Here is a 69331-nt window from a genome sequence, read left to right as displayed (position 1 = left end):
ATGTTTATGTGAAAGAGCCAAGAATACTGCACTGCTGTAATGTGAAAGTAACTGTAGCTTCTGTATGGTAATTGGTATTTTCTGAGAGAGAATTTCATTGATACTGACTTCTAGTTAACTGGGTAATAAAAAAAAACCACCTAGATGGCCCAGCATCTTTTTTGGTTTTACTCCCCCTTTCAAGAAATTCTGCCTAGGAGAGCTCTTTCTTTGTTTTTTGCATTTAAGACAGTGAAAGCTAATTACAGACTAATGTCTGAATTCATCTCCTCTTCATTGTGCTTGTATTACTGTATATTCTTGGGTGTGAAAATTTATCAGTTCACAAAACTATAGTTGTGGTAAAATAGTGTTGTGATTTTTAAACTATTGCCACTGAAGGTTTGGCCTCTGTTGCCTGTCACCACCTCTTGGGTAACACTCATGCTTCCAGAAGTCATTAGTTTTACTTAATTTTTGGACTGTCATTTTTGGCACGGAGATATCATAGATATTTACTTTCCTCACGGGTCTGTTTACAGTTAAACTTTAAAAGGTTTTTGAGTCTAGTTTCTCATAACTTCCAAAGGCAGAAAGACTACTGCAGAAATGGGTGGACTAAGTTAAAGTCCTCTCAAAGAATCCTTTTTCATTAGTTTTACCCTAATTATATTTCTGATTCACCTTGCATATTGGGAAATACTTAATGCGCAGACGAGCTAGGCTGCTAATTCCTATGAAGTACAAGGAAATAATGATATTCAAGGAAGCACTCTTTGGTAATTGTATGTTAACGTGCAAGCCACAGACTGTGATTCTGATGTTTGTTTTTAGTCATTAGTGGAGCAGATTGAAAACGAAACAAAACCATGCATCTGGGAAAGTTATTGAAATATTCTGTTTGGTCTAGCAATTTCCTGTTTAACACTTCCACTTGTGTTATTCATTTCTGTATCACTGCCCATAATGTTAAAGAATAAGACAGCCCTAACAAAGGTATCAAAACAGTATCTGATGTCTCCACGAATGTTAAAGTGGCTTCTTCCTTTCCCTCCTCCCCTGGCTCCCTGTCCCGTCAACACACCCCCCCCACACCCCCCGCCCCACCAAAAAAAAAATCATCTCATTGAAAAGAAAGCTTAAAGTTTGCTTTGCTCTGTCCTCTGGTTTTCCTAGAATATTCAGTATCCCATATTAAAAATTAGTAGAACTCATGGAAAATGTATTTTCTGTAGTGTTTATTTCATTTTACCACTGGTTAGCAAAAAAAAGAATAATTCCCAAACTAACAACCCAACATAATTTTTTAAGAGCAGGTAATCCTGTTTACTTAAATGAAACCACACAACTGAAAAAGCCACAAGAATTCAATTTTGCTGGCACGCTATGTTTTGGACCTCTATTTCCCTGCCTTTTTTTGGGAGCTGAAAATGAAATAGCTGAAACACACAAATTTCTGATTTTGTGTTAAACACAGAGGATAAAAAAGCCTACTTGTAATTAGACAGTCTCTTATTATTTTAAGAGAATAAAAACAAATATTGTCTGTTCCAAGTGCTCACTCCTCCTTTCTAATCCAGTGTTTTTTCGAACAGCGAATTCTCTGTTTAGTTTAGATATGGTTTAGCTGCATAATTTCTCAATATTTCTGTCTTAAGATTTTGCCCTTGCTATCATAAATAAGTACCATTTTGTGTGATTTGCTTCTCTAGATTTTTTTCTAGAAATTACTGCCATTCAGGTGCTACAGCTGTTGACATTTTTATAGAAATGTGTTCCTTCAGACATCCCTACACTGTGCATCTTTCTGTCAGAGTATGTGTTGACACATGGTTGCCTTCGTAGTTGCAAATTTGGTGACAGACCTGCATTTGTAAGAGATCAAAGCTGACTTCATCAGTGTAAGCTTCACTGTGCCATGGTGTTGAAGGCTGGTTTTAATTTCTTCTATCGTTTTTCTTTCTTGCTTGAGATCACTCAAAGATCACAGGATTTTACTGGAAGCCTTCCGGTGAAAGCTGTGAATGTTTTATGCACTGACCAGTAGTGTCAAGTGACTAATTCGGCTTTGATGCATCACTGTACTATGTGTAACTAACAGTTAATAGCAATAAGGGTCAGTATTTCTCTTTACGTGAGTAACGAAGTTCTTTACCAAATCTCTAGGTGCTGAATCTATTAATTGTTCATACAACTGATCCAGTGTGAATCTGTAAGTAGCACGCTCAGCAGTACTTTTGTTGCAGTCGCCATCCTTATCTTTAAAGCAAAAGAAGCTTTTCACTGTAATTTAGGTCTATAGCTCTAATATGCAGGCCAGGTACTGTGCCTCAGACTGTATATGCAAATAACATGTGGATCAATACAGTTTAGAGTGAGACGGTTTAAAGTGGGAGACGGTCAGTGATAGTTTCGCTGTTCAGGTTTTCCTTAGCAGATCAGTTGGCTTATATTAAAATTACTAACAAACTATTGAATTGTCTTAGTGGTAAAATACCATCTTTTGTGGAGGTTCTTTTCTGTTACTTGTAAGATATCAGAAGTGTAGTAAATAAAGATAAATGTCGGGTAGTATTTTTCCCAGCTGATTTGTTTCAGGCAGTTTAGCTGGTGGAAGTGGATCAGTATAGAAAGCATGTCATAGAATCATGGATTGATTTGGGTTGGAAGAGACCTTAAAGATCATTTAGTTCCAACTCCCCTGCCATGGACAGGGCCATCTGCCACTACATCAGGTTGCTCAAAGCCTCATCCAACCTGGCCTTGAAAACCTCCAGGGATATAAATAAATATAAATATAGTAGAGTCATAAACAGGAGAACAAAGTAAGGCTTGAAAGAGTGCAATTGAGATGTACATGTACAGGTGATAGACAGGTAAAGTTTAATGCTTAATGTAGTTTTGGAGCTGAAAATGGACAGTGTAATGATTCCTGACCATTTGGTGTTTGGTAGCTGTAACAGTTGAGTGCATGGAGAAAGGAATCAGTCCTAATCATAACCAATGCAATATATGTAAACAGGCTTTACCTGCTGGACAGTCATTAAGCTGAGGAAAACATAGTTTACCTTTAGCATAATATGTAGTGTAAGTCACTTTGAAGCGGAAGGCTCTTAATATTAAAGCTTTAAATAAAAAGCAAAAGGGCCAAAACCAACAACAAAAACAGCACCAAAACCTCTCATCTTGTCAGTCTTCAACTGAAGCACATTGCATTTTTCTGATGAATGTTTTCAGTTATGAGAACGTATATTGAATGGTGGCCTTGTTGACAGGGAATGAGAAATTTCTATCTAGGCAGATCGTGATACGGCTTATCTGTGAATCTGTGGATTCTGTCAAAATGAAAAAGATTACATCTGGAGTTGTTAAAGAAGAAGAAGGAAAAAAAGCTTTTATAAAACTAAGTTGCTTCTGAGTATGCTTTGCTGCAGAATTCTAGGCACTGCAAACTATTCAACAAAACCATCCTTTCAGAATTAAGGTTTTCTGAACTTTGGGGCACTTGTGAGAGGTTTGAATGTCACAATTGTTTATTTAAGGCCTTTACAGCTCATTTACGTCCCTAAGTCCTTTTATACGCTTAGAATTAAAATCAAGTTTAAAGTGGGTTTTTTTTGTAGGATACCTGCTAGATATAAAGATAACTGAGACACGGGAAACTTCAGTACAGGGAATGCTTCCAGGACATGATAAATGATAGCTGATATCTAATAAGCAAGTTATAAATCATGCACAGATACATGTCTGAAGTCCTGTAAAACTTTTTTTTCTGGATTTGATCAAGGAAACTGAAACCAAATTCACTTGTGGACAGTTCTGAGGAAGTATACTAAATTACTAAAATGTGCTAATAAAAGAAAGCAGAGGAAGAAAAAATAAAAATGTCACTATAAAATAATTTTGAGAGTCCTGAAGATCCTTCATGAAAAAAATTTTCACCGTTTTTATAACAAGCTGACTTGTTTTTCTGTAATGAAAAGGGTTTAGAAATTGGATAAAGTGCAGCACTTGTTGGTTTTTTTTAAGCTGGGAAGGAGGAAACTGCTCATGTCCTTTATATAGCAGGAACTATTTATTCCTCCCCTTCCAGCTGCTCAGTATTATGGGCATTTCTGCATACTGAAAGTTTTCAGAAAATCTAGGCCTGCAAATCAGTAAATAAAAGTAGCACTGGCTGAGAGGTGCGCAGAGATACTGACTGCTCAAGTAAGTTCTGTAAGAATACCTCCAGAAAACATCAAAAATTTAGCGCTTAAAACATTCTCAGTTTCTACAGTTTTTTCTTGATAATCACTAACGAGGGATGAGGCAAAACGAAGTATGGAAATGAGGTAAATGCTAGTTAACTTTAGTTATACGTAGTGGATTTATGGATACTCATCGCTTCCCAAATGAAGATATAAAAGAAGAAGTTTGGAATTATAGCTGACCTTGCATATTGGGTTTCTTTCTATAGTCAATGAGAATTTAATGGGAATAGGATTAGGCTCTTATCTATTACAGTATTTTACAATGTATTTACTGGATGGCTGTCTTTTGAACTCTTATGTTAAACAGTTTGTAATAGTGCTACAAAATTTACAACAGAATTATAGTATAATCTAGCTAATTAAGATGTTTGTCTTCATATGATTTCTTATTATTCACTGTGTCTTTTCCCCATGAGACTGCAATAGAATGGCTCTGCAGCATTTCATCAATAGGATGTAATTCTTTGTAATAGCTTAAGCGTTTCTAGATTTATCACTGAAATAAAAAATACCACACTTCCAGACTGAAGGCCTTATAAAAGGAAATGAATGGAGATCCTTTCTACTGCATCTTTCCTTTTACAAATCAGCATTGTTATTAATGCCATACTTTAACTTTTTTTTGGATTTAAGATCTGATTCAGAGACCCGGTCAGAACCCAAAATACATTAATTGCACTTTAAAGGTTAGTCTTTGCAAGGAAGTGGTGTCCTTCTAAGGAAAAACAGTTCTCGTTACCAGAGATATATATTGCTCTGGTTTAGAAATCTTTGTATCGGAATAAATGCAAACAAGAGGCTTATAGTATGATCAAGTATCAGCATTGTGTTAAAAGAAAAACAGGTGAATAACACATGATTCTAAAAGGTGAAAAGACAAATGTCAGCTCTGTGTTTGATAATAAATGTGAAGTGAAAAAGGAGTTGGGTATGCCTTAAAATTACGTTATGCCAGACCCATTGAAGATGGCCATTTTTCGGTTGATGCATTTGAACTAAAGAAGAATGTGTGCTTGGACTGTATTTTCAATGCACTTGACCTTAACTTAAGCAATAGGCGAAGGATTTCAGTATGCATTTTCACTACAAGGTGATCTGAACTTGATTTTTTTTTTTTTTTCAACCTGTCTCTCTCTTGTGATGGACTATACTAAACAATATAATTATTAAATTGTTACTGGTGTGACCAGTGTACCTTTTGTGTTTAACTAAATATTTAAATTGCAGAAAGCTTTATTGCTTCATATATTTCTTATGGATCCGAAGTTAAAACTAGGGAAATGAGGGATGCGGGAATGGCTGATGAGATGGCCTCTAGATAGATGTAAAAGCGGAGACGTTTATTGTTGCAATTTACTGGTTTATATATCTTTGCTCATCTGTCCACGCTCCTCCCACAGCAACCTGATTGGTCCAAGCCTATTGTCCACGTGCTTGCAAGCACTAGCAACCACCATCTGATTGGTTGACCCACACGCAGCCTCCAAGTGCTGTTTCCGTCTTGATTTGTATCTTTCCGATGAGGGATTTGGTGTTTGTCAGTTGGGCTAAGTATAAAGACAAAATTTTCCACCTCTAATTATTTAAAATCATAAGGCAGAATTCCTAACAATATGTTGAGTGTATGAGCCAGCTGCTTTGGACCCTTAATCTGCAGGGTATATCAAGTCCATGATGAAATGGACTTGTGAGAGACAACTACAGGCTGGCCTAAATCGTACGGCAGTTTGCATGGTGGGTGGGTGGCAGGGAGCCACTGGAACCAGCACAACCATTCAGATGGTCAACAAGCAGTTACCAAAATTCTGCATGGATATCACGTTTTTGTTCTAGATTGTAATGAGTATTTTTTTTAAATAAAAAAAACCCAAGCAAAACCCAACCCAAAATGTGTTTAATGATCTTATATAGTTAGACCCCAGCGTTTCTGGCTTAGTGCTTAATGATCACTATAGTGTCCCCTAGTTACTACCTCTAATCCTTCCAAACTTCATACTGAAACAACTGGTAGGCTATTATATAGGATAGTGCATAAGTTCCTATTTGGCCTTTTGAAAGAAGGTGTATTTTCCTTGTGATAGCAGTAACCTTCAAAAATCTACCCCCAAATAAATAGAAATGTGTTGTGTTGTTAGTTGTAACAGGATGATAATTTCAAGGTATTGGGAACTATATAATAAGAACGCGTACTCTGTCTATTACTTAAAAAATGGCGGATGTGCTGGCCAAACCCCTTTCCATCATCTTCCAACAGTCCTGGAAGACTGGGGAAGTCCCACTGGACTGGAGGCTGGCTGATGTTGTGCCCATCTACAAAAAGGGCCGCAGGGAGGACCCAGGAAACTACAGGCCTGTCAGTCTGACCTCAGTGCCAGGGAAAGTCATGGAACAGGTGATCTTGAGTGCTATCATGAAGCACATGCAAGAGAACCGGGTGATCAGGCCCAGTCAACATGGGTTCACAAAAGGCAGGTCTTGCCAGACTAACCTGATCGCCTTCTATGACAAAGTGACCCGGCTACTGGATGAGGGAAAGGCTGTGGATGTGGTCTTCCTGGACTTCAGCAAAGCCTTTGACACAGTTTCTCACAGCGTTCTGCTTGAGAAACTGTCAGCCTCTGGGCTGGACAGGCGCACACTCTCCTGGGTGGAAAACTGGTTGGATGGCCGGGCCCAGAGAGTGGTGGTAAATGGTGTGAAATCCAGCTGGAGGCCAGTGACAAGTGGGGTTCCCCAGGGCTCAGTGCTGGGTCCAGCCCTGTTCAATGTCTTCATCAATGACCTGGATGAAGGCATCGAATGCACCCTTAGCAAGTTTGCGGATGACACTAAGCTGGGTGGAAGTGTCGATCTGCTGGAGGGTCAGGAGGCTCTGCAAAGGGATCTGAACAGGCTGGACCGCTGGGCAGAGTCCAATGGCATGAGGTTTAACAAGGCCAAATGCCGGGTCCTGCACTTGGGGCACAACAACCCTATGCAGTGCTACAGACTGGGAGAAGTCTGTCTAGAAAGCTGCCTGGAGGAGAGGGACCTGGGGGTGTTGGTTGACAGCCGACTGAATATGAGCCAGCAGTGTGCCCAGGTGGCCAAGAAGGCCAATGGCATCTTGGCTTGTATCAGAAACGGCGTGACCAGCAGGTCCAGGGAGGTTATCCTCCCTCTGTACTCGGCACTGGTGAGACCGCTCCTCGAATACTGTGTTCAGTTCTGGGCCCCTCACCACAAGAAGGATGTTGAGGCTCTGGAGAGAGTACAGAGAAGAGCAACAAAGCTGGTGAAAGGGCTGGAGAACAGGCCTTATGAGGAACGGCTGAGAGAGCTGGGGTTGTTTAGCCTGGAGAAGAGGAGGCTGAGGGGTGACCTCATTGCTCTCTACAACTACCTGAAAGGACGTTGTAGAGAGGAGGGTGCTGGCCTCTTCTCCCAAGTGACAGGGGACAGGACAAGAGGGAATGGCCTCAAGCTCCGACAGGGGAGGTTTAGGCTAGACGTTAGGAAAAAATTCTTTACAGAAAGGGTCATTGGGCACTGGAACAGGCTGCCCAGGGAGGTGGTTGAGTCACCTTCCCTGGAGGTGTTTAAGGCACGGGTGGACGAGGTGCTGAGGGATATGGTTTAGTGTTTGGTAGGAACGGTTGGACTCGGTGATCCGGTGGGTCTCTTCCAACCTGGTTATTCTGTGATTCTGTGATTCTGTGAAATAAAATAATTTTAAAATTAAGAAAGTAAGTATGACTATCCATTACAAGGCACACAAAAAAAAGTTAAAAGAATGGATCATTTCAGTGTTCATCTGCTTTTTGAATGGGCAAACTGGCGTAACTAGATCTAACATAAGAAGAAAATCTCTTAAAAATGTTTCATTCTCTGATTATTTCCAGCCCCCCACCCCCAGTTAAAACTGGGTACTAACTAGCAGCTGAAGATTGCATCGTGTTAAAATGGCATAGTCATTTTTTTAGTGAATGCCTCCACGATTAACCAGCTCAGTGAAGTAACTTATGATTGTTGTGCCTCTCTTATCATATAGATGAATCTGTCATTTAGCAAGAGATAACTTAGTCCATTTGTAAGCCGGGGAAAGTGTGGGGTGAGACTGCCTTCATAGAAGCAATAACTGTTTGTTGGACTCCTCTTATTTCTTTCGTAACGCTGAACTTCTTTGCAGAGAGCACTCAGAATTATATAGTAGTTGTAGAGATTACACCACAAATTCTGTCCAGTCCATTTAAAGTCCTGGGTTTTTTGTTTTTTTTTTTTTTTTTTTTTTTTTACTGGTGCTAAAAATACCTGAGCAAGTTCCTTAAAAACAAATAGAGCCGTGTTTGAGTTCAAAGTACCCCAAATTCGTTGCAGTTATACTACTATGAAAAAAGATGATTATATTATAGAGAGGTTGTGATTCGTTGAAAGCGTGTGGGAGCTGGTAACTGTAAGGGTCAAGAGTCTAAAGGACGAGACGGGCACGGCAAGCGGGTAGAAAAACAAAGTACAAAATTTATTTTCTTGCGCGAGAGGTTTAAAAAAACAGACTGGCCGGCCAGGGCCGCCCCACACAGGAGAGCGACCCCGTTTGTATCTGTGGGGTTACATTTATAGTAAAAGCGGGTACATACAAAATTATTAGTTGCAAGCTCATTGGTTACTCTAGGGGTATATTCAGTATCTACAGGTTGTGTTACATTCTGATAGGTTCCACGCTGTCTCTACCTGACCGTTTGCACATGCTGCAATCTCTTATCTGTACATTGTTTTCTTTCCAGGATGTGATTTCCCGTCCCAGGATGTGTCTGGCGCAAACAGTTTCTAGTCCCCCCACTTCTCTTTATCTACCGTCTGCTTGTTATTTTTTAACTAGCTTTGCCCAGCCTTTCCTAAATCTTGTCATGATGGCCATCACATTCCCCTCTTTTCTTTGAGACTGAGTCAATTCTTTGACTCCTCGTCTTCGGTATAGAGGGGGCTGTATTGTGTCTGTAACACTAACATTCTCACTGGTCCAATTCGATCCTGCACAAATCTCATGAGGGCGTTTATCAGGCATGGTCCTATTAATAGTAATAATAGAAGCAATATGAGGGGTCCTGCTAGTGCTGTTATGAGTGACGTTAGCCAGGGGGACCAATTAAACATACGCTCGTACCAAGTTCCGGATTCTTGTCTTTCTTTTTCTCTATGTAAGAGGCTCTCATTAACTTTTTGTAAAGTTTCTTTAATAACCCCGGACTGGTTTATGTAGAAACAATATCGTTCTCCTAAGGCTGCACATAATCCTCCTTCTCTTAAGAAGATTAAATCTAAACCTCTCTGATTTTTCAGGGCTACTTCCGCTAATGATCCCACTTGCTCTTGGAGCCTTTCAATAGAAAATGCAGTCATTGGATATCTAGATCTACCTGTTCAGAGCGCCTCTTAAACTGAACATCATTATTTACTAGCGAGGCAATACCTAACCCCGTCAATCCTGCTATGCCTGTGGTTGTAAGAGCCGGGATTAGAATTGGCACTGCTCGTTTTTGTCGTGGTTGGTTCTGTAGAAGGTGTTCCCATCCTGCCTGCCCGCTGAAATAATAAACTTGCGGAAGTAATTGTACTATTAGGCAGAGCTCTGGGTTTACATGGAAACATGCACGGTATATGCAGGGGGTTAGTCCCTTGGTGCAAGCAAACCATGTGTTGTTAGGTCCTTTATATAAGAGGTTGTTCTCTTCGTTGTCATTACTCCTCGGTAAGGTAATGGTTTGGTTACAATAATTCTTATATGGTGATTTTTTTTATAGGGTACTTCTCTGACACTAGACAAGTTCCTTTCCCGTGTACTTCCTGGAGAGTGATTATCCCGTCTACCCATGGACACTTGCCAATCTGTGACATTAGTAAGGCCCCCGACTATAGTCCTGATTCCAAAATAATAAGGGGGTCTGGGATCTAAACATAGCCAACATTCGTTTGTTGTATTTGGCTGGGTCATATTTAGATAATCAAAAGTGGCATCTACTACTTTTACAAGGTCCCTGTATTGTTCATTGACTGGGTTTTCTCGTTCAGGCTCAGTTGGCCTGCTTGTGGTTCTCGGGTTGTTTATGGGTTCTCGATCTATAGGAGGTCTAGGGAGACTATGTTCAAAGATTTCTTTGTCGGGCCCTATTCCTTGTTGTATGTAAGGGAGTGGTCGACGTTGGACAGTGAATTCTGTACCTGTGTCTCTTCTGCTGATATATGCTCTAATTCCCCAGGTTCATCCAAGGTCCCACCCTTCCCCGAGGATCGGCTGCCAGAGTTTTATTTTGATCTCTATGGGGTTACAAGTTCCTAGGCTGCCGTAGTTACAGGCTTTAGGCCTACCGGTCCGACTGAAGGATATATAGGCGTCATGGTCGGTCCAAGGTGCAATTGTCTCACACCCCCAACTAGCACAATGGTAATTCCCTGCACCCTGACAGTTGGGTCCTCCATCGGCTGGGCAGAGGAAAAACTGAGTATATTGGAGGGCCATTTCTACATTAGGTTCCCCGCATCTGGCAGGGCGAACTCCTGGAGCGAAATGATAGTTTCCCGGATCATTGATGGTACGGATTCCTTCCTTCATGCTCAAACCTGTGTCAATACTACTTATCAGTTTACAAAGATCAATTCTAAAGACCGGTTGTTCTGTTGTATTGACTTCTGCTAAGATTTGGCCGGTCTGAGTATCTGTCAAGGTCCATCTCCCATTCATAGGTTGATATGGGTTTCCCTCTGTACCTGGAATTGTTATAAGCGTAATAGTAATTGACAATAATACCTGGTTTAGGGTTTTACCCTTCTGAGTTTTAGTTTTAGTCCATAGTTGTCGGATGAATTCTGCACCGGTTCCCACGTTGGCACCTGCGTGTCTTCTTTTGTTGCTCTCTTGACGTGGGATGCGTGGATCCAGGGCTTCAGGCTGTCTACTTTTACTGCCGTAGGTGTCATCAGGATGACTGTGTATGGTCCCTTCCAGCGGGGTTCCAGGTTTCCTACTTGATGCTGGCGGACCCATACCAGATCACCAAGTTGGTACAGATGTGGGTTGGCTGCTCCTGTGATGAATGCAGTTCACGCTTTCTCATGTATCGCCTTTAAGGTCCCCTGTAAGGACTGGAGTACAGCTTGGTCAGATATTTCAGCTAATGCTACTTCTTGCAGGCGTGGACATAAAGGTGGTGGTCGCCCGAACAGGATTTCAAAGGGGGTAATATGGTTAACATAGGGGGTGCACCGTACTTGCAATAAGGCAAAGGGCAGGAGGTCTACCCATCCACCGCCAGTTTTTAAAATTAATTTAGTCAGTGTTTCTTTTAATGTCCGATTCATTCTTTCTACTTGGCTTGAGCTTTGTGGCCTATAGGCACAGTGCAGGTTCCAATTGGCATTTATTGCTGTTGCTAAAGCTTGGGAGACTGTACTCACAAACGCAGGCCCATTATCAGTCCCGATTGCTATGGATAGTCCAAACCGGGGTACAATCTCTTCTAACAATTTTTTTGCTACTATATTTGGTGTTTCGTGTTTTGTAGGAAATGCTTCTACCCAGCCCGAAAAGGTATCTATAAATACAAGTATTTGTACCCGAATTTTCCCGGCTTCATTTCTGTAAAATCTACTTCCCAATATATTCCTGGCTCTTTACCCCTTTGTCTTTTCCCCTGTTTGACTGGTTTCGGGTTGGCATTTACCATCTGACATTGCGGACACCTATTTACAACGTCTGCTATGATCTGTTTAAGTTTTAATATTTGATATCAGCTTCCAATTAGTTCTTTAAGTTTTCGAGTCCCTAAATGTGTGCCCTAGTGTATCTGGTTTATTAATTTTTTTCCCAACCTATGTGGGAGAATAATTTTCCCCGTGTCTGTCTTTGCCCAGGACTCTGTGTGACCTTTGCCTTTCCATTTATTTACATAGGCTAAGTCTTTCATGGAGTACTCTGGCTTTTCAGGTAACACCAGTTCAGGTACTGTAGTTAGCATCTGTACTGCGTTAATTTCCTGTGCAGCTCGTTTCACAGTCTTATCTGCAAGTTGGTTGTCTATGGCGACTTTGTCGGTACCTTTCTGGTGCCCGGGGCAGTGTATCACTGCCACTTGCTTGGGCTCCCAAATGGCCTGCAGGAGGGGTAGTATTTCGCCTTTATTCTTGATTCCTTTCCCCTCTGCCGTTAACAGCCCCCGTTCTTTATAGATAGCGCCATGTCTGTAAACCGAACTATCTCTGCATGCGAGAGTGGGATGTCTTTGAGATCTGGTCGCACTCCGGTGATCTGAGCGAGGACCTCTCCACAGTCATGAGGTTGATCGTCCAGTTCTTCAGGCAGGAGGGTGGCTGGATTTAAGACAGCCGGTGGTCTGAAGGTGATCTTTGGTTTGTTGAGGAGGAGTGCCTGGTAGCCCGTGAGTCTCGCATTGGTGATCCATTTGTCTGGTGGAGTACAGAGCAGGCTTTCAATGGCATGAGTTGTTGTGAGAATAAGATCGTGTCCTAAAGTCAGCTTACTTGCATCTTTGACTAACTGGGCTGTGGCTGCAATTATTCGGAGGCAAGGAGGAAATCCTGCTGCCACAGCATCCAATTTCTTACTGAAGTAGGCTACCGGCCTCTGCCACGGTCCCAGTTTCTGAGTCAGGACCCCTTTTGCCACCCCTGCTTTCTCATCTACATAGAGATGGAAGGGTTTGGTTATGTCGGGAATGGCTAAGGCAGGCGCACTGAGTAATGCAGACTGGAATTCTCTGAAAGATTTTTCTGCCTCTGGGGGCCAGCTGATGGATGTAGGATTGCCTTTGATGAGATTATATAGGGGTCGAGCTATCTCTGCAAACCGGGGAATCCAAACTCTACAATATCCCACAGTCCCAAGGAATTCTCTTACTTGTTTTGCAGTGGTTGGTTGAGGGTATCGGGTTATTACTCTCTTCCGCAATTCCGTTAAAGTGCGAGCTCCTTCATGCAGATCAAATCCCAGATAAGTAGCATGTTTCTGGCATATCTGGGCCTTTTTCGCTGAAACCCTGTAGCCTTTCTATTGTAGCATTTGTAACGGGTTTTTAGTACCGCGCGGGCAGGCCTCAAAGGTTTCGGCGGCGATGAGCAGGTCATCTACATATTGTAGCAGGGTGATTTCGGAGTTCTGTGTCCTATAGTCTCACAGATCTTCGTGGAGTGCTTCGTCAAATATGGTGGGCGAATTCTTGAACCCCTGGGGGAGTCTTGTCCATGTAAGTTGTCCTTGGAATCCTTCTTGCGGATCTGTCCACTCGAAGGCAAAGAATGGCTGTGACTGCTTTGCAAGCGGGATACAGAAAAAGGCACCTTTTAAGTCTAAAACAGTATATATGACCCGTTTTGGTCCCAAGAGTGAAAGTAGCGTGTACGGGTTTGGGACTGTCGGATGAATATCTTCAACTCGCTTGTTTACTTCTTGCAGATCCTGGACCGGACGGTAGTCACCCGTCTCCGACTTCTTAACTGGTAACAGGGGGGTATTCCAGGGTGATTGGCATGTCGTCAGAATGCCATATTGTCTAAGGCGGTCGATATGCTTTCTGATCCCTTCTTTCGCTGTCTAGGGGATGGAGTATTGTCGAACTCGTGCCGGCGTCGCGTTAGTTTTAAGGTGTACTACTACTACTGGTGGTCGATTTACAGCTAGTCTGGGCGGCTTCCCCTCTGCCCACACATCAGGGAATTCTGCCACGAGATCCTGCAGCAGATCATCGGGCGGCCGATATTCAGGCTCATAAATCATATGTTCGTCGACAGCTGAGACTAACATTTGTACTACAGGTTGCCCCATGGTGACAGTCAGGTCGCTTTCTGAGAACTGGATTCCTGCTTTTAATTTATGGAGGAGGTCCCTCCCCAAAAGGTTATACAGGGCATTTGGTAGCACCAAGAATCGATGTTTTACTGTCCCGGAGGCTAAATTTAGCGTCCTCTCGGTGGTCCAGGAGTGTTCCTCCGTCCCATTGACGCCTTGTACCCATATTTTCTCATTAGATAATTTTCCTAGGGGCTTTATTAGTGATGAGAACTGGGCCCCTGTATCTGCAACGAAGTCTATAGGTTTCCCCTCCACTTCAATAGTTACCTGAGGCTCAGGGAGGGGATCTGAGCCACGGCCCCATCAGTCTCTCGTTGTTAGTGCCGGGGTTTTCTTCTTAGGGGCAATCTTTGATCCAATGTCCTTTTGCTTTACAGTATGCACACTGGTCTGGGTCTAGCTGAACAGTCTGTCCTGGCTTTCCAGGTGGCCCTGTTTCCCTTGGTCAATTTTTCCAGGTTGTCGATGCATTTGACTGTTTTCCTGTCTCATGTAGAGCCAGAATTTTTACTATTCTCTTTGTCTGTCTGTCTTCCTCTTGCAAGTCTCTATTGTTATAAACTTTCTCTGCTATTCCTACCAACTCAGTTAGATTCTTCCCTTCAAACCCCTCTATCTTCTGCAATTTTCGCCTAATATCGGGGGCTGACTGACTAGCGAAGGCCATGTTAATTGCTCTTTGGTTTTCAGGTACTTCCAGGTTTATGGGGCTATATGTTTTATATGCTTCTAAGAGTCTTTCTAAAAAGGCTGCTGGGGACTCATCTTTCCCTTGAATTACTGCACTAATTTTAGACAGATTGATGGGTTTTCGGGCTGCGGCACGAAGTCCGCCTAATAAAATCTGGCAGTAGAAACGTAGACTCTCCCTACCTTCTGCTGTGTTCGGGTTCCAGTCCGGTGGCTCCTTGGGACAGGGCAGACATCCAGTTGTTGCCCCGTCCTCTCAGCCGCTTCTTTATGGGTTTCCCTTAGGATGCGATCTCTCTCTTCCACAGTAAAGAGAGCCATTAATAGTTGCTGAATATCAACCCAGGTGGGCTGATGGGTAAGGAAAACATTTCGAGAAGCCAAATGAGGTCTTGTGGATTCTCCGAAAAGGGTTTATGTTATTGTTTCCAATTATAAATATCTGAGGATGAGAAGGGGGCATAAACCATATATGGGGATCCCCTGCCCTCTGGCAGCACTACCTCTCTAAGCGGTAGCATTGGTGCCGAGGGTGTTACGGATCGATCAGACTCATTGGGCTTTTCTTTCAGCAAGGACGGGTGCAATCCTGATGACGATGAGCCAGGTCCCGATTGGGATACTGGCTCATGGTCTATTTGGAGGTTGTAAACTGACCCGGACCATGTTTTGGGAGGACTTAGGAGTTCTTCCTGCCCTTGATTATTTCCCAGATTCTGATTTCGGTTCTGATATGGAGGGGGTAAATCAGTTTCATCTTCTGGTGGAGGCAAAATGGGCCTCGATTCTGTTTTTACCTTCTCCCGCTTTGGTGGAGCTTGCCTCAAGGGGAGAGAGGCAGTTTGGTTAGCGGGAGGTAAGTGGGGTTTTAACCACAAGGGTGGCTCCTCCACTAGATAGCGCCACGCTACAATATAAGGAATTTGGTCTGGGTGGTTATCGAACACCTTTCCTTGGGTCAAATAAATTTGGGCGAGGGCGAACGTTCCTTCAGGTGGCCAGCCTGTCTGAAACGTCAGCCACTCGAGTTGGCAAAATATTTTCAATTTTCCTACATAAACCGTATCTCCTGATGGCGCAGCCCGTGCCTGATAATCTTTGAAATGCTGCACGACCAATTCTAGCGGCATTGCCGCCTTTTTGCTTTTACTTTGACCCACTTCAAAAACTATGAGACAACACAGAAAAATCAGACAACCGATAAGCAAACTATATCCAATAATCCAGTGATCACGACACGTCAACGACTGAAGACAGAAATTTAAATTCAAAACCGACAGAGACCAAGACAGACTCAGAGTGGGAGGGGAACGGGGTAAACCCCTATCCTCTCCCTCCAGGGAGTGGTGGGGCGTCCCCACACCGACTCTGGCTCTGGGAAGCAATACTGCATCCAGTTTCTTCCCTTTGAGCCTACAGACGGAGCTCTGGTAAACAATAAATAGTACTGACTTACCTCTGGAGGATCATTCACAGAGTGCTGTTTCGCCATTAGCTCCCGGACGAGCCCCCAAAAATGTAAGGGTCCAGAGTCTAAAGGACGAGACGGGCACGGCAAGCGGGTACAAAAACAAAGTACAAAATTTATTTTCTTGCACGAGAGGTTTAAAAAAACAGACTGGCCGGCCAGGGCCGCCCCACACAGGAGAGCGACCCCGTTTGTATCTGTGGGGTTACATTTATAGTAAAAGCGGGTACATACAAAATTATTAGTTGCAAGCTCATTGGTTACTCTAGGGGTATATTCAGTATCTACAGGTTGTGTTACATTCTGATAGGTTCCACGCTGTCTCTACCTGACCGTTTGCACATGCTGCAATCTCTTATCTGTACATTGTTTTCTTTCCAGGATGTGATTTCCCGTCCCAGGATGTGTGTCTGGCGCAAACAGTTTCTAGTCCCCCCACTTCTCTTTATCTACCGTCTGCTTGTTATTTTTTAACTAGCTTTGCCCAGCCTTTCCTAAATCTTGTCATGATGGCCTTCACAGTAACTCCTGAGTCAGAGTATATATTCTAGTAATTAAAAATAATCCAGAACACTTGCATGTTTAACAGCTTTAATCAGACCTCAAGAATAAATAAATGCTTTGCTCACCTCGGGATTTTAAGGGGTAGATTCTCATCATAATATTCAATTTGACGTAGTGGTATTTGTATCAGATTTTTTTACTTGTGTAAATAGAATAGGATCAGTTATGGATAGAAGAGGGAGAAAACTTAAAAAGATGAAATACTATGAAAGGATATTCTGAACTAAAGGGGAAATTTTCTTTTAAGGTATTTGTTGTTTAGAATTGCGTCTTTGCATTGGAAATGCTTTTTCTGGCTTGATTCTTACCAGTTCCATCTTCTGTGTTTGGAAGCAGAGAACTGCAACTAATTAAGGAACAGGAATGGCTCTAGCTGTGAATGTAGAGTTACATTAAGAGTAAGCAACCTCCCCAGAGCGGTGTTAGGTTGTAGCTGAGGTGTGGGGATGACTCTGCCTATCAAACAAAGACCTTTTTTTCCAACATTTGTATCTGAAAGAACATGGCAATGTCTTTCCATAGCCTGAAAATTGCTGCTTTGAGAGCCCTAGCAATTTACTGCAACCAATGTTTTCTTGTATCACAGTAACTGGTATTTCTGGTCTCTTTTGTTCTACTTTTTCTATTGGAATAATATGTCGTTTTGGGGTTTTGTTGTTGTGGTTTAACTAGTTGATAGCCAGCTCCAGGCTTTCTTCATCACAAAGGGAAGTCATTGCTGGGCAGTTTTCAGTGTCATGATTTCTCTGACAAGATTAAAATTAAAAATAAACCAAATATGTAATTCTTACTGCTGTCTATCTTTACAAGTTATTTTAGTCTAGCCTATTATAATTCTTAAGACATGCTTGTCAGTGGTATCCTGAAGTGCAACTTGGTTTTCTGAATCTAGGGATAATGCATTTGGGGCAGACTGCTCTCTTTTTGTTTCCATTTCTTTGTACCTATGCTCTGTTTTTCTGAATTTTTGTTTTGGATTGTAAGTAGTAAATGCTTCTGATGGCTCCCAGTGGAGCTAAGTACTAAAAGGTCCTAATTAATGCATATTTGATAAAGCCAAGTGACTTGTCTGCAGAAAGTATATCTTCTTCTTGAATCCAGTCAGTATTCAGCTTTTAGCTGTCCTTCATCCCAGAGGAAGATTTGCATAGCATTGCTAGTACATTTCTTACCAAATCTAAAACTAAGAAACTTACGCTTAATAGTTGGACCATTAAGGCAGGTACACTGTATTCAGTGCTGGAGAAGTCCTGGGGTGTTGGTTGACAGCCGATTGAACATGAGCCAGCAGTGTGCCCAGGTGGCCAAGAAGGCCAAGGGCATCTTGGCTTGTATCAGAAATGGTGTGACCAGCAGGTCAAGGGAGGTTATTCTCCCTCTGTACTTGGCAATGGACCGTAAGCCTATTGAACTTCTGGACTGAGCAGGTATCAAGTCTTTCAGCAGAAGGCCCAGCCTATGCAGTGATGACTTACCTTGAATTCGAGATCTCCAGAGGACACAGACAACCCAAAAGGAAGCTATTTGCTGTACACTCATGCCACGAATGGTAAAGGAGCTCAGAACCTTTCTGGGAATGACAGCGTCTTTCCTTAGTGGAGCTGCTTCAGAACCAGTGATACACTGTGGGAGTGGGAGGCGGACCCCGAGTAACGATGAAATCTCAATGTGAGTATAGTCGTTCTCCTTTATTCATAAACACAACACTCCTTATATACTTATGCTTGATGGGTATGTTCAATAATAACATGACTTGGTAAATGGATATCAATACTTCCTGGATAATCTATTAGATCTACTTGTAAATTCAAAATACTTGCCATGCAGCACCTAGCATATGCTTTTGTCATTGGGATGTAAATGATTGTCGAGCCTTGGCCTAATAACTGAACAGTTCTTTTTTCTTCCCTCTGTGATTATCATTGTAATCATTTCAAATCTAGTGACTATACTTTTTTGGGGGTTAGTGTGGCAAAATATCCACTCGATAATTCGTAATGAATCACTTAAATTTTCCTCTATCATTGCCTCAATTATCCCTAAAGGTTGTCTGCACTAGGACCCAGCAGCCGCTGACTAGTTCCAGTGAGACTGGAATGCACAGTGTTCTCACAAATTGGCATTCCCCTAGAGAGATAACACCGTTAACTCCTCTGGACTTCTTCAAGGCTGAAAGAAAAAAAAAAACTTAGAAAGGAAAGAGAAGGGTGGGAGGGCGGGGGGTGGGGGGGCACTCACACACATACAGCTGCATGTTTTGCTAGGCATTTTAAAACTTTTTTCTTTTACTAGGTATTTTAAAACTTTTCCTTCTGAAGCCTTTCATTCCAAAGATCCCCAGGTAAATCTACCTGTTTGCCGGCTTAGTGGACATTTGAGATTGAAAGGTCCCAAAGATATATTTTCAAGATTAATCAAATCCAATTTTTAAGTCTTACAAATGTTTGAAGCACTTCAAACACACACACACGACCACTCATTTCTCAGCTAGCCGAATACATTCATAAGATGTTTGTTATCACTATTGGATCCACAATTTTTCCATGCTACAGATATTTAAACTACACACGGTACCAGGAACATACAACACTTAAAATACGTAGATGCATTGTCTAGAAAAGTCACATGAATAACGCCGTTTTCCAGATTTCTTTTTTATCACAAATACAGGTGTGTTCCAAGGACTATTAAATGGGACTGTATGCCCGTGATCTATTTTGTCTTCCACTAAATTTTCCAATGTACCCAATTTTTCACTCGTTCATAATTCCAATGCCTATTCCCATTGCATTTAGCACATCTCTCCCCCACTAGATTAGTGGAGCGTGCACAACTAAGGGTTACACTACACTTCAAGACAAGAGGCCGAGTTTGTAGGGACTAAGCCAAATGTATTTCAGGGATTCTTATGGACTCAAATCCTTGTGAGCCATGCTCTACAGAGTCAGCTTGGAACACAGCTGCCTTGGTACGTGCCTCTTTACCATGCTTTATTCCTGGTTTTCTGACAATACTGTCCCGTTCTTATCCCATTTTGATTTACATCAACTGGTAAAATGTTTGCCCTTTCCACATTGAGCGCAGATTTTAGACCCTCTCTCCTGGTGTTGCGTGTGGCAGTCTCTTTTAAAATGTCTCTCCTTGCCGCATCTCTAACAAAACGTATTTCTGTCCCAGATTACAGTCAGGGCAGCAGCTACCAGCTGTGCTTGATAGGTAAATGATCCCAGCTGTTGTTGTAGGTAATTGAGCCATTTTTTATCGTATCTGTTAACAGGCCCTTCTGTAATGCTGAAACTGCTTGGGTTTTGTGGCGGCAATGGTGATGGTGAGCGGCCCCCCCCTCAGCCTAGGGCAGAGGCCCCCCCGCGGTGAGCCGCTCTGCGGGAGCTGGAGGGGTGGGGGGGCGGGGGTACTGCCCTCGGCCGGGCGGCTTGGTTCTCTTTTTACAGTTTTTAGCATCTCCTTTATTGCTTCGTCACTAATTAGTTCCCAGCGCGGACCGCCGTGCCATGCATGGATCAAAGCTTGCAATATTTCAACTTCTCCCTGCTCCTGTGCCTCCCCCCTGGCTTGCACCCATTGGTCTGAGGGACGACGCGGGGAGGGAGGGGGTGGATTGGGCTCCTTGTCGGTGACTATCGGACCCGGATCAAAGGGATTGTCGGCCCTCCCGTCGGAGGGTGCACAGGCAAGCGCAGCCAGTTTAGGGAGGTGGGGAGTTAGTGCAGTTGTTGACGATCCTGCACTCGGCTCGGAATGATTGCTCTGCTTTTTAGAGCCGACATTTTTACAGACAGTTCCTTTCATGCCCTTCATCTCTTTTAATGTCTCTAAAACAAGACGCCAGTCTCCACGGATGGCTTTAACCTCTTTTTCTTCCTTTTTTGATCCCAAAATAGTTTTTTGCCATAACGTCTCTCCGCAGTTTCGCCAGTCCGAGACTGAAAATACCATATGCAGGTCTTCAAAATGACCCCATCTTTGACCTAACTGTATCAACCTTATTACCTGCTTTGCGGGTATATCATGCCCTCTCTTAGAGAGGATTCCTGCAAGCAATGTGGCCGCAGCGTCTGTTTCCATAGCTGCGCCTAAGGGGTGAGGAGTGACCTCACACCAGCGTCTACCCTGCTTTTGCCCAGGCAGCGCTTCCCTTAGCCGTTGTTTCCCACTCCCCCCTCCTCTCGCTGCTTACCGCAGTCTCGGAGAAATTAAAAAAGCTGTAAACCATCCTCTGCTACCAGATGTGGGAGTGGGAGGCGGACCCCGAGTAACGATGAAATCTCAGTGTGAGTATAGTCGTTCTCCTTTATTCATAAACACAACACTCCTTATATACTTATTCTAGCAGAGCACGCGCTAATAAAACAACTTACAATTGGTCCTACTGTACTGTCCATGCACCTTAAGTAGTTACAAGATTGGTTAAAAGATGTTAAGCATTCGAAGGAGGCTGGTACAATGGTCTTGATGTTTTAGGGACTTTCCAGCGCTGAGTTCTGTGCTTTTGTTATGCACTTTCTTCTATCAACATACCAAGGTCAGTTTTAAGGAGGAACGCCAGGCCTAGTCACAAGTGTTAACCCTGGATTGTTCATTGCTATCAAATCACGTCCTCGGTTGTCGAGCCATCCTTCCACAATACACGACTGCCTGAAAGACGATGGAGGCAGTATGCTCCAGCTGCCCAGATCTAAAGGAAAAACCTCTCATGGATACGGAAGATTCCTGGTACACTGATGGAAGTGTACCAGGGCTATTTGTTCCTTAATTGCACAAGGCCGCATTCTTTGAGCTGGCTAATAAATGTCTGCTGGGGCCGGAGGTGATCTGTTGCTCTTAACTCTTGCTTCAGGAGGTTTCAGAAGGCTTGGTTGTAAATTCAGTAGATACTTAACTTTTAGCATTTAGTTAAGATAGCATTGTGGTCTTTTTTACCAAACAAGATGTTCCTGTGCTTTGAAACAGAAAGATCACTGCTCGTTTAGTTGGCTTGATCAGCAAATTACTTTCTGTTACTCATTACAGAAGCAGCTTCATGAAGCAAGGACATCGCAAGGCTGGATATGCAGTGGCTACCACCAGAGAAGTGATCGAGGCCAGACCATTACCCCCAGGAACATCAGCCCAGAAAGCCGAATAAGCGCCTTAAGTCAAGCACTGGAATTAGGTAGGACCTTGCACCCGGCCTTGGTTGGTTCTGCACGCTCCCACCTGTGCTGCTCTCCCTGCGTCTCCTCTGCCGGGTTCTGCAGGCTCTGGGGCGTGGATGGGACGGGGAACGCGAGGACTCGAGCACAAACACGGAGGCGTCAGCGCTGCTGCCTCGCCCATCGCCTTCGCCAACAGGATCCACCAGCCCAGCCTGCCCGGAGCGGGTCTGAGACTCCTGGCAGGGTCTGAGGCTGCTGAGCGCCCAACCCTGTCCGGGGAAGCCAGGGAGCCTCCTCCAGCCCCGGCAGCAGCTCGGGCACCCAGAGGAAGGCTCTGCCTGACTCCCGGGCCGGGCTGCACCAGGAGCGAGGACACGCTGGGAGCCGGGGGAGCATCGCAGGCACAGGGCAAGGTGTCGCCACCAATTCTAGAGCCGCAGCCCCCAGGGAGCTGCATTTGTGGGCAGGGTTGGGCCCTCCTGAGCTCCCCGGAGAGCAGCTCCTCTGCGTCTGCAAAGCGCCGCGGCTGCCCCCTCTCTCCAGGGCTCCTTCAGTGCCCGCAGAGCCGGCTGGGGCGCTGGCAGAGATGGTCCCCGTGCAGGCGCTGGGCAGGAGAGGTGGGAGAAGGAGGGAGCGAGGCCCTCGCCCTGCCCAGGCGGTGCGGTTCTGCGCTGAGAGGTGGTTGTTGGTGTGGGTGCTGTGAGGGCAGGGGGAGCGTGGGGAGCGCTGGTGCTGGCAGAGCCAGGGGGCGAGCGGCAGGGCTGGGGGAGCAGAGTGGCGCAGCGGGAGCGGGCCGGGCCCATAACCCAGAGGTCGATGGATAGAAACCATCCTCTGCTAATGCTTCTTTTCCTCCCTGATGCATCTCAGCCACTGCCCCTCCCCTCCATCCTTCAGCAAGCCTTCCCTGCCCTGCTCTGCTCCTGCTCTCTGAGCGCCCGTGGCCTCCCTGTCCCTCAGCCCCTTCTCTTGGCCAATGCCACCTTCTTTTTCCTTTCTCCGCTCAGCACCCAAACTGCAGTGAGGATGGGATCCACCCGATCCACCCAAACCCTTTCCATGGTGATGGAGTCCAGCACCCAGCCTGCCGTGGGGTGAACAAGGCCACCTCCCAGCCTGCTGTGGAGTGAAGGACACCAGCTGCAACCCTGCAGGCGTGTGGAGGAATCCATCCCCAGGCATGCCGCCAGATAAAGGACTCCGGTTCCCAGCATGCCATCAGGCTAAAGAGGGAAATTCTTGAGACTTTGATTTAGCAGCAACTTTCAATTTATTGAGGTGGATCACAAAAGTAAATTAGCTACTATCTATTAACACTCAATCATCAGTTGGTCGACAAAGTAATTCTAAATTGTTCAGAATGATTGGCTAGAACTGAATCAAAAACTTAACTGCAGATTCAAAACAGGCCTTTGGTCTTAATTATGATACCCAGTGGGATGGGGAGAGCTGCTGGTGACATCCCTGATCTCCACGGCCAAGAAAGCCCTGGGGCGAGTGGCCAGATATGGCACGGATGGGGCGGCAAGTGGGGGGGCGGTGCTACCAAACCTTTGTTGGTCCTTTGGCAGAGGCAGAAATCCCAGGTTATTAATTGCCACCCAAATCGGTGGCCAATTGGGTCCCTCCACTCCAACTGGGTTTGGGGATGGAGTCTTCAAGTAGATGAGGTGCTGTGAAGCTGATTCCAGCCTTTACCACTCCTTTCCCAGCAGCTCCACCAGGAAAGCCAGAGCCACAACCTGCATCATCCACATGAACCAGAGGAGTCAAAATCCCAAAAAACCCTTCCCAAAATCAAGCAGTGCTATATGGGGAGGAGAAATCGGGTATTGTGACTTTGACAGCTTCAATGCTGCAGTTATCCCCAGAGGGTATGTATCAGAGGGAAGAAGGAGGTGAAGTGTGCTCCCTGCAGCCCTGCTGCCCCTTGGCCCTGGTCTGAGCTGCGGGAGGAAGGGACATGGGGTCCCCAAGAGCTCTGGGGCACTGGTTTGACTGGAGTGGCCCTGGGTGCCGGTGCAGCTGTCGGAGCAGCCCCAGGTTGTCATTTTGCTGGTTTGTGCTGAGTGCACATGGAGACCTTGACTTCTGCGGACTGGGGCCAAACCCTTCACGTCCCTGAAGGCAACATGGTGTGTTGAGAGAGTGACCAGTGAGAAAAGAGACAGGACAAGGCAACTTGAAAGGAGGCGTTTTTGAGAAGAACATACAACACTTTATTACTTATTCCCAGACTAACATGTTTCTACCTCTACAATATAATGCCCTCCCCTTGACCGCTGCTGCTTCTAGTCTAGTAAGATGTCTAAAGATCTTACTGAGTATGGAGACCATGCACAGACCTTCCTGGTGATTACCTTGTACACTCGCTAGACTACAAATCAAGCTAAGTGTGTTCTAGCCTTTCAAAATGCCCTGCAGTTCCTAGAGCAGTAAAATATCTGTGCAATTTGGAGACTTCTCTTCTTTCACGTATGATGAAAGACAGGAAAACTGGTTTTGTGGAAAGCCCTACACCTAGTTCATAGCTTTCCATACATATTTTATTCACCTGCCATAAGCTAGTGTAAGCATAGTTCAGATTCAGTAACTTCACATTTTATAGTTAAATAGCTAAAACCTCAGCATTTTCAGATGCTGAGACTTTGAAGAAGTCTTTTGCCCAGAAAACTCAGGCCTTTCTTTTGAACTAGTAAGAAGAACGTACAAAAGTCATTATTGGCATTTTTACCAACAAAGACATAGATCACAGGTAACCACCATAGAATACTAGCATGTTACTAGGGTCATTAGGGTTAGGATTATTGTGACATCAGGACTATTGTGACATCAGTGACATTTATTTCGTCTGTGACTATTTTTAAAGCAGTGACATCTATGTTGTCTGTGTCTATTGTGACATCAGTGATATCGATGACGTCTGTCACTTTTCTGACATCAGTGTCATCTGTAACATCTTTGATGATGGTGATATCAGTGACATTTGTGACAACTATGGCATCTGTGACAATGGTGACATCAGTGACATTTGTTACATCTGTGATGTCTGTGACAATTTTTACATCAGTGAGAGATATGTGGAGGATTATCTGGGATGCAGTGACACAAGAATCACCTTCAGGTTCGCCCTCCAAAACCAAAGCAGCCCTAATTCCTGTTGGTCTGGGGTCCAGTTCTGGTGCTGGTGAAGCCTTGTGACACCTCTGGGGCCCTGAGAGTATCTCAGCTGCTCCCAGACAGAGCCTGCCCTCTCCTCCTGGGGACACGGCTGCACAATCAGCTGTGTCCTTGTGTCTCTCCACCCAAGCCAGGATGGCAGTAGAAAGCTCCCACACCTTGTATGAGCTTTGACGTTGTCCAGCACCCTCTTGTAGAGAGCTCTTCATCAAGATCTGCTGGTCTTGATGGCAAAGCGGGTGGTGTTTCCTCATCCTCCCTTTCTGTCTCCTGCCACAAAGTGAGAAAGCGACTGGAAGGTCACCTGCAAAGCATCCACTGCAAGCAGCTCTCCCATGACCACAGAGCTTCTGCCACAGCCCGCTCTACTGCAGGTGCCTTTCATGCTACCATGACACAAATAGAACATCCTCCTCCCCACAACGTGGCAACAGCTCAGCCATTAGGTCGGTGCTGAACTGGGATTGCCGTGAAGACCCTCATGGCTTGCGTATTTCAACCTCTCCCACATGCTTAGCTACAGCTCACTGTCCCACCACCACACTGTGCATCTCTAAGAGCCCATCTCGCAGCGCAAGGTGCTGTGGAGCCCTATTATAGTATCATAGAATCACCTGTTTGGAAAAGACCCATGGGATCATCGAGTCCAACCATTACCATCAATCACTAACCCACGTCCCTCAGCACCTCATCCACCCGTCCCTTAAACCCCTCCAGGGAAGGGGACTCAACCCCCTCCCTGGGCAGCCTCTGCCAGGGACCAATCACCCTTTCCAGGAAAGATTTCATCCTGATGTCCAGCCTGACCCTCCCCTGGCGGAGCTTGAGGCCATTCCCTCTCGTCCTGTCCCCTGTCACTTGGGAGAAGAGGCCAGCACCCTCCTCTCCACAACCTCCTTTCAGGTAGTTGCAGAGAGCAATGAGGTCTCCCCTCAGCCTCCTCTTCTCCAGGCTAAACAACCCCAGCTCTCTCAGCCGTTCCTCATAAGGCCTGTTCTCCAGCCCCTTCCCCAGCTCTGTTGCTCTTCTCTGGACTCACTCCAGAGCCTCAACATCCTTCTTGTGGTAAGGGGCCCAGAACTGACCCCAGGATTCCAGGAGCGGTCTCCCCAGGGCCGAGTCCAGAGGGAGAAGAACCTCCCTGGCCCTGCTGGCCACGCCGTGTCTGATCCAAGCCAAGATGCCACTGGCCTTGGCCACCTGGGCCCCTGCTGGCTCCTGTTCAACCAACCCCCCCAGGTCCTTCTCCTCCAGGCAGTTTCCAGCCAGACTTCTAGTCTGGAGCTGCCCAGGGCTGTTGTGCCCCCACCACTGCAGGACCCGGCATTTGGCCTCGTTAAACCTTATCCCATTGGTCTCAGCCCAGTGGTCCAGCCTATTCAGAATTGTTAAGGGTGGAAAAGACCTCTAAGACCATCAAGTCCAACCATCATTGTGTCTACTAAATCATGTCCTGAAACGCCACGTCTACGTGGTTTTTGAAGGTCTGTAGGGATGGAGACTCCTCCACTCCCTTCAGCGGCATATCCCATCGCCATCCCAATGCTTCTCCTTCATCCTTCCAAAGCCTCTCCCATGCCACGGCTGCACCAAGCTTCCTCCTTCAGCAGGACAACCTGTAAATCACAGTGCCCTCTGCCTGCTCCCTTTCTGGCTCTCCTCAGCCCCCCTCGGTACCTGCAGTCCCCATGACGTAGGTCTCTCTTGCTCAGCTCTCCTTGCTGGCACGGTGGGCAGCGCTGCCTCTGTGCGGTCCTTCTCTCTTTGTGGGATTTCCTGCTGGAAAAGAAGTTGAGATTGCCTCAATCCCTTCACAGAATCATAGAATCATAATGGTTGGAAAAGACCTCGAAGATCATCAAGTCCAACCATCCACACAACCCCATGGTGTCTACTAAACCATGTCCCAAAGCACCACATCTATTTTTTTGAACACCTCCAAGGATGGTGACTCCACCGCTTCCCTGGGCAGCCTCTTCCAACACTTCACCACTCTTTCTAGAAATAATTTTTTCCTAATATCCAATCTAAGCATCCCCTGGCACAACTTGAGGCCATTTCCTCTCATCCTATCGCCTCTGACTTGGGAGAAATAGGACTTTTGAATGAGGTCCAGAGCAATGGAATCATTAAGGTTGGAAAAAAGCCTCTAAGATCATCCAGTACAACCATGCAGACTGAACATTAGGAAAAAAATTTTCCCGGAAAGGGTGATTGGTCCCTGGCAGAGGCTGCCCAGGGAGGGGGTTGAGTCACCTTCCCTGGAGGGGTTTAAGGGACGGGTGGACGAGGTGCTGAGGGACATGGGTTAGTGACTGATGGGAATGGTTGGACTCGATGATCTGGTGGGTCTCTTCCAACCTGGTGACTCTATGATTCTGTGATACTAGAGGCAAGAGGGAGCCTAGGCTAAAGCGCAGGAGACCATGGCTAGGTGAGGGCACATCCTTGACTGTGTGCTGGAAGGGAAAATCTGGTGACAACTGTGAAGTTCAAGAGAATCAGAGAATCAGAGAATAGTCTGGGTTGGAAAGGACATTAAAGATCATCCAATTCCAACCCCGCTGCCATGGGCAGGGACACCTCCCACTGGATCAGGCTGCTCAAAGCCTCATTTAACCTGGCCTTGAACGCCTCCAGGGATGGGGCAGCCACAGCATCCTTGGACAACCTGCGCCAGGGCCTCCCCACCCTCATGGTGAAGAAATTCTTCCTGATGTCCAGTCTAACTCTGCCCCTCTCCAGTTTATCCCCGTTGCTCCTCGTCCTATCACTCCAAGCCCTTGGGAACAGTCCCTCCCCAGCTTTCCTGGAGCCCCTTCAAGTACTGGAAGGTTAGTACGAGGGCTCCTTGGAGCCTTCTCCTCTCCAGGCTGAACAACCCCAACTCTGTTAGCCTGTCCTCATATGGAAGATGCTCCAGCCCTCACATCATCCTTGTAGTCTTCCTCTGGACCAGTTCCAACAGCTCCATCTCCTTCTTCTGTTGAGGATTCCAGAACTAGACACAGTCCTCCAGATGAGGACTCACAAGAGAGAAGCAGAGGAGCAAAGACCCTGGCAGTTGCAGGGAAGCACTTCAGGCAGGAGGTTACTGTAAAGAGACCAGGTGGAAGGAGATGGAGCTGAAAGGAAAAGTCTGCTTCACAAGCCTTAGAGGACACCGCAGGATGGCCATGGCTCACCTTCCACCAAGCTGGCTCGCTCTCCCTGAGCCTGACGCCTCACTCGCTCCTCCTCCGCCTGCCTTCTGCTCTCCTCCTCTGCTAACTTAGCCATGTTCTCAAAGCGTGATCGCAGGCTGCCGGGGCCGCTGGAAGCTCCTGTGGAGAAGACAGCTGATCAAGCCTGTGCAGTGGCTGCCTTCCACCAAGCATCCAGGAGAAACCCAGATCTCTGCCTCTCCCGGAGAAACATGCAGCTCAACCACCTTCTTCTGCCCCTCCAAGCAAGTTAATCCATATCCCACCACAGCACGTGCCACAGGGGGACCACGGGGCTCACAGCTTCCCACCAAGCCCAGGGTTGGTTATCAGTTGTCTCACCTGCCTCCACTGGTCTCGTTTTCTCATATGAGGAGGTGGCAGCTGCCATCTCATTAAAGCCAGCAGCACTCTGCAAGGGGAAGCAAAAGAATGGTCTAGCTTGATAGGCAAGGACAGTGCTGAGATCGTAGAATCACAGAATCACCAGGTTGGAGAAGACCCACTGGATCATCGAGTCCAACCATTCCCATCAATCACTAACCCATGTCCCTCAGCACCTCGTCCACCCGTCCCTTAAACCCCTCCAGGGAAGGGGACTCAACCCCCTCCCTGGGCAGCCTCTGCCAGGGACCAATCACCCTTTCCATGAAATATTTCATCCTGATGTCCAGCTTGACCCTCCCCTGGTGGAGCTTGAGGCCATTCCCTCTCATCCTGTCCCCTGTCACTTGGGAGAAGAGGCCAGAACCATGGAATGTCCTGAGTTGGAAGGGACTTGCAAGGACTATCCAGTCCAACTCCTGGTCCTGCACAGGACAACCCCAACATTCACACCATGAGCCTGAGGGAGTTGGCCAAATGCTTCTGGAATATTATCAGGCTTGGAGCCGTGATGGCTTCCCTGGACAGCTGTTCCAGCGCTCCATCACCTATGGGAGAAGAACCTTTTCCTAATATCCAAACTAACCCTCCCCTGGCATCTTCCTGCCATTCCCCCGTGTCCTGTCAACAGTCACCAGAGAGAAGAGCTCAGTGCCTGCTTCTCCTCTTCCCTCATGAGGAAGCTCTAGACCATGACAAGGTCTCCCCTCAGCCTCCTCCAGGCTGAACAGACCAGGTGATTTTAGCTGCTTCTCATACAACTTCCCTCTAAACCCTCCACTGACTTTGTGGCCTCCTCTGGACCCTGGCCTAGAACACCTCCAGGGAGGGGGCAGCCACAATTTCCCTGGGCAACCTGTGCCAGGGCCTCCCCACCCTCATCATGAAGAAGAGAGAGTTGGGGTTGTTCAGCCTGGAGAAGACAAGGCTCTGTGAAGAACTTAGAGCAGCCTTCTAGTATCTGAAGGGGCTCCAGGAAAGCTGGGGAGCGACTTCTTACAAGGGCCTGGAGTGGTAGGATGAAGGAGAATGTCTTTAAATTGGAAGAGGGAAGGTTTAGATTAGTCATTAGGAAGAAATTCTTCACGATGAGGGTGGTGAGGCCCTGGTAGAGGTTCCCCAGGGAAGCTGTGGCTGCCCCATCCCTGGAGATGTTGAAGGCCAGGTTGGATGGGGCTTGGGCAGCCTGATCTAGTTGGATGTGTTGGAACGGGATGGGCTTTAAGGTCCCTTCCAACCCAAACTATTCTATGATTCTATGACCCCTGGGGCGTTTGCAGCAAAAAAGAAGTGGGATCAAGGGGTTTTATCTACTTTCATACAAAAAGGAAAGTGCAGGTGGGATCCAGCCTTCAGTGATCCAGAGAAAGAGGTGGGTGATGGTTCAGTCTGAGAGTGGAATGGTTCAAAAGCAGCTGAGAACGGAAAAAAAATCTGTCCCCCCAGTCTGGACTCCTCCACACCCTCTTCTATTTAAACCACACGAGTTCCCTTTCCCTTGCAGTAGTGCACACGCAGCACTGGGATCACATCTCCAGCTTGGAAGCTTCTTCCCTTGTAGCAACGCAAAGAGCATTGATGAGCAGGAAACAATTTCAAGCTGCAGCATGCGGTCTTACCTTATCCACCCTGTCCTTCTGGACCCCATAGCGGCCTCCAAACCCCTTGGAATAGTCTGTATGGGGAAAAAAAAAAAAAAGAGGTTGGACTTCACGATAAGACTGATGAGGCACCAGCCCAGGTTGTCCAGTGAAGTTGTGGCTGCCCCATCCCTGGAGGTGTTCAAGGTCAGGTCAGATGGGGCTTTGAGCAGCCTGATCCAGTGGGAGGTGTCCCTGCCCATGTCAGGGGCTCGGAACTGGATGATATTTAAGATCCCTTCCAACCTGAACTATTCTATGATTCTATGACTTGATGATCTCAAAGGTCTTTTCCAACCAAGCAATTCTATGATTCTACTCTTATCACACATGGAACTAATCAGAGATAACAGATGCAAAATTATATGGACAAGAGCTTTTAAGGCTTATTCTTAATTCCTTTGAGTGAAATTTTTACCCCATCCCTGGAGGTGTTCAAAGGCCAGGTTGGATGGGCTTTGAGCAACCTGATCCAGCGGGAAGTGTCCCTGCTCATGGCAGGAGGTGGAACTGGATGGGGTTTGAGGTCTCTTCCAACACAAACCACTCCGTGATTCTATGAAGTGCACAGGTTTCAGTGCTGGACGTTGGCAAATCTGCTTCCAGGAACTGGGATGAGAAGCCAGTCAAGCTGCTCCTAGAACCTGCTTTGCTTGGTTCCCATGTACTCACCTGTCCGATGAGCTTATAACCAGGAACGAACCTATCTGAGAAAGCACAATATGGTCTAGGAAGCTTGGATTCAGGGTCTTGCATTCAATATCCCCCACTGATCCAAGCATGTGCCTTCTCTGGAAAAGCTCATGCTTGTGTTTTGGTGGTTCCACAACGTGGTGTCTACATTCAGCTTTCAGCAGGAGGAACTCTCTCAGGTATGAACCACTGGCTCTAGGTCTGTGCGTGCTCCAAGGAAATCGTGCTCTGGCAGCATTGTCCTACCTGTTTGGGATGCATGGGGTTGAAGTTCCTCCCGGTGGTCCCAGCCAAGGGCACTCTTGTCTTGACGATCCCTCTGGACCTCAAACTTCCCACCAAAGCCCACAGAATAATCTTCAGCCGCAGGCATCCGGGTCGTGGCATGGAACAGAACAAACAAGGGAGGGAAAGAGAGAAGTAGCAGCACTGTGAAGCTCAGGTGTAACAGTTTTCCCTGCCCAGGACTTAGAGAAAGACATGGAGCAAGTCCAGGTTTCCCCACTGGTGGCTGCAGTGATAGCTTTTTGGGATGCCACCTGCTATGAGCAGCCACCTGGGTTTCCCTGCACCCTCCCTTTGGTGACTATAGAATCATAGAATCACCAGGTTGGAAAAGACCCACCAGATCATCGAGCCCAACCATTCCCATCAATCACTAACCCATGTCCCTCAGCACCTCATCCACCCATCCCTTAAACACCTCCAGGGAAGGGGACTCAACCACCTCTCTGGGCATATAGTCTCTATACTGCCCAGGAGATCCCTGTGCCCATAGAAATCTGCTGCTCCTCTTCATCCAGTGGCTTTCCTCACCTGTCCCATCCCCTTGCTCCAAGCACTGAGCAACCAACAGCTCCCTGTGGCTTTTCCACCATTCATGGAAACCCCAAGTGCTCCACGGCCCCACTAAGAAGAGTCCCAAGCTCCAGTCCTGACGTTGCCTGCAGCACTGGGCTCCCCCAGCTCACCTTTCTGAGAGTCGTGCTTCTCCGCCTGGCTCTGGCAGTCAAAACCCACAGCTGCTTTGTCCACCTTGTCCTTCTCCATGCCGTAGCGGCCACCGAAGCCCTTGGAGTAATCTGAGGTGGTGCACGGAGTGAAATGGTGCCCTGAGCATGGGGTTGGTGAGGGAAGGGGGAGAAGATGGGGAGCAGCACCGAGGAGGAGCTCCAAGGAGGAGGAAGAGCAGCAGGGGCAAAGGAAAAAGCTAGGAAATGGGGTTTGGAAGGGGCAGAGTGGATGGTAGGAAGCACCATCAGGACCATGGAGGATGAGAGTCTATTAGAATGGGTGCACAAAGCAAGTGTGAGTCATGGGGACTGTGGCAGCAGGAGACAGAGGAGGCCGAGAGGGCAAGGAAGAAAAGTAACATGGCAAGGGTGTTTGGGGAGACAGTGGGAGCGCAGCCAGGCAAGGACGTAAAGCCAAAGCAAGAGTCATAGAATCACCAGGTTGGAAAGGACCCACCGGATCATCGAGTCCAACCATTCCCATCAATCACTAACCCATGTCCCTCAGCACCTCGTCCACCCGTCCCTTAAACTCCTCCAGGGATGGTGACTCAACCACCTCCCTGTCAGCCTCTGCCAATGCCCAAATTTCATAATATTAAATCAAACATCAGGGCAAACTTTGTGCTAATCAAAAGAACGAAGCGCCCAGGGAAGCTGATAAAGCACATCCTGAAAAAGTAGGTCCTGCGCATACAATCATAGAATCATTAAACGGTCTGAGTTGGAAGGGACCTTAAAGATCATCCAGTCCCAACCCTCCTGCCATGGGCAGGGACACCTCCCACTGCACCAGGCTGCTTAAGACCCCATCCAACCTGGCCTTGAGCACCTCCAGGGATGGAAACTCCATCACTGCTTCTCAAGGCAGCCTCTTCCAACGCTTCCCCACTCTTTCAGTAAAGAAATTTTTCCTAATATCTAATCTAAACCTCTCCTGGAGCAACCTGAGGCCATTTTCTCATGTCTTATCCCTTATTCCTTGTTACTTGCTGTTGAAGAAATTGAAGTCTTGAATGCTGAAAGGCATGGGAAGAAGCGTAATGAGGATTATTAGAAAAGACTTGATATGAGAACAGGGAATATGAAGTACAGCTCCACCCTGGGGAGATGATAGAGATCTGGAATGGAGAATTCGAGGGGGAATTAGTCATTAGTTCTCCAAGCACAAGTAGGAAGGCACCAGATTTAATTGTTACGCAGCAGGTTCTAAACAAGCCAGAAGAAAGTCCTTCTTCACTAAGGGGAACTTTGAGTGGAAGCTGAAGAGATAAATTACACCCATGGGTTCAAATAGATCGCAGATACAGATTATGGGATGGTTAGAATGTGCAAATCTGTGAAGTCATGGAAGGTCTCCAGGACACAATTCAGGGATGCTCCTATCCTTTGTGAGGAAAAGATCTTCCCACTAGGGCCCAAGGAAGCCTCCTATGATTGTTACCTTATCCATCCGGTCTCGCTCTGTTCCAAATTTGCCCCCGTAGCCATAGGAGGCCTTGGGACCAGTCTCCAGCTCCTTCTTCTTGATGACCTCGTGCTCCTCTGACACCTTGCTCCTCAGCTGATGGATGCTGGTGAGACACAGAGTCAGGGAAGGTCACAGTGGGATCCTGCAGAGCTAGATGGAGCATCTCTGTGCCACCAGAGCCCAGCACAGAGCAGGGCACCAACCCTCCACCTGTCAGCGGGCCCACGCTGGGCTCTTCTGGGTAGCACTGAGGTACGAGATAGAATCATAGAATAACTAGGTTGGAAGAGACCCACCGGATCATCGAGTCCAACCATTCCCATCAATCACTAACCCATGTCCCTCAGCACCTCATCCTGGCTGCTCAGCACAGTGACAGAACCATAGAAGAGTTTGGGTTGGAAGGGATCTCAAAGTCATCCAGTTCCAACCCCCCTGCCATGGGCAGGGACACCTCCCACTGGATCAGGCTGCCCAAGGCTCCATCCAACCTGGCCTTGAACACCTCCAGGGATGGGGCAGCCACAACTTCCCTGGAAAACCTGCTCCAGGGCCTCCCCACCCTCACGGTGAAGAAATTCTTCCTTATATCAAGCCTAAATCTGCCCCTCTCCAGTTTATCCCCATTCCCCTTCATCCTATCCCCCACAAGCCTTTGTGAACAGTCCCTCTCCAGCTTTCTTGGAGCCCCTTCAGGTACTGGAAGGTCGCTCTAAGGTCTCCTCAGAGCCTTCTCTTCTCCAGGCTGAACAACCCCAACTCTCTCAGCCTCTCCTCGTACGGGAGGTTCTCCAGCCCTCTGATCACCTTTTTAGCCTCCTCTGGACCTGTTCCAACAGCTCCATCTCCTTCTCATGTTGAGGATTCCAGAAGTGGATCCTAGCCTCCAGCCGAGATCTCACAAGAGAGGAATAGAGGGGGACTGCGGGAGCTGAGGTGCTGCCCTGCTCTCATAGAATGGTTTGGGTTGGAAGGGACCTTAAAGATGATCTAGTTCCAAACCCCCTGTGATGGGCAGGGACACCTCTCATTGGACCAGGCTTCCCAAGGCCCCATCCAACACGGTCTTGAGACCAGCCTGGTCCCTCCCCACAGAACAAAGGCTTCCCCCTTCCCCTCAGCCCAGAGCAACGTCCCCATCTCCTACGTGGGATGCTTGGTAGAGCAGGAAGGGGACGCCTCGTCAGGCACAGTTGGCGATGAAGTCCCAGGAGAATTTGTTGTAGAGCGGCACCAGAACAGGGAAAGAGATGGGCTGCTGCACGATGCTCTGGCTGCAGAGGAGCGGGACTGGCACCACACCTTGGTCACAGCTCCCAAAGCACTTGGTGTCGGGTGGGAAGCACGTGAGATTCTGGCAGGGGCCCTGGAGAGAACAAAGAACATTTTGTCCTTCATGGAATCATAGGATTTAGCTTTGTTGGTCTCAGCCCAGCGGTCCAGCCTGTTCAAATCCCTTTGGAGCCTCCCGACCCTCCAGCAGATCCACACTTCCACCCAGCTCAGTGTCATCTCCAAACTTGCTCAGGGTGCGCTCAAAGCCTTCATCCAGGTCAGTGATAAAGACATTGAACAGGGCTGGACCCAGCACCGAGCCCTGGGGAACCCCACTTGTCACTGGCCTCCAGCTGGATTTCACACCATTTACCACCACTCTCTGGGCCCGGCCAGCCAACCAGTTTTCCACCCAGGAGAGTGTGCGCCTGTCCAGGCCAGAGGCTGACAGTTTCTCAAGCAGAACGCTGTGAGAAACTGTGTCAAAGGCTTTGCTGAAGTCCAGGAAGACCACATCCACAGCCTTTCCCTCATCCCTTCAAGCTCTCTCCCCATTCCCGCTCGATGCCCACCAGCTCCTCACCTGGTCGTGGGAGTCGGGCACCCCAAGGAAGTGGTCGAAGCCCTGGTGGGTGGGAAGGAAGGAGCCATTCTGGCCCAAGCTGAGGTGCCACTTGCCCACCATGGCCGTGGCGTAGCCCTCGGCCTTCAGCAGCTCGGATACGGCGACCTCCGCCAGCGGCAGCCCCTGCGAGTCCGGGTTGAAGACGCCGGGGTAGATCCCGGAGCGCGTCTGGAAGGGGCCGGTCAGCAGGGCTGCGCTGGGGAGAGAGGAGACGGGGCAGGCGTGAGGGGCCAGGAGGGCAGAGAAGGGCAGGACGGGGGGGACGGGGAGAGATGGGGGGATGAGGCAAGAAAGGGGGACAAGGTGAGAGGGGAGATGAGGCGAGAAGGGGGATGAGGTAAAAGGAGGGGACAAGGGCAGAGAGGGGACAACGTGAGACAGGGGGATGAGGAGAGAGCAGGGACGAGGCGGGAAGGGGAACGAGGGTAGAGAGAGAGGGGGGGACGAGGGCAGAGAAGGAGGGGGGGATGAGGACGAGGTCGGGGAAGAGGGAGGAGAGGGGGCCCGGCTCCTCCCGCCCCAGGGCCGCACCAGGAGGGGCTGCAGGCGGCGGAGCTGCTGTACCAGGCGGGGAAGCGCAGCCCGCGGGCCCCAGCCGGTCCAGGCGCGGCGGAGGACGGGTGCCCGGAACACCCCAGGGCCCCGAAGCCCAGGCCGCCCGCCAGCAGCAGCAGCACGAAGCCGGGCCGGGCGGAGGCCGCTCCCCGTAGGGCCGGAGCCCCAGAACCGAGGGGAGGAACCAGCCCCGAGGCCCCACGGCGCCGCCGCAACGAGCGCGCCCAGCACCGCCCGCCGCGGGACCCTCCGCCCCGGGAGCGGAGACACAGGCTTCCGGTGCGGTGACCGGAAGCGCCGCGGGGCAAGCCGGGAATTGTAGTTCGCCACGGGATCCGGCAGTTAAGGTCCGCCGCGGGGCATGCCGGGAGTTGTAGTCAACGCGTGAGGAGAGGGAAGGGCCTCAGGCTCCACCAGGGGAGGCTGAGTGGACGAGGCGCTGAGGGACACGGGTTAGTGACTGATGGGAACGGTCGGACTCGATGGTCCGGTGGGTCCTTTCCAACCTGGGGATTCTATGGTTCTGTGATCTGCGTCCGGGGAGGTGGGAATGAGCTGCCCCCCAGAGCAGGGTGGGAGGGGAACAGCACAGCGATGCCGCTGCCGGGCCAAGCCAAGCCCTGGTGGGAGAGAAGGAGAACGATCCAGTGGGAGTGTTCCTGCCCATGGTAGGGGGTTGGAAGGGGATGATTTTTTAAGGTCCAACCCAATCTGTTCCACGATTCTATGATTGTACCCGTCTGTCTTCTGCCAGCAGTAGTTCTGTGAGGCGAGACATCTCTTCTTCCCTCTTCCGGAACGATGCAAGGAATAAGATAGAGGACTCTGAGCTGGAGCTGAGCAAGACGCAGGCTGAGAAGGACCATTTCAGTGCCCAGAACCAAGAGCTGCACAAACAGCTTGCTCAAAGCCAAGAAGGTAGAGCTTCTCCTTACCAACCCACTGACCCGATCCTGTCTCAGCAGCGGGGATCTCTGATACCAGGCAAAGGAACAGTGCAGTGTCCCGAGATGGGAAGACTTTTCATAGCGAACGTTCCAGTGGCTGGCAGCGCATCTCGCTGTGCTGCTGGTCGTACACGTGCAGGGAGGGTGCCTTTCGGGTCACACCTCACTGCTAAGTAGGTGTAGCTGGATACCTTCACAGTGTCCTTCTCTGGATGCTTTTTAAAAGCACCAGCCTGCGGAAAGCCGGTGCAATGCTTTCTTGTTCCTGCCTTGCTGTTGTCCTGGTATCACTGGATATTTCCTTTCTTTTTTCGCTAGTGCACAAGGTGTTCCCCGGCATTTTTCTGGACAGATACCAAAGTGCATTTTCAATAATAACATTGACATCTGCTCTTTGTCTCTAACGTCTCTCAGGTCTTCCTGGTCCCACTGGGAATGTCACAGTTAGTTTTCACTTTTGCTTCTTTTTCCTTTTCCTGTAGGACACTAGATCTGACCCTCACCTGCTCTCTCTGTCCTTGTTTCGTCACTGTTGGTTCTACCTGCTTCTAACACTGTGGGTGATGTGCTGCCATGCCCTCAGCCCTGGTTTTCAACAAGCAGAAGAGCCAACACATTCTCATAGCCTTCTGAACCTTGCCACTTTCATTCTTCTTTTCTCTGCCGGCAAGTTTCCTTTACTTACGTCTGCTTTGAAAGTTCTGTGGGCTTAGGGCCTGGAAAACACAGACAGGCAGATAAGAAAATAGTTTCTCTGCAGGATGCAAATCTGTTTGATTTTGCTTTATTTTTCACTTTCTCCTTCACTTTTACTGCTGCAGAGTCGCAGATGGCAGAATGTCAGACCACTATGCAAGCTGTGCTGCAGGAAGAGGCCGCTATTCTAGAGAAGGGCAGGAGTCTCCAGCAAGAGGTGGCAACTTTGGAAAGGAAGGTCGAGAACACTGAGGTACAAGGAGGGGATGTCCTGGTGGGTCTGGCAGATGCTGTGAGGGGCCATTTCTTACGTGTTTTTTGGCCTTCTGTTAATAATCTAAGGAGCAATCTTTTTTCAAGTGGAAGGCTGGTTGTGCAGGTTCAATCCAAATCTGACCAGATGCAGAGTACGTGAACGCTGACTAAGTCTGCCTCATTTTCCCCTTCCTTCCACTCCTTATTCCTTGTTTCCCAGACTTCTGCTTTCCTGCCAGGCCCTATATAGCTGAATTAGCGGGGTAATCACCTGCTGCATCACCTGAAGTAGGAGAAGACAGTCCAAAAAGAGAGATGACCAGTATCACGGACTGTGCGGAGAGACTACAGACAACTACAAGAGCAGAAGAACATTTATAACAGTGGTTGTTTTTTTGGTTTAACTTCTGCAGTTGCATTCTTCTGAATAAGCAGGAAAAGGGGCCATAGCCATATAAAACTTGGTTATGACTCAGAGTGGTTATTTTCCTAAATTCTGAAGATTTCTGCCGTTGATGCTTAAGTCAAATTCATTTTCAAACTTGTCTCTATTTATGTGGCAATTATTTGTGTAATCTGCATCTGGAGTAAAGGCTGAGAAGACAAAGTTTACTAATAGCAGAAAGCTGTATCACCCGTCTGAGAGAAGACAGTGAGGAGAAAATAGAGATATTTGAGAAATAAAAGTGCAGATCCAGCTAAACAGGCATGGGAAAACTAGTCCTGATATCAGACACAGAAAGACAGCTGGTGATCTGTCCATGACTCCTTTGGGAGGGAACAGAGGGTTTCTAGAGGATGGTACAGGGAAAACTCTAGGCAGTAGAGGTCTCTCCTAGAGAGAAGAACACTCTCGGAAGAGAAGGAAAACTTGGAATTTAGTACTGTCCATTCCTGAGTCCATTCACTGTCCCCGATGTGTTGATTCTAGCCCCCCATCCTTTCTGTAGTACCAGCTCACGTAGTTTCCTCTCTGAATACCCCGCAGGCTATTGCAGAAGGGGAGCAGCAGTCCTGGCTCTCAGAGAAGAGCTTCCTCTTGCAGCAGCTGGAATGTCTGCAGGGAACTATTGCAAAGGTGGAAGAAGAGAAGACCGAGTTGAAGGAGTTCAATGCTGAGCTGAAGAGGATGCTTAAGCAGGTAAAAGAAGCTTTTTCTGCCTCTGCAAAGCCTGACATTGCCAGAACACAACACGTGTCCCCAGCCAGCGCTTTGGAGTCACTTTGGAGGCCTCTGCTTGTTGCTTTCCCTCTTGCTCCTTGTTTGCTGGTGGGTTTTTGTGACCTTTTCTCTCTTTGACATGCAGGTGGAACGTGAATGGAGGAAACTGAGGAGATACTTCAAGCATCAGTCACTGCAAATGCCTCCTCATCGACACCCACGTCTGCAACGGCAGTGGCCGGTACCGCGGGGCCATCCACCAGCACAACCTGTGCGCAGGATATCCGCAGGGCGGCATCGACACCTGCCAGGTAGGAGCGGGAGATGAGACCCAGCAGCGCAGGCAGCCCCGGCACGGCTGCCCAAACCCCCCTCCCAGACCAGGTCTCGACGGCTCCAGCACCGGAGTGGAGCCTTCTGCACAGGGAACACCGCTCTGGAGCTGCTGGGAGAGAGCAGGAGCCAGGCCTCGTGCCCACAGAGACCCCAACGTCCCCTTCATCCTCTCTCCTCCGCTGCAGGGAGACAGTGGCGGTCCTCTCGTCTGCCGGGATCCACAGGCTGAGCTCTTCTGGCTGGTGGGAGTGACCAGCTGGGGCAGAGGCTGCGCCAGAGTCCGCCGGCCAGGGGTCTACGTCTCTACTCGGCATTTCTTCAACTGGATCCTGGAACAGACGGAGCTGCAGCCAGCAGGAAGGCCTGCGCCAACCCCATCGCCAGTGCTCACCTCAGCGACCCTTCAGAAGCCAACGCGGGCCGCCAGCGCTACGCCCTCTCCGTTCCTGTACCGGAAGCTGGTGGCATTCTTTAAATTGATGCGGGAGCTCCTGCAGTTCCCGTGGGCTGGAAAGGCTTGAGGGGCAGAGCAGACAACCTTGCCCATTTTGGATCTGAAGTGAGGTTATAGATTTAGGTAGAGCAAGTCTTGTTGAATAGCTCTGAATTGCTTTGTTAATCAATGGATGAATAAATGGTTAATCAACTGATGACTAGATAGCAGCTATTTTAAATCTGTGATCCACCTCAACAAGCTGTAACATGCTTCAGAATCAAAGTCTGAAAAAATTCCATCCAGGAAGATTCCTTCAGCCCGTGTAATAGTGGGAGTTGGAGTCCTAACCACACGTCACACTGGGACCTGGAGTGCTTCTCCGTTACAGTGCGGCAGAAGATTCAGTTCCTCAGCCCACAGTATGCTGGGAGCTGGAGTGCTTCACCCCAGAGCTTGCTGCAAACTTGATTCCTTCACCCTAGGAGGGGTTTTTTGGTTGTGCCCCAAGTGCAGGACCTGGCACTTGGCCTTGTTAAACCTCATCCCATTTGACTCTGCCCAGCGGTCCATCCTGTTCAGATCCCTTTGGAGCCTCCCGACCCTCCAGCAGATCCACGCTTCCACCCAGCTTAGTGTCATCCGCAAACTTGCTAAGGGTGCACTCGATGCCTTCATCCAGGTCATTGATACAGACACTGAACAGGGCTGGACCCAGCACTGAGCCCTGGGGACACCACTTGTCACTGGCCTCCAGCTGGAGTTAACTCCATCTCCCACCACTCTCTGGGCCCTCCATCCAACCAGTTTTCCACCCAGGAGAGTGTGCGCCTGTCCAGGCCAGAGGTGACAGTTTCTGAAGCAGAATGCTGGGAGAGACTGTGTCAAAGGCTTTTCTGATGTCCAGGAAGATCCATCCACAGCCTTTCCCTCATCCAGCAGCCGAGTCACTTTGTCATAGAAGGTGATCAGGTTAGTTTGGTAAGACCTGCCTTTTGTGAACCCATGTGGACTGGGCCTGATCACCCGGTTCTCTTGCATGTGCTTCATGATAGCTCTCAAGATCACCTGTTCCATGACTTTCCCTGGCACTGAGGTCAGACTGACAGGCCTGTAGTTCCCTGGATCCTCCCTGCGACCCTTCCTGTAGATGGGCACAACATCAGCCTCCAGTCCAGTGGGACTTCCCCAGTCTTCCAGGACTGTTGGAAGATGATGGAAAGGGGTTTGGCCAGCACATCTACCAGCTCCTTCAATACCCTTGGATGAATCCCATCCAGCCCCATAGACTTGTGGGTCTAGTCGGGCTAGCAAGGCTCTGACCACCTCCTCTTGGATCATGGGAGCCTCATCCTGCCAGGTGGTGAAGTCAAGCAGAGTGTGTACGGAGCCCTGGCTTGTTGTGTCAGGGACAGGTGTGGGTCCCAGTGCAGCTCCTGGAGCGAGTCAGGGTCGGTGTTTCTCAAAAACCCACCTCGTGCGGGGCCCCAGGCTGAGTGAGGCGAGCGAGAGGCTCTGTGAGGGTCTGCCCCTTGCCCAGAACTGGTGGGATGGGCTGAGCGTGTGCAGTCAGCAGCAGCCTCAGTCTGGCCAGCTGGGCTCTAGAGGGCTGGGGTCCGCGCTGGGCTGTCAGGTGGCAGAGGGTCCGTGCCGGCCCCTGGGGAGATGGGCGAGCGTGGGGTGCCTGTGGGAGAAAGGCGTGAGGGCTGCTTGTTTGCAGGGAGCACCGGGACGGAGCAGCCAGCGAGCAGGGGACCCGTGGGGTGGGCGAGAGGGCTGGGATCCAGGCAGGGGCACCGGGGGACAGAGGGGCCATGCCAGCGCTCAGGGGATCCTTGACCACGGCTGTGCTTGTGAGCACCGAGAGTGTCGTGGCTGCGCCTGCACTGGTGACCTGGCTCTGCCCGCCCAAGGGACGTGGCTGTCTCTGGGTTTTATGTCAGTCCTGCAGCTGGGCACGGACTGAGCCTTTGGAAACTCTGCTCTGCTCCTCTCCCTCCGACACCCTCCCCTCCTTGGTGACCTGTGTGAGAAACCCTGCCAACTGTGGCTGAACCTCCAGAGGACTCGGAGCTTGGGCCTCATTCCAGCCAGCACTGTCCTGCCAGCTCGTGGTTTGCGCTTCCTTTTCAGTCCAAACTCTTTCAGCTGACGTTCTCGCCATTTTCCTTCTGCGTGACACACTGCCCGGGGTCTCCAGGCAAAGTGATTCCTGAACTAGACCTTCTCCCCTTGCTGGAAATGAGAAGGATGCAGGCTCGAGCCAAGGGGGCCAAGCAATCCAGCTTCTCGTGGGGCCAACACGGTGTGAGTACATTTAGGGCCGATGCGCACAGAGCAACATCCCTGGCATGGCCACCCCCACCCCAGGGACACCCTGATTCCCTGAGCTTCTTGATGCATCCAATAGGAGGATGAAAACAAAGGTGCAAGAAGCTGTTGACTGCATTGGCTAAACAAGCTGGTTTCCAGTGACATGACAAGGCTCGTCACACACAACATAGCTAATTAAAAACACACCAAATCTGATTTGTTTCTACTGTGTGTGGTTTGTTATTTGAAATAAGGTCCTAATTAATAACATGCCTGAATAATAACATTTTTATTAAATGCAAAAAAAAAAAAAGTGTCCTGTATCCCTGAGATTAAAGCACCAACAGGCCAGCCCTTGCAAAACTGCTCGTACCGTTCTGTATCGTTACATTCCTGTTCTCTGTATCTTTCCTTTGACAATGGATCTCTAAACTCAGCAGCTCTGCCACTCTGAGCTTTCATATTGTGTGCTGGAACTTCTGCATATCTGTTAAAATGATTCCTCTCTCCTTCCCCTTGAGGTCTTGTTCATTGAGGGTGAGAGTGGCCTCTAAATAGGGGAGACCTTGGCCGTGAACGGTGTCTTCTGTAGGGGGATGACCTTGATCTTGAACAGGGATCACCATGGGTTCTGGACCTGGTGCCAGATTTGTGACCTTTACCCCTGCAACGATACAGTGGAGATGGTGAGTTGGAATGAGATTCGGAACGACTGAAAGCTCAGGAGTAGGAGTGACTGCAGGGAGAACCTGGTCTGAACTCAGAGTAGGAATATGAACCTCTGGAGAGAGATGAAACGCTAGAGGGAGACTTGGACCTTAAAAAAAAAAATAAGAGAAAAGAAAAAAAAAGTTAATTCCAAAGAGTCCCTCTCCTCATGTTTTTCCTCCCATGTTTCATCTTTTATTCTCTCCATGTGCCTCTGTGAAAGCTACTGACGCGCTGCTGCCAACTGAAGAACTCGATAACATTTCAGTTTCTGCTTACAAGACACAGCAGCAGAGAACCACAGGAGATAAAGGGAGACGAAGAGGATTTCTCTCACGTGATTCCTCCAAAGCACTTTGAGGTCATAGGCAGACACAGGAAATGCATCAACTGCCCTTGTTCAGGTTCCAGCTCCTGCTAGTTGTTACAGAGAAGACTCAGGAAAAGAAGACGCCTGCTCCTTAACAACCGCTGCCATGTTCTAACTCTCTGTCAGCCGTCATCTCTGCCGCGTTTGAGCTGGCAACCTCCATAGGAAATGCCTGTCCCTGCTAATCCCTTGGATCATCCACTCCATCTCACGATCGAGAGGCAGAGTAGGGCTCTTCCTGATTCTTCCAGAAACTCTGCCTCTCTGTTATGGACACAGAAAGTAGTTACCTGCAAACTTAATGTTTCCACGCCTTTGGAATCTTTTCATATTCCATTGGTTCCTCATGAAACTCATTTGTAAATTTGTCAAGGTTGGACTTCTTTGTTTCCCTGTTAAAATAAGTTGGACCTTTATTACAAAAAGCCACCAAGGAAAAAAGCCTGGCCAGTATGAGAATGTCTTCCCTGCCTGCAAATGCCAAAGGGGAAGATCCTTTTTAAGCAAAAACAGTTTAGAATTCCTACCACTTTTAGGGAAAGGTTTAGGATAACAATTACCCGTTTTCAGTTTGGAATGTTTACCCTCTGCAACAAAATAATTTTGGGAAAAAGACTGAGTTGCTTGTGCTTATGTCAGACACATGTTAGTGTAACTGCAGCCCAACCCGCTATCAGAACACAAAAATGAACAACAATGCAATTTAATTGGGAAAAATATGTCCTCCTCTTTATGTATCCATTGTCCTCTCACTGGAGAAGGAAGGGAAACAGCATCCTGGCTTGCATCAGCCACGCTGTGGCCAGCAGGACCAGGGACAGGATCCAACCCCTGTACTTAGCATAGGGGAGATCACAAGTCAATAAAGAGATGAACCAGACCCTCTGTCTCCAGGGGAGAGAAAGCACCTTAGCCATTTGAAACAGCTGAATTGAAGACATTCAAAAATGTTCGTAAAAGAACAGCATTGACTTTTCCAAGTATCTGCTCAATCGGTATCAACCAAGTGATTGATCAGGAGATTGATATCTTCAGCCCTATCGAGCCAGTATTCAAAGGCGTGACTTTCCATCTCATCCTTTAATTATAGGTAGTTTTTATAAGGAATGATGTTTTCCTCACAAAGCCATCATTTTCCAGAGCCCTCCTTTCAGTCCTGCACTGGAGGTTTAGCTTGAATACTCTTACTGCAAGCACACCTCCTCTCTTTGAAAGCCAATTCCAGTTAAGCCATTTAAAAGTTAATCACCACTTGCATTCTCCACAACTGTGCACAATTATTCCCTTGTAAATCAGCTGTGGCAGAGGCTCTGTCTTATGGCCTCCTGTCACAGGATACAAACAGTAAGAGAGTGAGGGTCTGTAGGTACTCACGGTTCCCAGCCTGCTCTTCCACCTGCTGGGCGCCTTCTCCTGCCTTGCTTGGGATGAGCTTTGGGAAGAGGAAAAAGAACAAGACCTCATTCATTTGAACTGAAGATAATGTTTTTACAGCAATCCTGCAGTGATGGTCACTCACCAGCTGTGGGCATGGATTGTCCTTGGGGGCCTGGGAGAACCGGTGCTGATGCTGCTGGTTGGAGTTGGACAGGAGAGCCCTTGGGAATAAATGCAAACAGTTGGAAAACAAGCTCTGCTGAAATACAAGAATAACTGCATGTGTTGAAATAAAACTTCTGTGCCTTTCCAACTGACCGAGAGGAAGATGGAGAAAGTCCAGGGACACTCACCAGAGCAGCAGGAGGTCTGAAAGCCACGAGGGCAGGAGGTGGAGGTGTCAGCGGTGGCTGTTCCTCTGGAACAGGATCTGAGGAGGTGGAGGATGGCTCCACGGGTAACAAGGGAGGCTTTTTCTTCTTCTCTCTGGCATAAGCTTCCCTGGAGGAGGTGGGGGAGGAAAAAGAAAAAGGTTCTAGAGAGGTAAAGGAAAACTTCCTCAAGCTCTGCATTTATCAAAGGAAGAGAATGGATGGAATTCTAGTCCCTCCACATCAGCCTGCAAAAACACAGGCAGTCAGCTTCTCCTCCTCTTGTAGAGCCTAAGCACTAGAACATGGAGCCGGGAACTGTTTTCCCTCTGCAGAACTCTCCACCAAGGAGAAGCAAAAGCAGTTCAGCCTGTTTCAATGTGGTATCTGACAGAAGCCAGAGGGAGAGGCAATCTCAGTCCACTAGCCCTTTGTTAAATTTTGCAAGATGCCTTTGAAACACCAACCAGAAGTAAAATGCACTTTCCCAGAGAGCGACTCCACTGTGAGCATCACTGGCATGTTTTGCAGAAATAATCCTCAGTGCTCCACGAGTTTACCCAGCACCCAGGGCAGCCACAGCAGCCCCCGTGCCTGTAAGATCAGAAGGTGTCCCAGGCTCCCAGGTTAAGAGACAATGCCAATGCTTCCTCCCCTGCGATTACAGACGCTGGCCAGCTCAGGTGTGTTCCCACTCAGACATTTGCACGTGGTTTCTCTCCTCCCCTTTTGCTCAGTCCAATCAATTCCCTACTTACGCATTAAGGATTGGGATGACGTATTTCCCAGTGTTTGTCAGCATAGCCCCCTTTGTGTTGGGATCCTCCACCTCCATCAGGAAACTCCTCGGAATTCCTGTGCACTTCTTCATTCTGGGAACAGACCCAGGATGTCTGCCCTGTTCAGAACAGAAGTGCAGACAGATCTCGTCTTACGACTCACGCTGCCAATGATATTTCAATGATTACTGCCAGCAGCAAAGGCCCTTAATCCTCTCCTTTTACACAGCACAAGGGTTGTGAGACTGAAAGACCTCTTTTCCTGAATGTAGTAACAGACAGGACGTTCCCAAGGCCTGAGCAGTGTTTTGAACTCAGTCGAGTTCCTTGGCTTAATGTCATGTTCTTAAGGGTGAAATATTCCTCAGCTCATCATCCCCTCAGAGCAGAGACACAAACCCGCTCCTCCTCCACAGCGCAGTTCGGAGCAAGAGCTGAAACCGGGGCTCTGAATCCGTCCCTGGAGGGACTGATATCCCCCAACTCTGTACGAAGGCTGAAGTCACACCTCGTGCATTTGCAGTCAGTGACTGATGTGCAAGGGCACCAACACTCACCCAGAGACTTGGGTAATTAAAACATGCAAATATTCAGTTCACAGGGTCAACAGAAACATCTTGGCTTTACAACAAATATTAAAACCCCTGAAGTGTAATTAAAGAGCTAAAACCAGACATATTTCCAGGAATATGGAAATAGATTAAGAACCCCATGAAAGCTCACAGAACGGTCTGTGGAATAAAGGTTCAAGGTATCCCTTGAATTTTGAAGGGCTCTGCGGCATCTCTGTGTAACCTCTGTCCTCAACCCCAGGAGACACAGTTCTTACGAGAACAGGTCATGGGTTTGTTTCCTCCCTGCCCGGGTAAGAAAATCCAAAGCTCAGTGACCCCAGAAGTGCCCTGCAGTCTTACCCCATCGTCTGGGCCGTTCCTGATGGAGTGGCCAGGTTTTCCACAATGGAACCAAGTATCTGATGACAGAGGTGTCTTCACGTAACTAAAAGGTTAGGGGAAGAAAAGAAAACACGGCTATGTATGTGTCTGTTCTCATCAAACAAAGATCTCTACCATTTTTACATCATCTTCAAAGGACAGATTGGACATTATCAACACTTACTTGATGGGGTCATAGTCCTGGCAAGACTGGATCATCATCGCTTTATTTTGTCTTCTTCAGATGCGTCAGCACCGGCTAGGTTGGCCGTCTGTGAAACAAGGAATCATTGGACACACGTTAGACACACATTGAAACCCACACGGACAAAGCCAGCACAACTCACCCCACCCTGTAAAGAGCAGCACAGCGTGAGATGAAGTTGTGTGGAAACAGCTGCTGACATACAAGAGAGATATCCTGAAGATGTTCTGGGAGCCCTCAAACCATTTCATGATGGTTCTATTTCTGCTCACCTACGGGCAAAGAGAATCCTTGGACACTCAGGACCTCAGGCTGGGTTTGCCCCTTCCATAAAGACTTGTGTGACTAACCCTGGTTTCTTCCAAGAGGACTGGAGCTACGTATGGAGAACATGGTACCATCCAGTACTTTCACACTGACTGTTCAGATACGGACTGTCTGAGGGAGCAGACATCCACTGCGCCATTTAACCCAGAAAGATGCATGCAAGTGTCAGTATTTACATTTTGCAGCATTCAAAGGACACAACCGAGGAGTCGAGGGAGTCGTTTCCCTTGCCAGAATTCAACTTCAGACACGGCAGCATTAAAAGGAATCAAACATTTTACAATCCTCAGCAAGACAAAAGTTCCTTTCAGTAGAAATTTGCCCAACAGGTGCTGCAGGCGGCGCACATCTCCTCTATGAACTTCATCCTATTCAGTAATTTAACTATGGACAACAGAACCTGGCCTGTTTCCAGCTGAGTGTGTCCTTTTCACACACAAAGCATAACAGGAACCTTATGCAGATCTGGGTCTTCCACTTGTTGAAGCCAGCTGGTTCCTTAAAGGCTTATGTATTCAAAAGTTGTTTTTATTACACACTAGTCCAAGTACAAGCAGGGTCTAAGGGCGTGACTGCGTATCAGCTGGACATTCAAATACCGCTCGTTCAGACCCACCACTCTGGGTTTTGTTTCTGCCTACATTCACTCACAAAAGCAAGCAACGCCTTTCAACATTTTACACCTTGTTGGTTCACAGACATTGTTTTCCCTCAGCAGTAACAGAATCCAGATCAACATCTATGAAACCATTCCAATAACACTGACAGGAGTCCTTAAAGGTACTTGACTGATGTGTTTGAACAAAAAAGGTTTACACAACACATCCAAACCCATAAAAAAACCCTAGGAATAGACCCACATTCAAAGATGGCATTGAATAGAGAAGAATAGAAAACAAAAATCTTGTAACAGAATCACAGAAACACTAGATTGTAAATGACCCACAGGATCCTCAAGTCCAACCATTTCTATCAATGACTAAACCATGCCCCTCAGCACCTCATCCACCCGTTCTTTAAGCACCTCCAGGGAAGGTGACTCAACCCCCTCCCTGGGCAGACTCTGCCACTGCCCAATGACCCTTTCTGTGAAAAATTTTTTCCTAATGTCCAGCCTAAACCTCCCCTGGCAGAGCTTAAGGCCATTCTCTCCTGTCCTGTCCCCTGTCACCTGAGAGAAGAGGCCAGCTCCCTCCTCTCCACAACCTCCTTTCAGGTAGTTGGAGAGCGCAATGAGGTCTCCCCTCAGCCTCCTCTTCTCCAGGCTAAACACCCCCAGCTCTCTCAGCTGCTCCTCATAAGGCCTGTTCTCCAGCCCCTTTACCAGCCTCGTTGCTCTTCTCTGGACTCACTTCAAACCTCAACATCCTTCTTGTGGTGAGGGGCCCAGAACTGAACACAGGATTCCAGGAACGGTCTCACCAGTGCTGAGTACAGAGGGAGAAGAACCTCCCTGGACCTGCTGGTCACGCCGTTTCTGATCCAAGCCAAGGTGCCATTGGCCTTTTACAACCCATTGCTTCCTCGCTGAGCCAGCTCGTGCTCAAGAGGGCAGAGGCACTCACAGGGTTTAGCTGTTTTACCTTGCGCTCCTATATTTTTCTGAAATAATTAATTTTGTTCTTTTCCCCAAAATGTACCCCAATTCATTTCTGCAGTGAGAGAGGGAAGAAGTTTCCAGTGGGAAGAGATTTCTCAGTCTTGGAATGAACTTTCTATTCAGCAGGAGGAACACTCCTCTGCATTGAGCTCTGCCTTCTCCCATCTCTGCAACCCGATGGACTCGTCATTTAATGTGCCAGCCCTGCGCCTGCTCTTGCAGAGCGATCACTGGTGCTGCCCCAGACAAAGCCACACTCTGTAGAGCAAAAACCACAATCGGCTGCACAGCAAAACTTGGCTGCTGTCACATTTGCTTACGTGCCACACACACACTAGTGCATTCCTGAGAACAAGGAGGGACAGGGACACCATTCAAAGAGTGCACGGCCACACAAATCCCATTGCCTTGTCTGCAGTTTGTGTCCTACAACTGATGAAATCATGCCACATTCCAAGAAGGGATCTAGAACTGTCATGACTAGAAGTTCAGAAATAGCCAGGCCATTGTCCAAGCTCCAGCAACGCTTCTTTTCTGGCTGGGCAGTGTCCCTGCCCCCAAAACATCCATCACTCACACCAATTCAATTCTGCTGTAACAACTGGGCTCGTCTACAACGCAAAATCAATGAAACTAATGAAGACCCATGAACAGCTTCTGCAGTGCTGCCACTTTGTGTCCTGAGGATGAGGAATACTGCAACACAACATTGAGGCTGAGAAGGTTCTCCCCCTCTCTCTTCCCAGTTTGGGAACTGCTTGTTACAGGGCAGGATCAGAACAGACACTCATTGTAAAGTTAAAACACATAAATTTAATCCTTAAAAAGTTTTGTGCACATTGCAGTAGTTCTCAGTGACAGAGCACAGTATCAGATCTAAAAATATGAAGCAAAAACTCTTTTTATAGCCTTTAATGAGAATATTATCTATGTACCTTAATCAGTTTGGCCAAAGCCATCGGTGCCGAGGAGTCATAAACCTGTGTCAAGAAAATCAAACACAGAGTCAAATTCTACTACCCAAACACAGCCACAGAGAACCTCTGCTCTGCTCTGAAAGCCTGCACTGTATCCTCTGCGTGGGACTAAAAGAGGCATTTCCAGCCTGGTGTCATTTGTATTTGTTCACAACAAAGCCCAAACCTCTGGCAGCGTAAGAGTGCTGTGAGGTTAATAAGAAGAGGCTGAAATAAGCACACCAGCTTCAGATCAGCTCGTTGCTCCACAACAAAGCTGGTGAAGGGGCTGGAGAACAGGCCTTATGAGGAGCGGCTGAGAGAGCTGGGGTTGTTTAGCCTGGAGAAGAGGAGGCTGAGGGGAGACCTCATTGCTCTCTATAACTGCCTGAAAGGAGGTTGTGGAGAGGAGGGTGCTGGCCTCTTCTTCCAAGTGACAGGGGACAGGACAAGAGGGAATGGCCTCAAGCTCCGCCAGGGGAGGTTTAGGCTAGACGTTAGGAAAAAATTCTTTACAGAAAGGGTCATTGGGCACTGGAACAGGCTGCCCAGGGAGGTGGTTGAGTCACCTTCCCTGGAGGTGTTTAAGGCACAGGTGGATGAGGTGCTGAGGGACATGGGTTAGAGTTTGATAGGAATGGTTGGACTCGATGATCCGGTGGGTCTCTTCCAACCTGGTTGTTCTGTGATTCTGTGATTCTGTGAACAGCTCAGAGAGGGACGCCTTTCAAATGCTCACAGCAGCGTTGGAGTCGAAGGAGAGAGGCAGCTGCCAATTTTCAGCTAAAATGTATTTTTTAAAATAGTTCCATTTATTTGTTTACAGACATGGGATTGGTGTTTCAACGCACACTGGTGAACTAAGACAAAATAGCATCAATGCAGCAAGAACTGCTCCTCTGTGGGGTTTGTTATCCTCTTCAAAAACCATCATGCAAAAGTAGTCTTGAAAACCAAAAGCTGAGTGATACAGTGTGCAAATGGCAAAAGACCACTCCAAACCATTTGAGTGGCCAGGAAAAAAAGAACAGCAGAAGCTGTACAGACAGACAGATGCAGACAGACAGACGCAGAGCATGGGACTGTGTTCAGCTGTGCAAACCTTGAACCTGCAAAACCTAAACACAATTGCACATTCCCCATGTGACACAGAGCCATACAAGGAATATTCCAGCATAGTCTGGGTGAAATACAATGCATTGTCACATTGCCAGCCACAAATACCACTATTCACATGTGAACGGTGCAAATGATGGCATTTCTCCATTTCTGTGGTGCTGAATTCAATCTATTCTATTTACAACATATTCTGTGTTTTACTGGAAAATATAATAAGTTCATGCTTGGAGAATTCCTACAAGGCTTCATTATTTAGAAATCAATGCGGAGAGAAGTGTGAGGCTGTGTTTTTACATACTGCTTTTGGTGTTCCACGTACTGGCTCCATTCCACTTCTAGAAAGAAGAAAGAAAGGAGATCAGATCTTAAAATTAAGTACACGCTTGTACCCAACATACAGCAGTGAATACCCATTATGAAACCTGCGCATCAAACACTATGTTCTGATGATTCAGGGAATGTGGAAATTCATTCACATGCAGAAACTGTTCTCTCTTGGTGCATTCAGTGCAACTAAAAACCAAAACAAACCCAAGTGCCATTTCTGGTTTTTCACTAATGGCTCTGAGACTGACAGACTCAGAAGACAACAGTGCAAGAGGAAGCCCTCCAGTGTTTTCTCTCTGCTACATTAATAGCGAAACCATGAAGTCTGTATGACAGCTTGTGTTCTCAAATCATCAACCATTACAAAGAGGTACCAGGCAGAGCCCTTTAGTTTCTAAGAAGGAGCAGTGGTGGTCTGGACACTTCCAAGTGCAAGTTTGCTACGTGAACAAAGCCACCTTTGATGCCAGCAGCGCCTCTTCTTGCATTTTAGGGCAGCACTGCAGGACCCGGAGAGAGACCATCCAACCAGACCCAGAGGATGCACAGACAGGACAGCGCTGAGTACACGTGTTGAAATGAACCCTAGAGCCAGGCTCTCTTTATAAGCAAAACACTGCAGTGTTGAGATTTCCTAGGGAGTACCTGAAAGCCTTGCAACAACCACTGCAGTGACAGGCCCCCAGTTTATATCCAGAGACCAGCATCTCTAGGGTTCATTGATTGAGAACCGACACCACTAAGACATGGCAAAACCGCAAGCTAAAAATATCTCCCGGCTGTGTTGGAAAGGGGGGATTTGTCAGAAGGCTGGGAAACAGGACCATCCAAACCCCGCTGGTGTCGCTGAGGTAGAACCGGGCTCTGTGAATGCATCACTGACAGCAATAATCTGATACTCAGTCCTGAACATCTGTAATTGCAATCAATAACACAATTCTCTGTTCTCCGTAAATCTCAGGAATAAAGAATTAAAACCTGACAGGAGTCCTTAAAGGTACTTGACTGATGTGTTTGAACAAAAAAGGTTTACACAACACATCCAAACCCATAAAAAAACCCTAGGAATAGACCCACATTCAAAGATGGCATTGAATAGAGAAGAATAGAAAACAAAAATCTTGTAACAGAATCACAGAAACACTAGATTGTAAATGACCCACAGGATCCTCAAGTCCAACCATTTCTATCAATGACTAAACCATGCCCCTCAGCACCTCATCCACCCGTTCTTTAAGCACCTCCAGGGAAGGTGACTCAACCCCCTCCCTGGGCAGACTCTGCCACTGCCCAATGACCCTTTCTGTGAAAAATTTTTTCCTAATGTCCAGCCTAAACCTCCCCTGGCAGAGCTTAAGGCCATTCTCTCCTGTCCTGTCCCCTGTCACCTGAGAGAAGAGGCCAGCTCCCTCCTCTCCACAACCTCCTTTCAGGTAGTTGGAGAGCGCAATGAGGTCTCCCCTCAGCCTCCTCTTCTCCAGGCTAAACACCCCCAGCTCTCTCAGCTGCTCCTCATAAGGCCTGTTCTCCAGCCCCTTTACCAGCCTCGTTGCTCTTCTCTGGACTCACTTCAAACCTCAACATCCTTCTTGTGGTGAGGGGCCCAGAACTGAACACAGGATTCCAGGAACGGTCTCACCAGTGCTGAGTACAGAGGGAGAAGAACCTCCCTGGACCTGCTGGTCACGCCGTTTCTGATCCAAGCCAAGGTGCCATTGGCCTTTTACAACCCATTGCTTCCTCGCTGAGCCAGCTCGTGCTCAAGAGGGCAGAGGCACTCACAGGGTTTAGCTGTTTTACCTTGCGCTCCTATATTTTTCTGAAATAATTAATTTTGTTCTTTTCCCCAAAATGTACCCCAATTCATTTCTGCAGTGAGAGAGGGAAGAAGTTTCCAGTGGGAAGAGATTTCTCAGTCTTGGAATGAACTTTCTATTCAGCAGGAGGAACACTCCTCTGCATTGAGCTCTGCCTTCTCCCATCTCTGCAACCCGATGGACTCGTCATTTAATGTGCCAGCCCTGCGCCTGCTCTTGCAGAGCGATCACTGGTGCTGCCCCAGACAAAGCCACACTCTGTAGAGCAAAAACCACAATCGGCTGCACAGCAAAACTTGGCTGCTGTCACATTTGCTTACGTGCCACACACACACTAGTGCATTCCTGAGAACAAGGAGGGACAGGGACACCATTCAAAGAGTGCACGGCCACACAAATCCCATTGCCTTGTCTGCAGTTTGTGTCCTACAACTGATGAAATCATGCCACATTCCAAGAAGGGATCTAGAACTGTCACGACTAGAAGTTCAGAAATAGCCAGGCCATTGTCCAAGCTCCAGCAACGCTTCTTTTCTGGCTGGGCAGTGTCCCTGCCCCCAAAACGTCCATCACTCACACCAATTCAATTCTGCTGTAACAACTGGGCTCGTCTACAACGCAAAATCAATGAAACTAATGAAGACCCATGAACAGCTTCTGCAGTGCTGCCACTTTGTGTCCTGAGGATGAGGAATACTGCAACACAACATTGAGGCTGAGAAGGTTCTCCCCCTCTCTCTTCCCAGTTTGGGAACTGCTTGTTACAGGGCAGGATCAGAACAGACACTCATTGTAAAGTTAAAACACATAAATTTAATCCTTAAAAAGTTTTGTGCACATTGCAGTAGTTCTCAGTGACAGAGCACAGTATCAGATCTAAAAATATGAAGCAAAAACTCTTTTTATAGCCTTTAATGAGAATATTATCTATGTACCTTAATCAGTTTGGCCAAAGCCATCGGTGCCGAGGAGTCATAAACCTGTGTCAAGAAAATCAAACACAGAGTCAAATTCTACTACCCAAACACAGCCACAGAGAACCTCTGCTCTGCTCTGAAAGCCTGCACTGTATCCTCTGCGTGGGACTGAAAGAGGCATTTCCAGCCTGGTGTCATTTGTATTTGTTCACAACAAAGCCCAAACCTCTGGCAGCGTAAGAGTGCTGTGAGGTTAATAAGAAGAGGCTGAAATAAGCACACCAGCTTCAGATCAGCTCGTTGCTCCACAACAAAGCTGGTGAAGGGGCTGGAGAACAGGCCTTATGAGGAGCGGCTGAGAGAGCTGGGGTTGTTTAGCCTGGAGAAGAGGAGGCTGAGGGGAGACCTCATTGCTCTCTATAACTGCCTGAAAGGAGGTTGTGGAGAGGAGGGTGCTGGCCTCTTCTTCCAAGTGACAGGGGACAGGACAAGAGGGAATGGCCTCAAGCTCCGCCAGGGGAGGTTTAGGCTAGACGTTAGGAAAAAATTCTTTACAGAAAGGGTCATTGGGCACTGGAACAGGCTGCCCAGGGAGGTGGTTGAGTCACCTTCCCTGGAGGTGTTTAAGGCACAGGTGGATGAGGTGCTGAGGGACATGGGTTAGAGTTTGATAGGAATGGTTGGACTCGATGATCCGGTGGGTCTCTTCCAACCTGGTTGTTCTGTGATTCTGTGATTCTGTGAACAGCTCAGAGAGGGACGCCTTTCAAATGCTCACAGCAGCGTTGGAGTCGAAGGAGAGAGGCAGCTGCCAATTTTCAGCTAAAATGTATTTTTTAAAATAGTTCCATTTATTTGTTTACAGACATGGGATTGGTGTTTCAACGCACGCTGGTGAACTAAGACAAAATAGCATCAATGCAGCAAGAACTGCTCCTCTGTGGGGTTTGTTATCCTCTTCAAAAACCATCATGCAAAAGTAGTCTTGAAAACCAAAAGCTGAGTGATACAGTGTGCAAATGGCAAAAGACCACTCCAAACCATTTGAGTGGCCAGGAAAAAAAGAACAGCAGAAGCTGTACAGACAGACAGATGCAGACAGACAGACGCAGAGCATGGGACTGTGTTCAGCTGTGCAAACCTTGAACCTGCAAAACCTAAACACAATTGCACATTCCCCATGTGACACAGAGCCATACAAGGAATATTCCAGCATAGTCTGGGTGAAATACAATGCATTGTCACATTGCCAGCCACAAATACCACTATTCACATGTGAACGGTGCAAATGATGGCATTTCTCCATTTCTGTGGTGCTGAATTCAATCTATTCTATTTACAACATATTCTGTGTTTTACTGGAAAATATAATAAGTTCATGCTTGGAGAATTCCTACAAGGCTTCATTATTTAGAAATCAATGCGGAGAGAAGTGTGAGGCTGTGTTTTTACATACTGCTTTTGGTGTTCCACGTACTGGCTCCATTCCACTTCTAGAAAGAAGAAAGAAAGGAGATCAGATCTTAAAATTAAGTACACGCTTGTACCCAACATACAGCAGTGAATACCCATTATGAAACCTGCGCATCAAACACTATGTTCTGATGATTCAGGGAATGTGGAAATTCATTCACATGCAGAAACTGTTCTCTCTTGGTGCATTCAGTGCAACTAAAAACCAAAACAAACCCAAGTGCCATTTCTGGTTTTTCACTAATGGCTCTGAGACTGACAGACTCAGAAGACAACAGTGCAAGAGGAAGCCCTCCAGTGTTTTCTCTCTGCTACATTAATAGCGAAACCATGAAGTCTGTATGACAGCTTGTGTTCTCAAATCATCAACCATTACAAAGAGGTACCAGGCAGAGCCCTTTAGTTTCTAAGAAGGAGCAGTGGTGGTCTGGACACTTCCAAGTGCAAGTTTGCTACGTGAACAAAGCCACCTTTGATGCCAGCAGCGCCTCTTCTTGCATTTTAGGGCAGCACTGCAGGACCCGGAGAGAGACCATCCAACCAGACCCAGAGGATGCACAGACAGGACAGCGCTGAGTACACGTGTTGAAATGAACCCTAGAGCCAGGCTCTCTTTATAAGCAAAACACTGCAGTGTTGAGATTTCCTAGGGAGTACCTGAAAGCCTTGCAACAACCACTGCAGTGACAGGCCCCCAGTTTATATCCAGAGACCAGCATCTCTAGGGTTCATTGATTGAGAACCGACACCACTAAGACATGGCAAAACCGCAAGCTAAAAATATCTCCCGGCTGTGTTGGAAAGGGGGGATTTGTCAGAAGGCTGGGAAACAGGACCATCCAAACCCCGCTGGTGTCGCTGAGGTAGAACCGGGCTCTGTGAATGCATCACTGACAGCAATAATCTGATACTCAGTCCTGAACATCTGTAATTGCAATCAATAACACAATTCTCTGTTCTCCGTAAATCTCAGGAATAAAGAATTAAAACCTGGAGCACAGATGTCAGCTCAGGGTAAAAAAAGTCCAAGGAAGATAACCAGGAGAATTTGTCAAGGTGCTAAACTGCTCAGTGATTTTCAAGCTCGGACAGAATTCCCTACTCCTCCATCGTACTGGCACAAAAGGCAAAAGACTTAAGGATGCTGTTTCTTTTGTCTAAACCATATTGTCTTTAGGGAACTCACTGGAATGCCTTAGGAATGAAACTTTGTGTTTGTGTTGTTCGCCAGCTGGCAGCCCTTGGTCTTTCCTCTACTCCCCTGCTTTGGGGTGTAGGAATACCTGCCATACCCTACCCCCTCCTCCAGGAGCAGAAATAGCCAAACACGACTATCAGACTCTTCTGAGATGGGAACAAATAGCAAGGAGACACTCAAATACCATCCTGTCTGTACTATAAAAGCAAGAAAGCCAAGACACATAATAAGGAACCCCTCTAGGCAGAGGAAACAGGATCTACCAATCGGGTCTCAGAACAACCAATCCCAAGATCCAACCCAACACAACCATCTTAAAAGTCACCATTGATGGAGTTGGCACCCCATGCCCCAGCAGGACTAAAAATGTAAGTCTGCTTTGGGAGAGATCCATTAAAATCCACCGCATAACAGCAGCAATTAACCGCAGCTTTAACAAGAAAGACACAGTGTGAGCGCCTCTGGAAACTCATCTCCATACAGAAAGGTAACAAGGAAACCACTACAAAGAACCCAAGGCTGTAGGGAAACTCACGGAACAGAGGGCTTGCTGGCAGCTTTAACTCCTCCAGCAGGGATTCTTCTAACGATGACCGATGAGTTCCTGGGAACCAGGGTGTTCTCATCTGTGTATTCTGAAAGCAACATAAATACAGAGGAAAAATCAGTCAGGTGGTACGAATGTCTATTATTGTGCAATTCCAGAGCACGGCAGAGAACCCCTTTACTGACAGAGAAGCACAATTTGATGCCACCTCGGGTGAGTTCTCTGAGCTTCAGGCAATCAGCTGTCCCAGTTAAACACCATGAGTTCTTCCCATTCACATTTTGCAGAGCAGAGAGAATCAAACGCAATCACTGATGTCGAGAGCCTCTAAAAGCCTTTAGGGAATGGTGTGGGCCTGAAGCTCTGCAGGATTTGCCTTGGCTTACACCACCTTCATCTCAGCACGAGGAAAGCCTTTTGACAGTATTTACACAGAGCCCAAAGAAAACAACAGCCTGAGACTCTTGGACTTGAAACTGCTTTGGCTTGAAATGCAAAGCACACTCCAGAAGAACGGTTTTTATGCTGCAATCACATGGGCTGGATGTGATGGAATATTTGAAAGCACCATCAGCAGCCATTCCCTGGGATCTGCTCCACTGTTTGGAATACTGAAAGCTCTGACCTTTGAACACTGAATCAGAAGGAAGGGCTGAAAACCAAAGGCACCGTCTCTCCAACCAAGCTGTTGGGGTGCTCTTGCTTAGAGATCACACACAAGACACGAACATTTCACAATTTGTACCCCATTTTTCAGTACATTGTTCTTACAAGCAGGAACCTCTCTCAGACCAAAACACCCTGCACAGAAGACACCAGCTCAGCACTGAAATGCACATTTCACTGTCAGTTCCATATGACAGAGTGCTTCTTCAGAAAACTGAGTAATCATTGAGATGAAACCATTTCCTGCTCTTCCCCCTCAGGAATCGCACGGCAGCTGCCTATGGACTATAGAGAAGTTCCAAACTCTAGGAGAAAGGGCGGTGACTGATGGGAAAAGAGCCAAAAACTTTTGTGAGCAATCCCCGTCGCCCAGCATCCACGTGTTTTCCTATGCCTGCCCTGTGTGTAACGGAAAGATCTGGAGATCAGAAGAGCAACCAGGAAAGAACAGCTCTGCGAGGACACAGCACAAGTCACAGCTCCTGGTCATGGCCAAATCCCATCATCACTTCCCAGCGCACTTAATCCCCAGCACCACTTGCCCTCCCGTCCCCTTCCCCGCCAGTGGGATGGGCCCCAGGCTGACTCACGCTGTCTGGGGACGACCCACAAAGAGCAGAGAGCGGCTCCCACAGCTGTGGCTGCTGCGGGGCATCTGCAATGCTGCCAGCCGGAGGGTCCCTGAGCCCTGCACCCACCGCCCAACGCACCTTCTCCAGTCTGGGCGTTGGAGACCTGCAGGTCAGACCTGGATGCCTTCAGCTTCTCCCGAGACATGATCTGGTGCTTGAGGTCTCCCAGGGAGATGTCAAGGCCGCTGAAGGTGACGGTATCATAGTTCAGCCTGGAGAAGAACTTGTAGTGGACGCACGGCATGGTCAGGGCCAGGCGGTGCCTGTTCTGTGCCTCTAACCCAGCAGACTTGGAGCTGTGGGGCTCTGCTCCTCTCTCTGCAGCAACTCCTGATCCGGAGTGTGGGATGCATGGGCTTGTGGGCCAGTGGCACACTGGCCACGGGCTACGGCCTCTGTGATATCATCCTCTGTGATGCTGACCTGTTGCCTTGGAGACATCTCTGCTGTCCAGGGCAAAGCACACTCTGGATTCACTCTCCAGGACGATCTGGAGGACGCAGGTGGTCTCACCACTGGGAGCTGCCTGCACCTTTCTCAGTGTGTGAAAACCAAAGCATTTTGGCTGTGGTTTGGCTGTTGCAGTGCCCGGTGCCAGCTCCACTGGAACGGAAAGTCTGTCTCCGTGAAGGGTAGGTCAGGTCTGCTTCTGTGCAGTCATCGCTTGGTTTTTAATCTCCATGGAAGGGCCTCTATTTCTTCACAGTGTTGTCAGCTCCTCTTTTCATGACTTCTGGATAAATTCTGCTGGGAAACATGCAGAGCCCAGAGGCTTCCCCTTCTGGTTTAACTCTGCCAGCCTTGCCCGGCGCTCCCTCTCCCCGATCGTATTTCTTTCCCAAGTGCTGCATTGCTGACTGCAGGGTTTGTGCGGAGGCATCCTGGCCTGGCAGCTGAAGCTCCATTCCAATTTAGCTGCCTGCTCGTTTGCTCTGTGATCCGTAAGGATGGCCTTCAACTCCAGCCTCGACTGCTACTGCTTCTGAGATTTGACAGCGCAACCTTTCCAGGGAGGAGGCGGAGGAGGCAGGGAGCAAGCAGTGCTGCAGGGTCTATCCACGCAGAGCATGGGGGCTGCCACTTGGGAGTTGTCCTCATCTCTCTTCTGTTGGAGACAAGAAGCAGATGGTCCCCAGAACAGACCTTCCTGGGTGCAGGAAGCTGGGAACATCCAGAGAACTCACAGAAAGAAGGGGAAATTGGTTCCAGCATCAGGGTGAGGTGAAGTGAAAGTGATGAGTACCCTGGTGACCAGTGTCTAGGGATCGCTGGAGCTCTTGTTGTGTGTTCTGCTGGGAGAGCAGATAGGAATTACCAGAGAGGATGGAAAACCACCCTGTTCATGCAAACAGAAATACCTGAAGGCATTTATCAACTTTAACCTTCCTGTAACCTTCCGCATGATCGTTTGACCATGGTTTCTGTTTCTCCTTCCAGAGATCAGCCCAGGGTCTGAAGAATGCATTTCTGCTTCCACGATGTGGTGCTCGATGCTGTACCTGCAGCAGTGGGACTTCTTGGCTGCTGCTGGATCTATTCCCATAAAAAGAAGCAGGCAAATGGTCATAAAAAAACCTCCCTGCTGTCAGCAGAATCGATGATGTCCGGTTCCCAAAGAGAAAGCAGGAGGGAGGAACTTGAAATGTGTGAGAAGGAGCTGGTGGTGATGAAGGCTCACCTTGACCAGCAAAATGAGCAGCACCACAGAGCGTGGCCAGACTTCAAAAGGGATCGAGAGGAGCTGCAGCTGCAGAAGTTCTCCTTCCACCTCGACCTGGAAAGGCTTCGTACAGCCTGGGAGGAACTGAAGAGGGAGAAGGAACAATTCCAACTTCAGTGGGAGCAATTCCCTGAAACGCACCAGGAGCCTGACCACATTCAGGTAAATGCTGCTCAGGTCGGTGCCCTGCAGGGAACTCCTGGGCACGCCCGGGCCAGCTGCGTGCCAGCAGCAATCGACCAAGGCCAAGCATAAGGTCCTACAGCTGGGTTGGGGCAATCCCTGATTTCAGTACAGGATGGGAGATGATGTGATAGAGAGCAGCCCTGAGGAGAAGGGCTTGGGGGTGCTGGCTGATGAGAAGCTCAACATGAGCCAGGGAAAGTCATGGAGCAGGTGATCTTGAGAGCTATCATGAAGCACATGCAAGAGAACCGGGTGATCAGGCCCAGTCCACACGGGTTCACAAAAGGCAGGTCTTGCCAAACTAACCTGATCGCCTTCTGGGACAAAGTGACTCGGCTGCTGGATGAGGGAAAGGCTGTGGATGGATCTTCCTGGACTTCAGTAAAGCCTTTGACACAGTTTCTCCCAGCATTCTGCTTCAGAAACTGTCACCTCTGGCCTGGACAGGCTCACACTCTCCTGGGTGGAAAACTGGTTGGATGGAGGGCCCAGAGAGTGGTGGGAGATGGAGTTAACTCCAGCTGGAGGCCAGTGACAAGTGGTGTCCCCAGGGCTCAGTGCTGGGTCCAGCCCTGTTCGATGTCTTTATCAATGACCTGGATGAAGGCATCAAGTGCACCCTTAGCAAGTTTGTGGATGACACTAAGCTGGGTGGAAGCGTGGATCTGCTGGAGGGTCGGGAGGCTCCAAAGGGATCTGAACAGGCTGGATCCATGGGCTGAGACCAATGGGATGAGGTTTAACAAGGCCAAATGCCGGGTCCTACACTTGGGGCACAACAACCCTGAGCAGCTCCAGACTAGGAGAAGTCTGGCTGGAAACTGCCTGGAGGAGAGGGACCTGGGGGTGTTGGTTGACAGCGACTGAACATGAGCCAGCAGTGGCCCAGATGGCCAAGAAGGCCAATGGCATCTTGGCTTGGATCAGAAATGGCGTGACCGGCAGGTCCAGGGAGGTTCTTCTCCCTCTGGACTTGGCACCGGTGAGACTGCTCCTCGAATCCTGTGTTCATTTCTGGGCCCCTCACCACAAGAAGGATGTTGAGGCTCTGGAACGAGTCCAGAGAAGAGCAACGAGGCTGGTGAGGGGGCTGGAGAACAGGACTGATGAGGAGCGGCTGAGAGAGCTGGGGGTGTTTAGCCTGGAGAAGAGGAGGCTGAGGGGAGACCTCATTGCTCTCTACAACTCCCTGAGAGGAGGTTGTGGAGAGGAGGGTGCTGGCCTCTTCTCCCAAGTGACAGGGGACAGGACAAGAGGGAATGGCCTCAAGCTCCGCCAGGGGAGGTTTAGGCTGGACATTAGGAAAAAATTCTTCACAGAAAGGATCATTGGGCACTGGCAGAGGCTGCCCAGGGAGGGGGTTGAGTCACCTTCCCTGGAGGGGTTTAAGGGACGGGTGGACGAGGTGCTGAGGTGCATGGTTTAGTGTTTGATAGGAATGGTTGGACTCGATGATCTGGTGGGTCTCTTCCAATCTGGTGATTCTCTGATTCTATGAGCTGACAATGTGTGCTCGCAGCCCAGAAAGCCAACCGTGTCCTGGCCTGCATCAAAAGAAGTGTGTTCGCGGGAGGTGATTCTGTCCATACCCATCGCACAGGGGCTGGAACTAGATGGTATTTAAGGTCCCTTCCAACTCAAACTGTTCTATGAATCTGTGGTTCTATGATTCCTTGGCCTTCTGCCCCTGATCCTTTGCAGGAACGATGCAGGGTGAGCCTTGGCCTTGAGATCTAAGAGAATATTTGCCCTTAGCTTGTAGGAGCAGAAGCAACTGGAGCTTCACAGGACAACCAGGGCAATTCCACAAAGGAGGTTCCTCAGGAGCTTTGGGCCCAAGTGGCTGCAGGTGAAGAGGATGCCTATGGCAGCACCTACTGCCGAATGCATGTGGTGTTGAAGATGCAGCTCACGGAGATGAAAATTGCAAACACCCACCTGGCTGAAGAAAATGCTCATCTCCGTAGCCAGATGGATTTGATAGATGAGGTTCTTGCTGAAAATGCTGACCTGAAAAGGAAACTCATGCAGGTGGCAGAGGTGCTGGAAGAGGCAGAGCAGGACTTGAAAGAAAGGAATGAACAACTGGAGAAGGAGCATGAGGACACAAAGTTATCACTCCAGAGGAAATCAGAAGGCGCGTGTTTGCAGAGGGCTCAGACAGAAGAATGCAGGGAACAGAAAGAAACCCTGCCGGTGGTTCAAGCCCAGCTGAGTGAACTGAATGATTGCTTTCTGAAGCCTAATGAACAATGGCAGCAGCTCTTTCCGGAACTGGAACAGCTGGAAAGATCCAACCATTTAACTTCCAGGCTGCCCCAGGATACCCTGGCAGCAGACAAGGAGTCCATCCTCCTGGAGGCTATGAGAAAACAGCCAGCAAAGCTTCGAGCGTTCATAGCTCGATACAGCTATGATCCTTTCAATGGTCCAAATGAGCAGCCGGAACTGGAGCTTCCTCTTGTTGACGGACAATGTGTTTACATCTTTGGAGATGTGGATGAAGGTGGTTGGTATGTGGGAGAGCTGACCGACGGCACCAGAGGATTCGTCCCCTCTAACCTTGTAGAAGAGGTGTCCAACGATGAACCACCTGATGACACAGGAGCCTCTCCAGGAACAAGTGACTGGGAGTAGGACACAGCAAAGAAAACTCTGTGAAATAAAGGAGGTTTTAGACAAAAGCATCGTAAAAGCCCAACCCCTCAAATACTCTGTATGGTGATTAAGAAAGATACATCACTAACTGCTTTCTTATCATCAACCAGATCTGCAGTCACTGGGAAGGGGGCATTTTCTTTTTCACAGCGAGCATTTGGAGAGGCAATTGGGAAGCCCACACAGTGTGTCAACTTGTGGATGAGGTCTCCCAGCCATCGCTGCAAGGGACCTAGCTTTCATATCATTGAATTAACAAATTACATCATTCCAAAATGCCGAGCCTAACCCCAGCTGCCTGGCATGAGCTCCTAGAAGGCTGCCCATCACAAACATCTCCTTCTTCAGCTGGTGAGTTTGTCACACAATGCCCTCCACCACCACCCCAGGCAAGCCTGTCATATTCTCCTTGCTCAGGAGCAGAGGGGACACAACCTGGAGAGAGGACTCAGCCTGGTGGTGGGAGACAGTGGGTCCTGCCCATCCTGAGCCGCACAGAGAGCACAGGAGGCTGAGTGCAGCCAGGTCTTTATTTGCTACAGATCCTCTGCACTGCATTATAAGGCCACGGGGAAAAAAAAATGTTTATAATAAAAAGTCCTGCCGCCTCCTTGCCCTCTGGAGAGGCCTCTGCATGGAACAAGCCCACAGCCAGAATAAGCTGAAGGAGAATACTATACAGGAGCATTTACACCTTTGATAAACAGACACACAGACCTAGTTGCATCCCATCATGTGCACAGGACCAAGTCTTGTGCTTGAGGAGACAATGGACACCCTGGCACAGCCTCCCCTGCCCCTTGCCGAGGGGATCACGCTGCTGGGACGGGCTGGGGGCAATGCCACGCGGTGCTGCCCAACCAGGGCTATCATCGGGGCTCCGGCCCCACAGCTGGGCAAGGACACGCCTGTGCCCCATGGGGCAGCACTGCACACCACGACAGTGGCGCCCCCCTGCCCCTCAGCCCTCCCTGAGCCCCATGGGGCCATCCCTGGGGGCAACGAGGGCTCGGGTTCGCTCTACGCACAGGGGAAACTGTAGAGCGGGCTCTTTCCTTCCTGGCAGGGCCTCGGGAAGCACCTTTGTGCCCTGGGGAAGCCTGTTCCCCCCAGTCCTTGCAGGATGCCCTGGGAAGCACAGACCCCTCAAGCACTGCAGGTCGGCCCCTGCTGTGCCCCTGCCCCTAGAAGCTGCTCCCCTGGGCTCAGGGCCCGCTCCCCCCTGGGCCTGGCTCCCCCTCCACCACGCTGGCTCCCCAAAGCACGGGGACAGCTTGAGACCCTCTCCCCAAAGCACGGGGACAGATTCAGACACTCACCCCACAGAATGCTGGGGGCTGGTTTCCTCCCTCAAGGCACGTTGGGGGCTGGAGTCCCTTCCCCCAGCCTGGATGGTTTGTGGTCACACTGCTATTTTCTCTATTGGCTGCCAGAACAAAGTTCCCCTAAGTGACTCAGATCAGGAGGATGGGGTCATTTTGTGGAAAACAGATGCTCGCAAGTCCTCCCTTTTTAATCCTATCCCAGACCCGAAGGCTTCTCCTGGTGCCGGCGTCGTCTGTGACTGCAGGTTCCCATCTCTGAGGGAAGAGGGGTTTGGCTGCTTGTTTGTAGCGCTGACTGTCAGATTACAACAGACTTTGGGATCACAGAATGGGATGAGGCAGTGCTTTTTTCCTGGACACTCAACTCCTGTTCATGCTGCAGTAAAGAAACACAAGGACAGCCTGGCCCTGGGAAGAAGGACTTGGCTTCTGGGAGGCTCAGAGCTGTCGATGAAGGAGAAAGGATACCTCTGCAATTCTGTACTTTGCATCCTCTCGCCTCGGTTGGCCTGGGAAGGCTGTGGACTTTTGTGCCTCTGGCTCAGGGCTCTCCCGTGGGCAGAGGGTTTTTCCGGATGACGCCCAGACAGCAGGAGATGAGGCTGTAGAGGGGGTGGAGTGACCTGGGCAGTGAGCGCCCTGCCAGGTATAGGATCTGGGCACGTGAGCCCTGGCCAGTGCTGCCTGCTGAGGGCTGCGTGCGAGCTCTCAGCCAGTCCCAGCTTGGCCTCCCAGGGTGGCCACAGCTCCTTTCCGTGGCCGGATCCAGCTCAAGGGCAGTGGTGCTGGTGCTAGGCAATGATAGTGATGTTGGCAGTGGGGCAGTGATGGAGGTCCCCATCCTGCTGGCGTTGATGCCAATCAAGGTGGTATCACCCACAGGCGCCCGCCACCCGGAGCGATGCCCCATCTCCCCATCCTCTCGGTGGCCATCGCCAGCCCAGCTAAGGTACCCGTCAGGTGGGCAGAGGCTGCGGGAACACCCACTCCCTCCCACTGTGCAAACGGCCACAGGCAGAGAGAGGTGCTGCCAAGCAAAAACTCAACTCTTTTAATGAATTCAGGAAGAAATGGGGGTTTGGGAGAGGGCTGGGCTGCAGTGGGAGGGTGCAGGTCCTTGCGTCTGCGTGTTGTGCTGCAGAAGATTGTACTTGACCACTGGGTTATTCAGTGCCCTGCATGTCGTCAGTCTCCGTGTCGGACACGGACCGTCCATACCTGTCATCGTCCGGCCATTTCGACCCAGTGATCAGGGCTGCCCGCTGCCGCTCCTGCTGTGCCAGACGCTTCATGAGCTCCCACTCAGGCCGCTGCTCAGCTGTGATGGGCACCGATTCCTCCTGCTCCTCCAGCGGGGTGGGCTTAGCCCGTTCCCACCGGGGTTTAACGTGTCTCATGGAGTCGGCGGGAGGCTGAGGCAGCCATGGCTCCATGCGCGCCGGCTGTGGCAGCCTGTTCTGTGGGCTTTTGCCCCCCATGGGTTACCAGCACCTCCAGCTGGGCTGCTGGGGCTGGGTGGCAACCTCTGGGAGCGCTTTGCTGCTCGATGTCACTGCAGGGGCCGTGCCCTTGTGTCCATCGGCCGGGGGCTTGGAGGCAGCTGGCCTCGCGCTGGGTCTCAGGGCAGCCGGCAGGGGCTGGGGCAGTCTGGGGGGCGCTCTGGGGCCAGGCTGGGGCTGCAGGGGGGGTGGTTGGTACACCGGCCCCGCCACCTTCACTCTTTGCCCCAGCTGGTGGAAGCTCTGGATGGAGCTGAGCAAGTGCGCCTTCATTTCGCTGGGGGGCAGGGCTGGCCCCTGCAGCATTTTGGCCCACTGTTTTTTGCTCAGAAGCCTGTCCTGGGGCCGCAGCTCACAGGGATCCGTGCTCCGTGGCTTCTGGGTCAGTAGTGGGTGCGGGACACTTGCCCTGTTTGCCACCCGCCTTGCCCAGTCGGAGCTCCCCCTGGTCGGAGGCGACAGCTGGAGGCAGTGGCAAGCAGGTCAAACCCACCTGAGGCTGCCTCCCCAGCTCCTCCTCTCCCAGCTGGTCCCTGCGTGGTGGAAGAGGCTGAGGGGCAGCCGGGGGGCTGGCCAGGGGACTCAGCAGTGGGAGGCACAGGGGGCTCAGCCAGGGCCACTGCAGGGGAGCCTCCAGGGGATCCTTCCGGGGTCTCTCTGCAGGAATCTCCTTTGGTGTCTCCACAGGACTCTCCTGAGAAGGCTCCACGGGACCCCCTGGCAGCAGGGAGGGGAGGACCGCCGCCACTCCACCCTGCTTCCAGTCCGTGTCCAGCAAGGTGGACATCGGCCCCCCAGCCCAGAAGGGGTCGACGTCTCCCAGTGTAGACGCTGATGCTCCTGCCACGGTGCAGCCGCTGTCTGCCCTGTACTCAGAGAAACGATGGAGCTTGTTGAGGTGGTGGTCAAGCCGGGGACATAAGAGACAGCAGGGACGGTGTCCTCACTGTCCCCCAGTCCCACAACCACCCCTCCCTCTTTGGGGCAGCTGCCCTTCACCACGTACTCAGACAGGCTGGGGAGTTCGTTTGCGAAGGCCGTCGAGCTGGGGCTGCCGAGGACATGGAGGACAGAGTCTCTGCCATCCGCGGTGTTGAGCCCGGAGAGCGGAGCGTTGGTGTTGGTGTCATTGTCCTGGTACGCCAAGGCGTTGGCCAGGGTGCCTGGCCCCTGCTGGAGCATGGCTGTGGGGCAGAGTGCCTCTCCCTCGACCACGGCTGATGGCCCCAGCCCCTTCAGCTGGTGGGGCACTGACATCCCCACCAGCTCCTGCCGTCCCCACACAGAGGCAGGGTGACAGGGAGCAGCCCCGACAGGGAGCTGCACCCCACGGGGGACCTGGTCCATGGTCAGGAGATGCCCCAGGGCCCCCACGGGCCCCGGCTTCCCCTGCTTGGTGCTGGCGGGGTCCAGCTGGTGGGTGCCAGGGTGGAGCTGGGCAGGCTCACAGGACACCGGCAGCCCCGGGACAGAGGGCAGCAGCCAGGCAGTGACCGCTGGGGGCACAGCTGGAGCCGTGAAGCTCACGCTGGGCGCTTCTGATGCCACCAGCATCTGGAGAGGGATCCTCTCTGTTGGGGGAAGCAAAGAGGTATGATGGGGTGAAATCTCAGCGGGCAGAGTGGGCTGGGGTTTTACCCGGAGGACAGGAGCACCACCAGGAGCTGCTGTACCTGCCATGGCTGGTGGTCAGAGTGGGGGTGTCTGAGGCAACAAAGCCTCTGTCCCCATGGCGACGACTCTGACGGTCCCTGCTTCCCGCAGCCTGGCGACGGTTGCATTGTTCGTGTCACAACTGGTACCTTAGATGATCGAGTCCAGCTGATCTTCCAGCTCCCGTGGGTGGAGCCCCCAGAGTTTTTCTTATTCCTTAAGCACCTTATTAGAATTGACCTGAAGGCTTTGATGATGCTGTCGTGCCTGTGGGGCTCCCACAAGGCTCCCGTAGTGCTCAGGGGGCTCGGGCGCAGTCAGTCCATCTGCAACGCCGTCATTAACGAATGTGAGCAAAGGTGTCACAGGCCTGGGGCAGAGTCAGGGTGTGTGCAGCTGCCTGTCTGTGTGGCTTGCTCTGAAGTTTTTCTCTTTCCAAAAATTGAAAATAAAATGGGAATCTGAGCCTTCCCTCAGCTCAGCAGCCAAAGATGTTGTTGTGAAAATATGGTGGCTGCTACAGTAGCTGTTTTCCAACTTCCCTGCATTCCCCTATGAGCAAGTGAGAGCTGATCTGGACCAGGTTAAAGGCGTCTTGATCCTGCCGGCATCTCGATTCCTGATGCTGCCTGAGTCTGGCATCAGGATAATATAACCAGGACTTGATTTGATGGTCAGTTGGGTTAACAGGCGTCATCAGATATTTCACAACAGCACACAGTCAGGTTGGGCACTCGGTGTTGTGTTTGAGAAAAATGAAGAGGATGGAAGGTTTTTATTCTGCGTCCCTTTCCAGTCCGGTGAACGCATCCCTTGATATATTATATTGTGTTGGTGTGTGCAATATCTACTGCTTGCATCACCAGAGTTTGTAAGAGAAATAGTAGCAGTTGTCAGGCATGTTATTTTGATTTAGGCTGGAGATTCTCCACCTGACAGGGACCTGTCCAGGTAGAGGAGCTCTGTCAGGCCCGGGACTTCGTGGCTGACATTGTCCAGGCTGTCAGTGAATGGGTTAAAAAACCTTGCAGAACAAACAGGCCTGTAAAATGGGGCAGAGAGTATTGCTTCTGTCTGTTTGGATGTGAAATACAGGAATCAATCCTTTCTTTTTTGTGATAGCCAATTTCATTGTCTCTCATGTCTGGACAAGTTTACCAAGTTGAATCAGGAGATCAGTAGATTTCCCAGACAGTCAAGCCCCAAGCACGACTGCCGAGAGCACCGCTGCCTTTTGCCAAGGGCTCCTTCTTCCCACAAGTCAGTATCAGGAAAACCCTGCCCTGTGCCAGGAGGGGCTCTGGGGGGAAGGTAGGTGGGACAGAGCCTGGAGCAGGAAGTGCAGGGTCAGCTGTGGGTTAGACAAATGGAAAAGGGAGTGCCAGGCCTGACAATATTCAAGAAGCATTTGACCAAAGCTCCTCAGCCCACGGTCTCTTTGCTTGCTGCCACCATTCTGTCACTTATGGGGCAGGAGGAGTCACTTATGGGGCTGGGGAGTCACTTATGGGGAAGGGGAGTCACTTATACGGCAGGAGGAGTCACTTATCAGAGAATAACCAGGTTGGAAGAGACCCACTGGATCATCGAGTCCAACCCTTCCTATCAAACACTAACCCATGCCCCTTAGCACCTCGTCCACCCGTGCCTTAAACACCTCCAGGGAAGGTGACTCAACCACCTCCCTGGGCAGCCTCTGCCAGTGCCCAATGATCCTTTCTGTGAAGAATTTTTTCCTAATGTCCAGCCTAAACCTCCCCTGGCGGAGCTTGAGGCCATTCCCTCTTGTCCTGTCCCCTGTCACTTGGGAGAAGAGGCCAGCACCCTCCTCTCT

The 69331-nt window shown here is 49.1% G+C and overlaps 3 protein-coding genes and 1 pseudogene across 10 annotated transcripts; all 4 read right to left on the bottom strand.

Moving 5' to 3' along the window:
• Positions 1-10573: 10573 nt before the first annotated feature.
• LOC138733819 (uncharacterized) lies at positions 10574-15893 on the bottom strand (annotated as a pseudogene).
• Positions 15894-23234: 7341 nt separating this feature from the next.
• LOC138733830 (hematopoietic lineage cell-specific protein-like) lies at positions 23235-36053 on the bottom strand. 8 transcript variants are annotated; one of them, XM_069881331.1, is made up of 10 exons: positions 35967-36053; positions 35394-35631; positions 34683-34901; positions 33509-33638; positions 32023-32133; positions 28677-28746; positions 28317-28454; positions 28062-28225; positions 26809-26910; positions 25150-25401 (listed from the first exon to the last, which is right to left on the bottom strand). In XM_069881331.1, the coding sequence occupies exons 2-10, from the start codon at positions 35459-35461 to the stop codon at positions 25231-25233; spliced, it is 1173 nt and encodes a 390-aa protein (XP_069737432.1). In that variant the 5' UTR covers positions 35462-35631; positions 35967-36053; the 3' UTR covers positions 25150-25230. The 8 variants fall into 8 exon arrangements, with proteins under 8 accessions (XP_069737429.1, XP_069737430.1, XP_069737431.1 ...); XM_069881328.1 differs by lacking the exons at positions 28062-28225; positions 28317-28454; positions 28677-28746 and adding exons at positions 30338-30393; positions 31298-31408 and having other exon boundaries at positions 23235-25401; XM_069881332.1 differs by lacking the exons at positions 34683-34901; positions 35394-35631; positions 35967-36053 and adding exons at positions 30338-30393; positions 31298-31408 and having other exon boundaries at positions 33509-33705.
• A 6406-nt stretch (positions 36054-42459) lies between these two features.
• On the bottom strand, positions 42460-46891 carry LOC138733818 (uncharacterized). Its single transcript, XM_069881303.1, has 8 exons — positions 46857-46891; positions 46652-46736; positions 45717-45856; positions 44941-45088; positions 44730-44846; positions 44585-44642; positions 43501-43602; positions 42460-42796 (listed from the first exon to the last, which is right to left on the bottom strand). Exons 1-8 carry the CDS (start codon positions 46889-46891, stop codon positions 42591-42593), a joined length of 891 nt encoding a protein of 296 aa, XP_069737404.1. The 3' UTR covers positions 42460-42590.
• A 6318-nt stretch (positions 46892-53209) lies between these two features.
• Positions 53210-58700, bottom strand: LOC138733817 (E3 ubiquitin-protein ligase RBBP6-like). Its single transcript, XM_069881302.1, has 5 exons — positions 58535-58700; positions 57147-57246; positions 55397-55433; positions 53959-54003; positions 53210-53281 (listed from the first exon to the last, which is right to left on the bottom strand). The coding sequence occupies exons 1-5, from the start codon at positions 58698-58700 to the stop codon at positions 53210-53212; spliced, it is 420 nt and encodes a 139-aa protein (XP_069737403.1).
• Between the last annotated feature and the right edge of the window lie 10631 nt (positions 58701-69331).

The sequence above is a fragment of the Phaenicophaeus curvirostris genome (assembly GCF_032191515.1).
Source record: "Phaenicophaeus curvirostris isolate KB17595 chromosome W unlocalized genomic scaffold, BPBGC_Pcur_1.0 scaffold_35, whole genome shotgun sequence".
Lineage (NCBI taxonomy): Eukaryota > Metazoa > Chordata > Aves > Cuculiformes > Cuculidae > Phaenicophaeus > Phaenicophaeus curvirostris.
This window is presented reverse-complemented; position numbering and strand designations above follow the sequence as displayed.

Bases quoted from the DNA above. Each gene is read 5' to 3' on its own strand.
- LOC138733830 (XM_069881328.1), bottom strand. From the start codon at position 35,461: ATGGCTCCTTCCTTCCCACCCACCAGGGCTTCGACCACTTCCTTGGGG. The intron at 33,639-34,682 runs GTAGGAGATGGG...GTGTCTCACCAG, and splicing joins TGCTCTACCAAGCATCCCAC to CATCCATCAGCTGAGGAGCA. The intron at 31,409-32,022 runs GTGAGCTGGGGG...CTGCGGCTGAAG, and splicing joins GAAGCACGACTCTCAGAAAG to ATTATTCTGTGGGCTTTGGT.
- LOC138733818 (XM_069881303.1), bottom strand. From the start codon at position 46,891: ATGATCCAGTCTTGCCAGGACTATGACCCCATCAA. The intron at 46,737-46,856 runs GTAAGTGTTGAT...CTAACCTTTTAG, and splicing joins CAGGACTATGACCCCATCAA to TTACGTGAAGACACCTCTGT. The intron at 43,603-44,584 runs GTGAGTACCTAC...TTATTTTAACAG, and splicing joins GGAAGAGCAGGCTGGGAACC to GGAAACAAAGAAGTCCAACC.
- LOC138733817 (XM_069881302.1), bottom strand. From the start codon at position 58,700: ATGCCGTGCGTCCACTACAAGTTCTTCTCCAGGCTGAACTATGATACC. The intron at 54,004-55,396 runs GTATGTAAAAAC...TTCTTGACACAG, and splicing joins TACGTGGAACACCAAAAGCA to GTTTATGACTCCTCGGCACC. The intron at 53,282-53,958 runs GTACATAGATAA...TTTGCTCTACAG, and splicing joins CTTTGGCCAAACTGATTAAG to AGTGTGGCTTTGTCTGGGGC.